Source organism: Sinocyclocheilus grahami, unplaced genomic scaffold (genome assembly GCF_001515645.1).
Source record: "Sinocyclocheilus grahami isolate Dianchi unplaced genomic scaffold, SAMN03320097.WGS_v1.1 scaffold18.1, whole genome shotgun sequence".
NCBI lineage: Eukaryota > Metazoa > Chordata > Actinopteri > Cypriniformes > Cyprinidae > Sinocyclocheilus > Sinocyclocheilus grahami.
The window spans coordinates 2,557,900-2,620,403 of record NW_015505197.1 but is presented as its reverse complement, the minus strand read 5'-3'; the positions used below and the strand labels follow the sequence as shown (position 1 = coordinate 2,620,403).

General features: G+C 36.7%; 3 protein-coding genes across 6 annotated transcripts; 1 reads left to right on the top strand and 2 right to left on the bottom strand.

Moving 5' to 3' along the window:
- Positions 1-9,379: 9,379 nt before the first annotated feature.
- LOC107553800 (kinesin-like protein KIF20B) lies at positions 9,380-33,929 on the bottom strand. Its single transcript, XM_016236110.1, has 23 exons — positions 33,820-33,929; positions 33,391-33,504; positions 33,195-33,284; positions 32,891-33,010; positions 32,339-32,477; positions 31,568-31,752; positions 31,430-31,481; positions 31,109-31,321; positions 30,424-30,535; positions 30,247-30,318; positions 30,011-30,157; positions 29,787-29,943; positions 21,406-21,660; positions 21,011-21,172; positions 20,655-20,862; positions 20,087-20,136; positions 19,827-19,946; positions 19,019-19,303; positions 18,480-18,627; positions 17,557-17,633; positions 16,927-16,986; positions 10,514-10,588; positions 9,380-9,510 (listed from the first exon to the last, which is right to left on the bottom strand). The coding sequence occupies exons 2-23, from the start codon at positions 33,496-33,498 to the stop codon at positions 9,433-9,435; spliced, it is 2,913 nt and encodes a 970-aa protein (XP_016091596.1). The 5' UTR covers positions 33,499-33,504; positions 33,820-33,929; the 3' UTR covers positions 9,380-9,432.
- A 597-nt stretch (positions 33,930-34,526) lies between these two features.
- Positions 34,527-39,557, bottom strand: ankrd1a (ankyrin repeat domain 1a (cardiac muscle)). The gene is made up of 9 exons (XM_016236419.1): positions 39,240-39,557; positions 37,983-38,147; positions 37,766-37,891; positions 37,556-37,663; positions 36,897-36,995; positions 36,689-36,787; positions 36,456-36,554; positions 36,182-36,280; positions 34,527-35,201 (listed from the first exon to the last, which is right to left on the bottom strand). Exons 1-9 carry the CDS (start codon positions 39,264-39,266, stop codon positions 35,064-35,066), a joined length of 960 nt encoding a protein of 319 aa, XP_016091905.1. The 5' UTR covers positions 39,267-39,557; the 3' UTR covers positions 34,527-35,063.
- Positions 39,558-50,459: 10,902 nt separating this feature from the next.
- On the top strand, positions 50,460-58,913 carry LOC107553461 (polycomb group RING finger protein 5-A-like). 4 transcript variants are annotated; one of them, XM_016235656.1, is made up of 9 exons: positions 50,460-50,754; positions 52,289-52,538; positions 53,635-53,731; positions 53,831-53,886; positions 54,083-54,142; positions 54,267-54,412; positions 54,514-54,612; positions 54,897-54,998; positions 56,520-58,913. In XM_016235656.1, the coding sequence occupies exons 2-9, from the start codon at positions 52,427-52,429 to the stop codon at positions 56,565-56,567; spliced, it is 720 nt and encodes a 239-aa protein (XP_016091142.1). In that variant the 5' UTR covers positions 50,460-50,754; positions 52,289-52,426; the 3' UTR covers positions 56,568-58,913. The 4 variants fall into 4 exon arrangements, with proteins under 4 accessions (XP_016091142.1, XP_016091152.1, XP_016091170.1 ...); XM_016235666.1 differs by having other exon boundaries at positions 52,272-52,538; XM_016235684.1 differs by having other exon boundaries at positions 50,470-50,754; positions 54,897-54,986.
- The last annotated feature ends 3,591 nt before the right edge of the window (positions 58,914-62,504 follow it).

The following is a 62,504-nucleotide window of genomic DNA, read 5'->3' as shown; positions in this document are numbered from 1 at the left end:
AACAAAATAACAAAATTATGAAGGAAAGGAAAAGAAAGAGAGAGAGAGAGAGAGAGAGAGAGAGAGAGAGAGAGAGAGAGAGAGAGAGATGTGTGTTTGTCCTCTTCAAACCTTTATCTCTGCTCTACTAAGAAGTGTCTGTGCTGCTGTTTCAGTGAAATGCTTCTGTATGATCCCAGTAGTATTTTGTGAAATCATAGGACAAATGATACTTTGACATTTGTTTACAGATCATAGAGTAAAATCAAACCAGTGTCAAGAGAACAGAAGCATCAAACATCACAACCTGGCTTTGATGGAAAGGTCACTCATTTAAATAGCCCAAGGATAGAAATCAATTCACAGATATGTAAAGTCTGTATAAATAATATATACACACACACACATACATACTGTATATACATGCATAAATGCAACAATTCTTTTAACCTTAACTGATGCAGTGCATAGTTTTTTATTTCTCAAACAATCATGCTGCAACTTGCAAGACGTACCCGTGCCCATGTTCCAGGATGACAGTGTAAGGCTTAATTTGTGAAAGATTGGCCACCACAGAGTCCTGACCTTAACCCCACTGAAAGTCTTTGGGATGTGCTGGAGTAGACTTTACCCTGCCTGACCCAGAAAAAAGTTGCACATGCTAATATTTCATTGGACTGCCTTTAGATTTGATTATATTGTACATTCACTCATTGACAATGGAAGAGTCAAACCACTCTGTAAAGTAAACTCCAGCACATCGTAAAGACTTTGTGGACTCTGTGGTGGCCAATTCATACATGAAAATGATTCCTCATACTCACTGAACCACTATTTCACAAATTGAGCCTGGTGAATCTTGGCACTGTCATCCTGGAATATGGACGTGGGTACGTTTTCCAACATGTCTGTTTTAGAAGTATAAAGCTACACACTGCATCAGCTAGGGATAAAGAATTGCTGCAAAACATATAACATGCCAGAAACATGTTAATCACTGCAATAATGTTCCAAATCCAAATGGTGACCTTTTTTGCCTTGCAGTGTATTTCAAATCACAAACAAATGACTGTAACGAGACAGTTCCTTTTAGTTATCAAAAAACAGTGCAAGTTCATTTAATAAATCGTTTGGACACACACCAAATCACGTTACTACTCTGGAAGACTCCAACTTATCCTTCACTGAATTAACTCGAGTCGCTGCAGAATCAGCATATGACTCATTTACTGAAGTGTGAATTTTCAAGTTTTCATTATCTTCAATGATCCATCTTAAACAGCTCTGTGTTCCGGAACTTAAATCAGTTAGGTGAATTCTATAGGAAACACACACAATACTGTATAACAATATTACAGGATATGAGAAAGTGAGAATTGATTAGCGGCCAGGATGAACTATTAAGAGGATTCCCTGAGGGGCTGATAGTTTGAGACACTTTTGACCTAGAAATCTTTACATCGTACAAGATCGACCAGCCCAACTTGGACACTCGCATCTGGTAAAATACTTCAAAAATTATTTCATTCCACATAAGGCTTCTATTGACTGACCTAAAGAGGGCAATTTAAGACAGAAATAGTGTTTTGGTGCCTGCTGTGTGTCCCGTTCACGCTCTGCAGAGCATGGCAAACGAGCATGTGAACACAGCAATCAGACAAAATGCTCAACGTTAACCTCAAAAGGACAACAAAACATCTGAATAATAAAAAAAAGACAAAAAAGGGAGAAAGAACATATGGTTCTCACTCATGCTCTTTATTTAGCTGTAAAAAAAAATAAAAAAATAAAAAAAAAATAAAAAATTAAAAATTTGGAGTGCCATTATGTTAACTTAGAGGTCAAAGCATCAGTGGTAATAAGGGTGGCGACCTTTATAGCAGACGGTCAGATCTGAGCAGACAGCCATTACTGATCTGCTGCACCAGAACTGCTCCAGGCAGTTTGTCTATAAAATGCCACATGCCATTCACCACTGGCCACAGTTTCAACCATGCTGACAATTCCAGAATTAAAGTTATTTTATAAATTAAATTGTTATGACAGTCCTTAAAGGAATAGTTCACCCAATAATGAATATTTGCACACAAAAAAAATTACACACCCTAAGGCTATTCAAGATGCAGATGAGTTTGTTTCTTTATCAGAACAGAATTGGAGATATTTAGCTTTACATCACTTGCTCAACAATGGATCCTCTGCAGTGAATAGGTGTCGTCAGAACAGTGTTCAAACAGCTGATAAAAACATCACAATAATCCACAAGAAATCCACAGGACTCTAGTCCATCATAATGTCTTGTGAAGAGAAAAGCAGCATGTTTGTAAGAAACACATTCATCATTAAGGCATTTTAAATTTTGCTTCTGGCCTAAATACGATTCAATAATCCATAATAATGCTTCCTCCAGTGAAAAGTCCGTCCCCTGTTGTCCTCTCACATCAAAATCCACCAACATATTTGTTTAGAACTGTTTTTACTGGAGAAAGCAATATTATGAATAGAAAGAAGACTTGTATTTTAGCCGGAAGCAACAGTTTGAAGTTAAGAACATTTTAATGGATTTTTTACAAACACGCAGCTTTTCACTTCACAAGACATTAATTGATGGACTGTTACTGGTCTGGATCATTCCAACTAATCTTTCACTGAATGAACGGCTGCTGAATCAACACATGACTCACTGAAGTGTAAGTTATCATTACTTTCAATGATTCATTTCAAAATGAAGTAAGTTTTGTGTTCCTAAGGAAATTGATGGGCTAGAGTTGTGTCGATGACTTGCGGATTATTGTGATGTTTTATCAGCTGTTTGGACTCTCATTCTGACAGCAATCATTCACTGAGAGGATCCATTGGTGAGCAAGTGATGTAATTATACATTTCTCCATATCTGTCCTAACATCGTGTCTACACCAGACACGAGCAACGTGATGCAAACCCATTATAATCAGTGATGCTGTCTAGTGTCTACATTGGATGTGGTGCGGCACGATGCGACACGACAAATCCTTGACAATAAACTGATGCCACGTTCTATTTATGACATCCTGACACAAAGTACAAATGATTTGCAATGTTTGCTTTGTCGCATCCAGTGTAGACAGACATTAGCTGTTGCAGCGCGACGTGACTCGACTACATCTTAGATGGCCTAAAGGTTAAGTAAATTCAGCAAGTTTTATTTTTTGGGTGAACTGTCCCTTTAAATAGACTGATCTGACAGGTTGCTGACCATTTTTATACAGCTTTACAAGTACAATTCTTGACAGTTTTATCTGGATTTAACACTTCTGGATTTGTGCAACAATAATTCTCATTTAGAAGGCCTTATTCCCTACAATAATGAGTAACACTGAATTTTTACAGTCAAACAAATGCAATTAGATCACACCATTAGAGTCTCGTTTTAACTGGCCAGACGGAAATCTGTGTTTTTGTTGTCTGGCTGCCATTTTAGTTAAACTGCCTTTTAAATACTTTTAAACATTAATTATGTCTCTGTGGTCAGAGAACAAAAGAAAAAACATGGCCAACTGGCCAAATACCACCCTGAAAAAAAAGCTGAATTATTCTTTTGTACTTCCTTTTTTCCCCCCAAAAAAACAAAGCTGGGCTTTAATTAAGACCAAAAGTTGATTCCATTGCAGAAGTTCAATTGGAATAGTTGTGCAGCAGAGGTGGTAAAATAGGTTTGAAGGTGTTATTTTGTGCTTGTCTGACCTTATACAACTTCATTCATTTGAGGTTTCTACTTTCATTTGAAAGATTTGACTAAAACACATACATGCCATTCGGTTTGGACCGATTTTTTTTTAAAATTAATACTTTTATTCAGCAATATGCAAAGACATTTTTAATGTTACAAAAGATTTCTATTACAAATAAATAGTGTTATTTTGAACTTTCTATTAATCAAAAATCCTAAATAAAATGTATCATAGTTTCCACAAAAATATTAAGCAGCACACCTAATTTCAACATTAATAGTAAGAAATGTTTCTTGAGCACCAAACCCGCATATTAGAATGATTTCTGAAGAATCATGTGACACTGAAGACTGGAGTAATAGCTGCTGAAAGCTTTGCAATCATTGGAATAAATTACATTTCATAATATATTAAAACAGAAAACAATAATTTGAAAATGTAATAATATTTTACAATAACACTGTTTTTACAGTATTTCTGATCAAATAAATACAATTTCTGAATGGTATTTTTCATCAAATTAACACAAGCAGCCAAATGTTTCAGCAACATATTCAAGCAGAATGGTTCTCCAGGATGTGGCTCTGGTCTGATCAGACTCTTAAAACAGTGGTAGCAAATTAATTTACCTTAACTATTGAACCGTACAAGCCATGGCAGGCAAGACAGAAGACAAGAAAGAAGAAAAAGGTGGGGGAGGGAGAGTTATCGAACAACATCTGAATGAAGTGAGGGGGAAAATTAAAGGTGACACAGAGTTTGTTGTCTTTCTGGGTCATCTTTGCAGTGACAACCCTAGCTGCTTCGTACATTCAGACACAGACTTGCTGAGTTCAGGCAAACTCCATTGAACTATAATTAAAATGTGCCAGCAATGAGCCAGAGTTCAGATAGTTCAGATAACAGGAATTACAACACCTGGCAAGACCATCCATCCATCCATCCATCCATCCTCTTCACAGAATACCATGGTATTACAAAGTACTTTAAACCTAAACAATATTATCACCATTGCTTTTAAAAACATTACACATTTCTAATATAGATTGATATGGTGGGTTGCTTGTGTGACGTAATAAAAGGCCCAGCATGTACATTCATCAAGGGTTATTAGACCAAACACACAACACGCTAATAAATCCATTATGTTTGGAGACGGTAAGTACACAATGTCCAGAATCACTCTGAATTTGATTGGATGTGATTGGTGCTGGAGGTGTGAAAAGTATGTAACAGCAGGTGCTAAATGCTTTTATAACACACACACACACACACACACACACAGTCTGTTTCACTATCCTTGTGGGTACTCCCTATAGGCGTAATGGTTTTTATACTGTACAAACTGTATTTTCTATCTCTCTACACCAACCGTACACCTAAACCTACCCCTCACAGAAAACTTTGTGCATTTTTACAATCTCAAAAAAAAACTCATTCTATATGATCTATAAGCTTCTGTACCCATGGAGACATCAATTTAGGTCCCCACGGTGACACGGTGAGTTGTTGTGTATTCAGGTTTAAGTCCCCACCAGTGTAGAAAAACATGTACACACACACACACAAATGTGTCACTGCTGTGGGAAAGAATTAAAAGGAACCTAAGCACAGTAGCTGTGACCAGCCGTTCCTAGGCTGAAGAAATGCTCACATTTGCTTTTATATAAAAATAAATAGAGGTCCACTTACGTACAGTTCCAACACAACAAATTCATTCACACATAATTCATTATTTTTCTATAGGCGTAATATGGACATCCTTGACTGTTAAAGGTTTTAAAAATATTTCTTTAAACATGCAAGACTGACGTCTTTGACAGTAGCGCCGCGTGTTTTAAGAAATGCAACTTTTAAAATAAAAAGTTAATTAAAAATGAAATTAAAGTAAAAATAAAAACGCACCTCTAGACCCTTTGATGTTTTCATTCCGCAGTGCCATTAAAAATATATTTAGGCCTAAATTTAAGATTTATGTATTTGAATTGCCTATAAAAATTTCCATGCATACTTGTCAGTTATGTATAGCCTAAATTAAAAGGTATACAAAACAGGCACGATTTCTGCACTCAAAAAAAAAAAAAACATGGCATAGTTTATTAACTATTTGTATTTTTTGACTATCTATTTGATTTTAAATAATCATATTTAATCATAAATTGAATCAATAATCATATCAAAATGCATTTATTCAAATTGCTTAGAATCAGCATAAATCTGTTCATTGTGAATTAAATGTATTCAGTTAAAGGGGTCATATGACGCTGCTAAAAATAACATTATTTTGTGTATTTGGTGTAATGAAATGTGTTTATGCAGTTTAAGTTTAAAAAAACACATTATTTTCCACATAGGCCTACTGTACATTATTTTTCTCCTCTATGCCCCGCCTTTCTGAAACGCTCGATTTTTACAAAGCTCATCGGTCTGAAAAGCGAGGTGTGCTGTGATTGGCCAGCTATCCAGTGCATTGTGATTGACCGAATTCCTCAAGTGTGTGACGGAAATGTTATGCCCCTTACCATACTGTGATGCCTTGTCCCGGCCGGAGCAAAGAGACAAAAACAATAAAACACATTACAAACGAGGCATTTGTTGCATCCAGTGGGGACATAATTACGGATTATAATGACTTATACTGTCTTTTTATGCATTGCGTTGCATCGTACCGTGTCAACCTAACACCATGTCTGCATTTGTGATCGGAAAAATGACAAACAACAAGCGCTACTCTACACTGCCCAAAACTCACATTTGAATCATCAGTGGCAAATCCTTTAAATATGAAAACTTACTTACAGACTGTGAGTCAGAACGGCCGGCATTGTATCCCAGGATTAGGAACAGTCCTCCATAAAATGCGCTGCACACATCTGAATATTTGGGTTGAACTGTTCTGGAACAGTGTTGTAAATATAACTTAACCACTGATTTGTAATTGTGTCCTCTTTTGGAAGGCCAAACAAAGTAGTTTCGCTTTCGCAACAAAACACACAGCTTCACACGGCGGGCTTGAGTGAGCGGAGGCCGGCGGACTTGAGAACGGCGCGGCCAGTGGATTCAACGAAGGAGTGTCCGGCAGGCTTGCGGCAACTACATGTGACGACCCCGGGCTGGACTCCGCTTCGTCCACGGTGAAAGCCGATCCGGCGATCCACAGCGCAAAGTTGATGTATTTCCTCAGCGACCAGCACGGATCAGCTCTAGGCATGACGAAGCAGATATCGTCCTCTTTTGGAAGACCAAACAAAGTAGTTTCGCTTTCACGAAACTACGAAACACACAGCGCCTTCACGACATGGAGGCGGCGGCAACAACAATACTACAGCAAGAATAAAAGTTACGCCTTCTTTTTTTTGCGTGAACATTTGGGCAGCATTATGAAAATCTTCCCACATAGTGACGTAGATATGTGTGGGCATGTTAGAACGAGCCGTTTTAGGTAGGCATGGTTGACTCTTAACTTTTATAAAGAATATCTCTTTGGATTTGAGACTTTAGTCTTTGCAACTTTACAGATCTTCTTTATGCACCAAGAGCTTGTAACACTCCAAAGAGAAAGGAAAAATTGAAATTGCATCATATGACCCCTTTAAAAAGTATGAACAAAATATTGCTTGCTTTGGAACAAGCAACATTCAATTAGTTTAAATGTATGAGCTTGAAATAAATAAGATTTATTGATGATAAATCTCTTCTCTATCTGCTACTTTATGTGTGACTCACAAATACGCATCACATTAAGTCTGTAAAAATGTTTGGATGTAAATTATATATGCAATTCAAATACAGAAATCTTAAATTAAGGCCTAAGTTTTTTTAAAAATTTTTTAGTGTACCTCATGTGCCTTTTGATGCAAAAAATGTTTGTGAACTCTGTGTGGGTGACCACCAGTTTCACCACTGGTCATTTTTTAAACACCGATTTTTATTGTTTCAGCATGCATGTACAACCAAGATGTTTCACACTTCATTTGAACAGTATAAATTATAGTCACTCATCCTCACCCTGGCACAAATAGGGCAAGATGGCACAAGCATCAATTTTCTTAGTCTGAACAAATTGGTTGGATTAAAGCAATCAGATACACAAAGTTGAAGTCTTCACCCAGCATTCCTCTCGATGAACTCACTACTTTGTCTAAAACCTATTTAAAGTGCATCTCCTGATGAGGCCAAGCAATTAGACCCATCCCCACAGGCTCTCGATTCTTCCGTCTCTTCAGCACATGACAGAGTGACAGGAAAGATAGCGCTGCACTCTGCCTATTTATCATTTCAAATGATGTGGTAATATTCTGCCCTAAATTATAGCTACAGATGATTATTACTGCATTGTTTACCAGGCCTGGATGCTACGAATCAAGCTGATGCTTACATGCCTCCCCGTCATTTTCTGCATGCAGAGGAATGAGATAAAAAGAAATTAGGAAAACAAAATAAAATGACTAGACTTTGTGTGTCAATGCGTCAATTAAGTGACGCAATCAAATGACACGGACAATGACTCACTTTGCGCTAACAAAACAAAAAAACAACAGTGACATATAATTCATGATTACGGTCTGTCATGACCCTACATTAACTAGGAAGCACATAAACATCTATATGTACATCATGCACGCGTGCAGAAGTAGACCGGAAGGAAACATACATAAAGGCATGTAAAGAAAACAGACTGTTTATGAAGTTTTTCACACCCCATTTCTAACATTCACAATTATGAAATCAAAGGAAAATTGCACTTCAATGACCTGCACAAGCACAGCTGGGCTGCACATGGTTCATTTTGTATGTTTTTTTCCTCCTCTTCATCTCTCCTTATTCCTCCTACTCACACAGTCGGTTTTCACTCCTCTATTTTGTCTTCTCCACATGCTCCCACACTTTTGACACCATCAAAACCGTGATTCATCATTGCAAGCAGCCCCGTTCACATCCTGTCATTCAGAGCCAACAACAACATAGACCTGTTCCCAGTTCCTCACCCTTCCCCTCTCTCCTTTTATGCCATCTTAGATAAGGGCACGGGGCCACGTGCTGCGATCGGGAAATTCAATTACCCGTCTGTTACATAAGCATTTGTTCAGTATTTCAAACAAATAATCCTTTGGGTGTCATTAGGCATCTGGCACACAGTTTTACTGACGGGGTAATGGAGAGCCTTTATCATGTGAATGGCACATATTAATGGTTTGTGACAGGGTGATACATACATAAACAAAAGAAGGTTGACAAGTGGGATGAAAAATTAAAATCACAAAAACCCTTGAACTTTTACTTTGTGCTATATTTTGTGTGTGTACATTTTTATATCTTGAAAAGTATAAAGTGGTTAGGGGGAAACAATAGTTTTGCTTTTACATGCAGGGCAGCATAAGCACAATGTAAACAAATAACGTGGTTTAAGTATACAGCAATAGGAAACCCTATGTCAAAAATGTGCAGTAGTGATTTCTGAACTTCCATTCTAACTCAAGCAGCAAAAATTTGTCCATTCTTCCATACATGAGCTTATGAAACTGTCCATCATCTCAACTTGCCATTAAAATCAGCGGTAGCGTTAGTTCATTTCCAGGATAATATATTATGTGCCATATTTGATAAAAAGTAAAAAGAGAATTTATAGATATTGTAAATGAAAAGTGCATCAGATTAAAATAAAAAATATTTGAAAAACTGGTTTGATTTAAAATACAAAAAAAAAAAAAAACATTTAAATAAAAATACATTTCCTTCCAGCTTATTTCGCGGTCATAGGACGAAGACGTTTCTTGATAAGGTTTTCACTCTCTTTCTTCTCTGGATTCCGGCCAATGATCTACAAGGAAGGTCAAATGTCAACTGTCACTAAAGAACATTAATGTCATTTTAAGTTGAAATTCATTGTACACATTTATAGCATAAAGTACACTACTTTTCAAAAGTTTGGGGTCTGAAAGTTTTTTCTTTTCTTTAAAGAAATGAATGCTTATATTAAATAAATTGATAAAAAGTGACTATTTCCAATAAATGCTGCTCTTTTGAACTTTTATTTAACAAAAAATCCTATGCATCATGCAAAAAATGCATCAAAACGGTGTTCAACATTGATAAGAAATGTTTCTTGACAACCCTCTACAACGCGAGTAAATCACTCGCATATACGACTAAATCTTCACTCTGGGCGACTAAATTATGTCTAATATTAGCTACTGGCTAATCAATTCTTAGATTTTACTCGCCAGTGTGTGAGTTGGAGGCCATGATAAGGTTTTCACTCTCTTTCTTCTCTGGATTCCGGCCAATGATCTACAAGGAAGGTCAAATGTCAACTGTCACTAAAGAACATTAATGTCATTTTAAGTTGAAATTCATTGTACACATTTATAGCATAAAGTACACTACTTTTCAAAAGTTTGGGGTCTGAAAGTTTTTTCTTTTCTTTAAAGAAATGAATGCTTATATTAAATAAATTGATAAAAAGTGGCTAATCAATTCTTAGATTTTACTCGCCAGTGTGTGAGTTGGAGGCCAAGTATAAGTTAAGCACAGATATATTTTCACTCACAGAACACTGACTAAGCGCTTCCGAGTTTTCTCTGTCAAGCGATCTAGCTATTTTTCAGTTCATCTCTATGGATGTGCAGCGCACCTGTATTTCGCATACCGTAAACTTTAGTGTGAAAGCGCACGCCTCGCCGTCACTTTGCTTCTTTCTCAGACGCAAAGAGAAAGACAGAGCGAGAGAGTCTTACATACCATGATGGAACACCTATTATTGTCCCTGATTTAAAAAAAAAAAAATTTACTTAGTGCTTGAGCATTAGAATGTGGTCACTCACCTCTTCCTGATGAGGCGGTAGGCGAGGAGTCATTATACTCCTTATATTCCTGATGTTGTCACTTTCCACCCCATCCTGAGGAATGGCAGAGTGCTAGAGTAAACAAGTATTTCAGAGTTCGGAAGGCTAACATAAATGCTTTGGTTTCTTTTAGGCCTGTTTCACGCATTTTGTGTCTGTGAAGTGTAAGCAAAGCAACAACTACAACAGGTTCACATTGTTCTTTCAAACTAACCGTGTTTTCTGCTGTGTAACAGACCTATGCATCTGTATAGAAAGTCATTCCTGGCTTACAAATTGAATGTTTATTTAAACAAAGCCTATTATTTTATTTTATAAAATGGTTATTGGAAGTGGGCCATAAAGAATGTTATAAACTTGACCAGCATGAAATCTAACTATCGTTCAAATGTTTGAGGTTAGATTTTTTTTCTTTTTAAAATAATGAATAGCCTACTTTTATTCAGCAAAAAAGCATTAAACTGTCAAAAAGTAACAGTAAAGACATTTATAATGTTACCAATGATAAATGCTGTTCTTTCTATTACCCTGAAAAAACAATTCACGGTTTCCTCAAAAATATTAAGTGCCACAAATGTTTTCAACATTGATAATAAGAAGAAATGTTTCCTGACCATCAAATCAGCATATTAGAATGGTTACTGAAGGATCATATGACACAGAAGACTGGAGTAATGGCTGCTGAAAATTCATCACAGGAATAAATTACATTTTACATGCAGCCTTTGTGAACATAAGACTTCGTTCAAAAACAATACGAAAATCTTACCAATCCCAAACTTTTGAACAGTAGCATACATCTAAATGGTAATAAGTCTACATTGGACCCAAACTCCAAAGTGTAGCTATAAATTGCTTATATGAATTCGGTCAGATTTACTGAATAAAATGTTTTTTGTGCGTCAATCACTGCATGTGAAAAAGATCATAAATAAGAGTGTAGCATGGATGATGTAAGTTAACCACTTAATATGGGTGCCAAAATAAATGTGCACTTCACAGAACACAGAATCTAAATGCTTGGCTGTGATTGGTCAGATAAGATGTGATGGATGTTACTTCAAGGAAAAAAAGTGTTACTGAGATTATGTTTTGATCAACAGGGAATCGTAGAACATTAAATGCTAAATGCATATGGAGAAACATAGCACTGGGTGTCTGCCTCTCTGATCTGAATCTTTAATCCTAACAAAACACAAATTGGTTTCAGGTCAGTGGCAATAAAATTCTTGACACTCAAAAGAGCACAAACCCCTGAGGATTAGTTGACAGATCTAGTGTGCAGTGCATTGAATCATCATTAATAAGACAGCAGAGCATCTGCCATATCCCTCTCAATCTCTCTCTCTACACACACACACACACACACACACACACAAACAAACAAAGAAATAATAGGGACCAAAAAATAAATAAAAAAATCAAATCTGCATAATAAATAATTGATTCCATCCGAAAATGTTCTTAGTCTCTCTCCAGTGACTCATCATTTTCAGTATCTTCTTGTCTCTCTCTCTCTCTCCAACCTGTCTCCCTTCCTGTCGCTATCTCTCTCTCGCTAGACAACAAGATCACATTTGTGACATTGCATGTGACAACCAATGCCACACTCGTAACCCCCGCCAGTCTAAATGGGACGGACGGGGCGGATCTCTGTCTGTCACACCTCTCACCTGCTGTTTCCAGTGTTGAGAGGTGAGATACTATGCTACTCTCTGACTTGCAAGCTTGCATTAAAGAAAGACTAATGCCCTGACTTCCAGGAACCTGCCAAGTCGTTCACTGTTCAATCGTATCCGAGGGTAATGCGTGAGGAATCAAGACTGATGGCTTGTTCTGCAGTCTGGTGCTAGTGTTTCCCTGCCATGAAATGGGAAAGTGTAATTAAAATAATTCAGAGGTGTCGAGGGTGAAGGTATTGCACGATCACAATGATTTCCTCCAATTAAATGTGAAAGGTCATGACCTTGAGGATTTGATGAGTGAATGATGAATTATGGGTCTATTTTAAATTCTACAGAGCATTATCTCCCAAAGCCTTTGTCGTTTAGGCTTCATGAAGAAACTAATGCCTTGTCACTGAGGACATGGATGGCTCTTCAGATAATATCACCTTAATGGATCTGTAAAACCATATAGCAAACCCTACTCCATTTACATAACCACCTTGATAGAGAGGTTATTATTTCTTTGATGCATCAAAGGTTTGTGGGATAATGACTCATGAGTTAAATTTCCACCATCAGGAACTCTAACCAAATGGCCTGGATTCAATGGTCACAGAACTTTATTAGAAAATTTAAAGGGTTAATAAGACTACTGGTAGGATTTAATTTCTCCTTTTTTAGACTTTATAGGTACTTCAATCAAAGAGGTCTGGTCTAGGTCATGTTCTGCTTTTAGTAAATGAGTTTGGAAGCTAAAACTGAGCCTTTAAAGTCAACATGAAACAACATTTGCAAACTTTACTTTCGTAATGGGACACATTTCAGAGTAAAACAGAATATATATAAAATAAAATACAGAATAAACTAGATTTTACCCATCAGAAATAGATTGGATTGTAAATAAGCAGGGAATTTCATCTAAGAATAGAGCCAGACATAATTTCAGTTTGCAATAGATAATGACTACTAAAGCTGCATGCACTTTTTGAGGAGACATGGAAATAATTTTGATATATCCCAATGGTAACACTTTTTCAAATCTATTGTTATTTATTATTGCGGTGTCCTTTATTACATTAACTGGAATCAGGAAGGTTGCACTACCACTAACAGTATCTAAAACAATGACTAAATATATTACTGTTCAAAAGTTTGGGGTCAGTAAGAAATTAATACTTCTATTCAGCAAGGATGCATTAAATTGTTTACAAGTGACAGTAAAGACTTTTACAAAAAAATGTTGTTCTTTTAAACAAGGGGTCTCCAAACTCTGTCCTGGAGGGCCAGTGTCCTGTCCTGCATAGCTTAGCTCCAACTTGGCACACCTGCCTAGAAGTTTCTAGTATGCCCAGTAAGACCTTGATTAGCTGGTTTGGAGCTAAAATGTGAAAGGTCATGACCTTGAGGATTTGATGAGTGAATGATGAATTATGGGTCTATTTTAAATTCTACAGAGCATTATCTCCCAAAGCCTTTGTCGTTTAGGCTTCATGAAGAAACTAATGCCTTGTCACTGAGGACATGGATGGCTCTTCAGATAATATCACCTTAATGGATCTGTAAAACCATATAGCAAACCCTACTCCATTTACATAACCACCTTGATAGAGAGGTTATTATTTCTTTGATGCATCAAAGGTTTGTGGGATAATGACTCATGAGTTAAATTTCCACCATCAGGAACTCTAACCAAATGGCCTGGATTCAATGGTCACAGAACTTTATTAGAAAATTTAAAGGGTTAATAAGACTACTGGTAGGATTTAATTTCTCCTTTTTTAGACTTTATAGGTACTTCAATCAAAGAGGTCTGGTCTAGGTCATGTTCTGCTTTTAGTAAATGAGTTTGGAAGCTAAAACTGAGCCTTTAAAGTCAACATGAAACAACATTTGCAAACTTTACTTTCGTAATGGGACACATTTCAGAGTAAAACAGAATATATATAAAATAAAATACAGAATAAACTAGATTTTACCCATCAGAAATAGATTGGATTGTAAATAAGCAGGGAATTTCATCTAAGAATAGAGCCAGACATAATTTCAGTTTGCAATAGATAATGACTACTAAAGCTGCATGCACTTTTTGAGGAGACATGGAAATAATTTTGATATATCCCAATGGTAACACTTTTTCAAATCTATTGTTATTTATTATTGCGGTGTCCTTTATTACATTAACTGGAATCAGGAAGGTTGCACTACCACTAACAGTATCTAAAACAATGACTAAATATATTACTGTTCAAAAGTTTGGGGTCAGTAAGAAATTAATACTTCTATTCAGCAAGGATGCATTAAATTGTTTACAAGTGACAATAAAGACTTTTACAAAAAAATGTTGTTCTTTTAAACAAAGGGTCTCCAAACTCCAAACTGTCCTGGAGGGCCAGTGTCCTGCAGAGTTTAGCTCCAACTTGCCTCAGCACACCTGCCTAGAAGTTTCTAGTATGCCCAGTAAGACCTTGATTAGCTGGTTTGGAGCTAATCTCTGCAGGACACCGGCACTCCAGGACCAAGTTTGGAGACCCCTGTTTTGAACTTCCTATTCATTATAGTGGCTTTCAGTCCTGGTCCTGGGGACCCACCACTCTGCACATTTTGTATGTCTCCCTTATTTAACACATTCAGATTGTCTCCCTCACATGGTGATTCAGATCACCAGCTCGTTAGGTGAGAACTCCATGAACTCAGCTGAGTGTGTCAGATAAGAGAGACATACAAAATGTGCAGAGCAGAGGGTCCCTAGGACCAGGATTGAAAACCACTGCATTAGAGAACCACAGGTTCCACAAAAATCTTAATCAGCACAACTGTTTTATTAATAAGAAATGTTTCTTAAAGTCCCCCTGTAGTGAAAATCAAGTTTTTTATGTTGTTTATTTGTCTATGTGGTGTTTTTAATATGCTTTTAGACAAACCATGTGCCAATCTATTAATCAACACCATTGCTGTGTATTTTCTCCTTAAAACTGCAGTTTCCCAAAGGCTGACTCAGAAATATGGTTTGAAACAGCCCTTGGTTTGCTACGTCACAAACCAATAACCAATAACGTCAAGGGATCGATTCCTATCACTAGCATGCAAAATATACCAATACCAACACAAAACCAAAAATAAATCAGAGCAAAAAACCCATTAAGCTGTGGTTTAATGTGAATTTAGAACCGCTAACTTGCATTATAACCCGTGGCAACAGTGTAAAAGTAGCCCGGAGTAAAAGTAGCCCACTTCACATGCGAATGCTCGCGGGCGCGACTTAACGATCACAAACGGCTGCATTCCAGTCTTCAAGGCATTTTAGGACACAACATCGTCAAGTAAGTAACTTTAACAAATGTTACAGTATTCACTGTAGTTGCCCGCTAGTAAAAACATAGTTTTATCAGTCATTATCCGTGTATGCCATTGTTTTGCGGTTACTACAGTTCAGTGGATCAGGAGGCGCTGGCTGGTGTGACTAAGTGGAGGCGGGACTAATTTGCATATTCATAGATCCGCGTATAGTAAATGAGGCAAGGGTGTAGAGTTACAGTCAAGCTATTTTAAGGCATGAGAAAATTATTTTCACAAGAAAAAACATTTAAATGTAATTTTTATGATCAAAGATAAGTTTTAAGGGATAAAATATTTGACTACAGGGGGACTTTAAGCACCAGATCAGTATATTAGAATACACTGAAGGATCTTGTGACACTGAAGACTGGACTGGCTGCTGAATATTCAGCTTTGCCATCACAGAAAAACTTGCATTTAAACTATATTAAAACAGAAAAAAATTAAAATGTTTACTATAACAGTAAAATGTTTCACTGTATTTTCTAACATATAAATGCAGACTTTCTAAGCATAAGATACTTTTCCCCCCTTTTTTTTCAAAAGCAACAACAAAACATCTCACTGGCTAGGTGATGTAAGGTGTGAAGTAAAGCCCTACACAATAAGACCAGGAATGTGTATTAAATGAATAGATGACTCAACAATGACAATTCTATCATTGTGTACAAATTTTTTTCTGCGGAACTAAAAAATATCTGAGGACTCTTGTGCTGAAGAATCTAAAACGAAACATGTCTGACTAAAAAACGTGCAAGAACAAAAAAAATTAAAATGTTTACTATAACAGTAAAATGTTTCACTGTATTTTCTATCATATAAATGCAGACTTTCTAAGCATAAGATACTTTTCCCCCCTTTTTTTTCAAAAGCAACAACAAAACATCTCACTGGCTAGGTGATTTTTTTTTTGCATGGAGTAGAAGCTTCCTCAGAATTCTCCTTACGTGTTCCACTGAAAATATAACAGCATAGGTTTGGAACGACACAAAGATGAAATAATAATAACAGAATTCTTATTTTTTAGTGAACTGTTCCTCTAAGAAAGTAAAGATAGTCCATTTGGGTTTCATGTTGGTTTTAAAGACAAACTTTGCCAGTAACTTATTTAATGGAACACCTCCATCACACAGATTTGCCCAAATTGATTTAGTGTGAAGAAAAAAATATAGAGGGGGCCAAAAAAAAAAAAAAAAAAAAAAAAAAAAAAAAAAAAAAGGATTTATTCTTCCATTTATACTAAATAAAATGTATGGATTTATACTTCCAATATCCAGCTCAGTGGGATAACCTGAGGAAATTAACATGACCTTGAGTGTCTGAGACTCCAGACCATTAGAAGTCCTGAAGGTGGAAGAGGTATGACAGGATTAAACAGAAAGAGGGTACCTGAGAACTGGGTTCAGAGAATGCTTTCTTTTTCACCACACTGCTTCTGCCTCCTTTCCTCTTCAAATGAACAGAAGCACCATTAAAAATAGTTTGTGCCATTCAATTACAAAACTCTCCAACAATTAGCAGCTACAGAGCATGTGGAAGCGTGACTCTGTTGCCAGGGACAACTAGCGAGAGAGCACACGAAGCTACAGAGCATGTGGAAGCGTGACTCTGTTGCCAGGGACAACTGGCGAGAGAGCACACGATTCTTTGACAATAAGAAAGCACTAATGCTGTTCAGTTGCTTTGTCACAATCTGTATTGTTAAAAGCGCTATATAAATAAAGGTGACTTGACTTGACTTGACTTTGACAATAAGAAAGCATTTATTTGGAATGGAAAGCATTCTTTCAGTGTGCAACATAACATCTTCACTGTGGTGTTCGGAGAGAATAGCATGACCTACCCAGACTAGAGACTTCTTAAGTGCATAGCTACCCTTGTAAAGTGTAATATAATAAAATGTTAACACCCTGTTTAGTCAGCATTTATGGTAGATTTGTACTTGTGTATTCGTAATCCCTTTGTCTGAACAATTCAATTACATTTCCATAAACAGGTTTTAGAAATCTATAAACTTACTGTGTATTCTATAATTATTGTTATTGCTCCCAAAACAAGTGTCCGCAAGTGTTTATGTTGCCTGGAGAAGAGTGTGTGAGGTTAGGCCAAGGCACGCTCAACCACACACACATATAAATCTATTCTCACACACAGAACTATATGCTTAATAGGACTGCAATTTTGCTGCATATGCACAATGAACACTGATCGTTAAGCGTAAGTGAGGAAAATTAGAGCCTTGTTAATGACTAATTAGGACAATTAAAGGGCTGTTGGCTGTGCAGATTAGGTCAGCAGCAGATGGTCTGCTGGTTTTATGAAGAATATCAATAATAATAATTTTTAATAATAAACTAAAGGACAGAAAGAGGATTGAATTGTGCGATAAATCTGAACTAACATTCTACTCTATTTCCCATGATTCTAAGGCTAGAAACTGAAGATGATTGAAGGTCATTCCAGTCACAGCACTCAGTTCTAATTTCCAATTTGATTTCATTCTGAAGATGAAAGAGGGGTATTTAAATGTGGAATTTCTCAGCCTGAAATCCTCCTGTTCATACACAGGAAGCACCTCATGTGTGTCTGGGATGCTTTAATACTATAATAACATTTCTGTTACTGTTTTTGATATAAAAGTCAAGCATCTTATAGTGCTTTTAATTTTGTGCAGTGTTCGCCATGTGTAAAATAAATATACTTTATTCAGTTGAGCAAATAAAAACAGCACACTTCACAGAATTATTTGATATACAGGGCTTATGCATGGAGTTAACATTTTATAAAATATATTTATTATGATCATTTCTTTATGTTCGAGAGCCATTTTCGAGAATGAAGGTATCGTCGGCCTTTAACCCGATTCTCTCGGCCAGCCCCTCTGGTTGTGACAAAAGTGGGAAGGCACTTTTCAGCTCCTGGGGCTCTTGCGGAGTCTGTACCTTTCTTGCGTGGGGGTTGTCCATCAAGCCCCTCCCATTCCTGCCGCCGCTTTCTGGTTTCACTCTGGGTGTCAGGCCGCTGCTCTGAGCAGGTACAATTGTGTTTAAGCTGGATGATCTGCTTTTTGATGGAATCAATTTGAGCTCTCTGGAAATCCACAATAAAAGAAAAAAGAAACATGGTAAATAAAAGCATTGTGTCAAAACTGTAAAGGAACTGTTTGCTCAAAATGACAATTCTGTCATGTTATTTATTTTGTGGAAAAATAATTGATGACTTTGAACACAGATCTTTTCTACACAAGAGTTCATAGTGACAATGGGCAAGCTTTGTCTGTTATGCATTTATAATGTAACAATTTTTGATATAAAAGTCAAGCATCTTATAGTGCTTTTAATTTTGTGCAGTGTTCGCCATGTGTAAAATAAATATACTTTATTCAGTTGAGCAAATAAAAACAGCACACTTCACAGAATTATTTGATATACAGGGCTTATGCATGGAGTTAACATTTTATTAAATATATTTATTATGATCATTTCTTTATGTTCGAGAGCCATTTTCGAGAATGAAGGTATCGTCGGCCTTTAACCCGATTCTCTCGGCCAGCCCCTCTGGTTGTGACAAAAGTGGGAAGGCACTTTTCAGCTCCTGGGGCTCTTGCGGAGTCTGTACCTTTCTTGAGTGGGGGTTGTCCATCAAGCCCCTCCCATTCCTGCCGCCGCTTTCTGGTTTCACTCTGGGTGTCAGGCCGCTGCTCTGAGCAGGTACAATTGTGTTTAAGCTGGATGATCTGCTTTTTGATGGAATCAATTTGAGCTCTCTGGAAATCCACAATAAAAGAAAAAAGAAACATGGTAAATAAAAGCATTGTGTCAAAACTGTAAAGGAACTGTTTGCCCAAAATGACAATTCTGTCATGTTATTTATTTTGTGGAAAAATAATTGATGACTTTGAACACAGATCTTTTCTACACAAGAGTTCATAGTGACAATGGGCAAGCTTTGTCTGTTATGCATTTATAATGTAACAATATTTCTATTTCAAATACTGTTCTTTTGAACTTTCCATTCATCAAAGAATGTATCACGGTTTTCACAAAAATAATTAAGCAGCACAACTGTGCTGAAACGATTATTTTAAAAGACAAAAAATATTTTAAATTGTAGTAATATTTTACAATATTAGTTTTTACTGGATTGTTGATCAATAAATACAACCTTTGTGAGCATAAGAGACTTCTTTCAAAAACATCAAAAAAATCCTAGACGCTAAATGTTTGAACGGTAATGCAAATCCAATTAATCTGGACATTTGAAAACAATCTCTAGATGTTCACACTCACATCCTGAGCGGTGTTTTCTACATGTTGGTCAAGAGCTGTCTGGAGTTTGGCAACAATCTCATCCTTTTTCCTACACATTTCACTTAGATCCCATTCCCTTTGCCTGTGGCTCTCCAGAGTCTAAAAGCAGAAGAACAAGCCACAACTTCAACTAGATGTTTACAGTTTCTGAAGATAAAAAATATAATAAAAAATACTCAGAGTCTGGTCCTCATATTGTCTGTTAAAATGACAGAAACCTTTTACAGCGGCTGTTTTACCTTCATCAACTCCTCCAGTTCATCTGACAGTCTGCTCTGGGTTTCCAGCTCTGTGGGGGAGTATGGGGCTTGGTGTTAGATCAAGCGATTAGAAAGCCTGGCAAGGTGAAGTGTGAACACTAAGCAAGTGTTATGTGGTTATAATCCTACTGAAAAAGCATCTGTGTCTCATTACACCGGTTTCCCACACTTTCTGGCCAATGAATTTCCATGACTTATCCATCATTTTTTGGTCTCACAAAAAGCAATTTCTAGCTGAAGAAATATTAAAAGAACTGAGAGAAAAAGAAAAACAGAGATACTACAAATATACTAATTTTACTAAAAAATAAATTTTCCATGACCATTTAAGACTTAAAAAAATTAAATCAAAATCAAATGACTTCATCAGGCCTGGGGGGAAAAAACTTTATATTTATATTTGCAGGTTTTTCAGAACAGTGGGAACCCTAATAGCAAAAATATTTAACATTGAAAGGACAGGGGATGCACTAAAAAAAAAAGATTTCTGTGGAAGTTTTCAGGGGCAGATTTGTTGTGGGTCTGCTGATCTCCAATCATTTCTTACCCTGTGTTTTGAGTGACAGCTGATTCCGAGTTTCACTGAGCAGTTCTGAAAGTGCGATGACCTTTTTTTTAAGGTCTAGCAGTGTCACAGAGACTCTAGAGTTGGAGGTCACCAAGCAGGACTGGGCAGCCTGGGCATCCTGTCTGATTCCAGCCAGGTCACTGGTCATAGAGTCAAGCATGCTGTCTAGAGAGACATGGTTCTCTTCCTATACACACACACACACACACACACAAACAAACAAATTCACCGCTACAACTGGGCATTAACAAAAACTTCTGTCATGAAAACAAATTCCTCGTATGTGTAAACATACCTGGCAATAAAACTCATTCTGATTCTGATTCTAATTGAGCACAGGGGCCTGTGATCTCTGACCTGTAATCTTCCTGCATCTGGGAAATCAGCTCAGAGTATTCTTTTGTAACTTCATCTCGAACACGTGCCTCGAGAGCTAAGTGTTCAGCTTTCTCCTTACTCAGCTGCTGCTGAATCTCCTCTATAAACTGCAGTTGGGCCTTAAAATACAAACACAAAACAGCCATATTGATGCAGAAATCTCAGTGTTATGCAAACATAAAAACATGCAGCAACAATTTAAAAGTGTAAATACATCCATCAATATTTTTGTGTCCTAAGTGGATGAAAAACAAATAAAACAGTTAAAATATGTTTTGTGTGCACTTAAAGTTATGGCTGATTTAGAACAAAAACGACCATGTGACTTATGGTGCAAGGTACCAGATCTCACCTCATATACCTCCTTATCAAGCAGCACAGTCTCTTTCTTCTCTTCCTCAGCATCCAGAATGGTGTCCTCCATTTCACTTTCCTCTTCATCCTCCTCAGTGTCAGAATCTTCTTGGACATCCTCAAGGCTGGGGTCCCACCGTACCAGTGAGCTGCGCCGCATTTGCCGGCGATCAGCGTTGTTGATAATGAAGGATACCTCTCTGGCACTCCTTTTCACCACCACTGGAACGCTCTTAGTGGTGAGAACCACCACCTGATAAAACAACACAGAACTGTCCATAACACAGCTAAAAAAAAAAAAGAAAAAGAAAAAAGCAGTGAGCAGTGTCCAGAAACCTTGACAAACATAGAAAAACAATTAAATGCTCCAAAAAAATGTAAGATACAGTCCCTAATAAATAAATATATGAATTACTCACCCTTATGTTTTGCCAAACCCATATTCATCTTAGAAATACAAATAAAGATATTTTTAATGAAACCGGAGATATTTCTGTCCCTCCAATAAAAGTCTATTTCACTGAAACTTTGAAGCCTAAAGTTCATAAAAGCATTGTAAAAATAACCCTTATGAATGGAGGTTTAATCCAAGTCTTCTGAAGAAGAGACACAATGGCTTTATAGAATTAGGTTATTCACGTGCAAACATTGCACAACACAAATAGGCCTGTCGCGATAATAACCGTCTAATCGCGAATATTTGATCTAAACAACCGCGATTATTGTGCTTTTTATACGACACAAGGGGGAGTTATACACCAAAAGAATCAGAAGAGCACCATTTTGCTTTTCCATGCCCTGTATAGCCTATACAAGGCTCCAGACTCATTCTTCCCACTGGTCGCTCTTTTGCAACTTTCTCAACTGGTCGCACGAGCACATGATTTGGTCATAACATTTTTTTTGCGCTACAACATGGGATTATTCAATGCATGTTGATTAACTTTTATCATAGTTTATAGTTATATGGAAACGAAAGTGGTAACATTCAACCCGTTCTTTATCATAAGTAGTATTATTTGTGATTTGAATTTTGTGAATGGGAGTTTCTTTTTTGCTGTTAAGCCGCGGGCTTCGGATGCTTTCACGATCTTGTTGTCACTGTTTTGCTTACATACATCTACACACACACCTTTCATTGTTTAAGACTAAAACAAAAGATGGATTCATTGTTATTCTTAATTAAAAAAACTCAACAATAAATCAGTAAGTTACAATGACACACTAGTTTACAAAACGTTTATTAACAAAAACGAATAAGATGAGGCATGGCACACACCACATGCTATATTACATACCGACTAATAAATTACAGAACGTTTAGCAATCACCGAGGAATCAAATAAATAAACAAATAAAAGAGAGCCTCCATAGCGTAATGTGAGGTAAACAGCAAATATAACGAGTTTTTAAAAAATGACAACAAAAAGAAAAACAAAAGTAAAATTAACGGTGACAGTGCTTGCATGTTCCCCCCCACCCCACAAGAATACCAGCATGTTCACCTTCTCTGGCTTAAGAAGCGGTCTTTTACTTGACTTTCGCTTGAAAACCATTCATGGTTTCCTCAATATGCGCATCATTTTTGCTGCACGCAGCTTCGCGCTCGTGCTGACGCGGCGAGTATACTCTCTAAAAGCTGTTTTGTTATGCTTTCAGTTTCGTTTGCCGTTTCTCATATGCAACAGAAATTGCAGCGCTTATGAGTTGACCAACGCGGTGGTCGCGACCGCACAAAAAATTTAGTCGCACAGGCAGAAAACAATTTTTTTTGGTCTCAGTCTGGAGCCCTGCTATTTCATCTGAAGCCATTCCATATCTTAATGTGAGGGACAGAATTGAGATGTACAGAAACTCATCTTCCTTCTGCTGCAGCTGTCAGTCATTCTCCGCTCAGCATTCAAACAGCACGTCACGTTCAGTTACGACAGTCAGCACGGTAAAACTCTCTCCAAGATGATATATTCCCTTTATAATACTTTAAGTTAAGGAAGGAAGGAATTATCACAAACAGAAAGATTATTAGAAGCCTTTCTTTTTCTCATGAATTCTCTTATATTCATGAAAGTATTTTGTAAGAATACAAATAGTTAACAGAATAAACATGTTTAAATTTTATAATGTGCACCAAAGATTTTTTTCCAAGATATTGTTTTTGCTGCTAAATTATACAGTCAGCTAGTTTAATTTCATAGCTTATATATTTTTATTCAAATGTAGTCTTTCTCTGTAATGAGGAAGTAAGTATTTAGTGGATTGCGTTTAACAAAGGGTTTAAAAAAAAGAGTGACCATTAGTTCCACAAAAACAGTATTGATATTCTGTAGTGGTGTAGAAGAAAAAAAAAAGAAGAAGAAAAAAAAGTGCCGTGTTGGATCGGTATTGGCCGATTCTTCGAATTTGGAATACTCCATGTAATCTTACACTCAGGGGCCCATTAAGGTGGTCAGGGGCCCCTAGGCTGCTCTTTGTGTTAGGCCCCCCCTTAATCATTATGCTTTACTGGAGAAATGCATTTATTTTACTGCCATACATGGTCCACACGCAAACACAGTAGTATGGTAAACTGGTACACACACACAATTTCCTCTACTAGTAATTTATTTATTGGTTGCATAGATGTGAACGTGATGGTAGGGCACAATTGTCACTATATAAATTCTTGTAAAAGCTACAAATACTATTCTGTCAAGAGAAGGGAGTGATTTTCTCCTCATCTTTTCTTGTTTGATTATCATTAACGCCAACACTTAACTCGAGATGAGACGAGACACGAGATTGGGTTCACGAGAAGACGAGGTCGAGATTTTTACACATTTAAAAAAAATTCTCAATGACCAAATACATGACTGTATAGTCTGCAGGTGCATTTTGAATTGTTTTAACTAATCTTCTTGGAAAGTAGAACTGAAATGACATTTATTTATTACGAGTATGAATTATATGCCGTAAAAAGACAACACTCAAGCACTGTATGAGGTTTTGCCACGAACTAAAAATCTTCTTGGAAAGTAGAACTGAAATGACATTTATTTATTACGAGTATGAATTATCATATGCCGTAAAAAGACAACACTCAAGCACTGTATGAGGTTTTGCCACGAACTAACTGGCTTCTCTCCTGTATAATTTCATGCGAGTCTCTTCAGACCTTAGAACTGTATGAATTAAGAGCTTCTAGAACGTTTGACCTCCTAACTTCAGTCCTTTTCACAAATTGAACATAGAAATAAAAACTATAAATAAATAATAAACACAGGTCTTTCTTAGTGTATTAAGTGCAAACAATAAGCACAGCCATAATCAAAGTAGGCTACTCTCAATATTTCAAGTGCAAATAGAGACCAAATTTTTCAAACATAATACAAAGCTATAGACAACTACACAACCCATTATAGCCTACATACTAATAACAGCCTAAATATGTAGACTAATTTGCACACATCAGGGAGTCGCTCTCAAAACACGTTGTATTAAAATCGCTTTAGAATGCGTCAAGTCACCATTATTTATATAGGCTTCCACTTTTTACAATGCAAATTGTGTCAAAGCAGCTTTACAGTATTAAACGGGGAAATCGTGTGTCAAATGAGTGTCATTCTCCTCTGGCCAAACGAAACCAGCAGTTTAATTCTAGGCTGCAGCAAAGTCAGATTGGCAGGGGACTCATCTTCCCGTGGTCCTGTCCCGCTGGCCGTCAAGGCGCGAGTGTGCCTAAATCGGTTTTGATTTAACGATCGCGCAAACTCTCGGCAGTGCTGAGCGTGCATTCTACAATACAAGACATTAATTTTGTCAGACGCTCTGCAACAAATCCTCCTTTAAATGTTTCTTATGGGCCAGTGAGGGTCTTTTTTTTGTTCACGCTGAAGTAAATTTAAAATAATAAAAAAATAGCCTGGCCAATCCGAGGCCCCTGCACACCTAGGCAAGCCTGTGCGTTAATCCGCGCCTGCTTACACTGCAAAATAATAACTCAAAGATTAAAAGATAACATCATAATTATTTACTGATCCCTTAAATTAATCACAATCATATAATGAAAGCCATAAAAACAGACAATTAAACGTGATAATCATCAAAGCCCTAAAACAGACAATTAATCGCAATAGCCGTGACTTTTTTAGACAATTAATCGTCAGCCAAATTTCATAATCGTGACAGTCCTAAACACAAACACAAAGCACATCAAATACGGTAAACAGGAACTCAATCGTACTACCATATTGTGTCCGTTTTTTTAAAGGGGTCATATGATGCGATTTCAAGTTTTCCTTTCTCTTTGGAGTGTAACAAGCTGATTGTGCATAGATAAGATCCCTGAAGCTGCGAAGACTAAAGTCTCAAAACCAAAGCGATATTCTTTATCAAAGTTAAGACTCTGCCACGCCCCCCTAAAATGCCTCGTTCTAACAAGCCTTCACATATCTACGTCACTATGTGGAAATATTTGCGTAATGCCGCCCAAATGTTCACGCAAATAAAGGCGGCGTGGTTTCAGTAACCGCAGTTAGTGTTGAAGCAGCCATGTCAGGGAGACGCTGTGTGTTTCTAGGCGAAAGCAAAAGCACTTTATTTGGCCTTCCGAAAGTAGATACATTTAGGAATCTTTAAGATTCTGACAACAGAACAGCAATGCATTTTGGACGACCGTTTCGTGAACCTAGGAGAGGAGGTAATTCTGACTTTGCTATGACAATCTGGCGCTTCTGAATCAGCTACTGGAAGTATGTTTTGTTATTAGTTTAAGTATTTGCTATTGACTGTTCAAATGCGGAGTTTTGCACATCGTGTGTGTGTGTGTGCGCGAGAGCGAGAGAGAGAGAGCGAGAAAGTCCAACAGCCACAAAACCCTGCAGCCGCAGAACTCAATCATATAAGACACCTGCTCAACATCATCTGCTCCAAACTGGTCAAATAAACGTACAAGAGTAATACACACACACACACACACACACACACTTAAAATGACTATCAATATCAATGTGGAATATTCAAGGCTTGAATTCAACAGCCTTTGGACTAAAGAGTTCAAACACAGAATTTCAGAAGAGCATCAAAGAGATGGATATTATAATTCTACAGGAGACATGGAGCAGGGCAGACACCATCACCCGCTGCTCACCCAACTACAGAGAAATCATCCTACCATCACAAACTCAACACAGTCTGACAGGGAAGAGACACAGGAGGACAAATAATCTGGTACAAAATCACAATTCCACAACCACATCAACACAGTAAAGCAAGGCAAATACTACACCTGGCTTAAAATCCACAAGGAACTGCTCCCATCCAGAAAATATATATTCCTGTGTGCCATATACATCCCGCCATCAGAGTCCCCCTACAGTGAAGACATGTTCTCCACATTAGAAGAAGAGACAAGCCACTTCCAGGCCCAGGGAAACGGGCTCATCTGCGGGGACCTGAACGCAAGAACAGGACTACAGCCGGACTTCACCGACGCACAAGGGAGCAAATATATCAACAACAAACTGACTGCTATTAATAACACATTCTCCCATATCCACAGAAATAACCATGATGATATAGTAAATAAGAATGGAAAAGTCCTCCTGCAGCTCTGTCGAAGCCTGGGTCTGTATATCATCAATGGTAGGTTACGAGGAGACACTTTAGGGAGATTCACATTTTGCTCACCTCTGGGTAATAGCACAGTTGATTATATGATAACAGACATAGATCCTTCATCTCTCAGATCATTCACTGTTAGAGAACTAACCCCTCTGTCTGATCACAGTCAAATCACTGTGCATCTCAAAAAGACAGAAAATAGCATTAACACAAAGCCCAGTAAGCTGTACAACATCAGAAAGCCATTTAGATGGGCTAAAACAGCGCTGAAGAATATCAGAAAGCACTTAGCAGCCAAAAAAATACAAGCGCTGATAGATAACTTTCTAAATAACACCTATGCTCACACTAATGAAGGTGTCAATCTTGCTGTCAAAGATATAAATTACATATTTGAAAAATCAGCAAAACAATCCAAATTGAAAACAAAAAATGGAAAAAAATTAATTACCCAAAAAAGAATCAACTGGAAAAACTAGAATTAGCAATCAAAGATAACCAAAACCCATTAGATTTCCCAATAACTGATAAAGAACTTAAAGAAAAAAAATAATAAATTCCTCCAACTCAAAAAAGCATCTGGACCTGATGGGATATTAAACAAAATGATAAAACACACAAGCAGTAAATTCCAATTGGCCATTCTAAAACTATTCAATGTGCTTCTGAGTGTAGGTTACTTCCCTGACATCTGGAATCAAGGCTTGATAACACCAATCTCTAAAAACTGAGATAAATTTGATCCTAACAACTACAGAGGCATCTGTGTGAGCAGCATCCTGAGAAAGTTATTCTGTAGCATAATAAATGCTCGACTATTAGACTTCATCACCACACACAATGTACTGAGCAGAAGTCAAATCGGATTTTTACCAAATTACCGTACATCTGATCACATCTATACATTACATACTCTAATTGAAAAACATGTTAACCAAGATAAAAGGTCAAATATATGCATGCTTTATTGACTTTAAAAAAAGCTTTTGACTCAATTTGGCACCAAGGACTATTCTACAAACTTATTGAAAGTGGCATAGGAGGTTTGACCTTTATCAAATCAATGTACACAAAGTAAATGTGGCGTAAAAATCAGCACCAAACGTACGAGGTATCTTTCCCAGGAGCATGGAGTGAGACAGGGCTGCTGCTTAAGCCCAATGTTATTTAACATTTACATCAATGAACTGGCGAGCAGTCTGGAGCGATCTGCAGCCCCTGGCCTCACCCTACACAACTCACAGATCAAATGCCTGCTGTATGCAGACGATCTGGTTCTGCTGTCTCCCACTCAACATGCTTTACAGCAGAACCTGGACCTGCTAGAGGAATACTGCCAGACCTGGGCCCTGACAGTCAACCGGAGTAAAACCAAAATTATGATCTTTCAGAAAGATCCAGATCCCAGGGAACACAACACACATTTACATTAGGCACTGATCATATCATTATAAAGCCCTGCAATACCAAGAGATGAGCAAAGAAAGCAAGCCCCTCCCTCAGCTGATCCAGAGCTTCAGTCCTGATGCTTCACTAACATCTACTGCTGCTCTGAATCACAACATCAGAATCAGGCAGATTACTTCTCAAATCAAACAGAACTACATCACTCACTGGCAAACCCAAACACAACAACAGAGTAAAGTGCAATGCTATTTGGCCCTAAAGAGAGAGTACAGTATGGCAGAGTATCTGTACACGGTGTCAGATAAGAAACTGAAAGGCACGTTGACCAGATACAGACTCAGCGGACACAAGCTGATGATAGAGACAGGCAGACACAGAAAAACATGGCTGCCACCGGAGCAGAGATTGTGTTCACACGGTGATCTGAATCAGATGGAAACAGAGCTGCACTTCCTAACAGAATGCCCCAGATACACAGATATATGGACAGTGTTCTATGATAAAGTACAGCAGATCCATCAGACAACTGCCGTATCTGTTAGGAGAACAGAAGAACTGCGGTGTGTTTGCTGCTCAATGTGTGTCTGCCTGTCACCATAGAAGAGAAAACACTCAACCTGCCCTGAGCTGATGTTTCCAGCACATGTAGATTATATTATGCCAAATTACTGTATTATATTACTTAGATGTATATTTTGCTTCTGTAAATTTGTCTAATCCCTTATTTTATTTCTAGTTTATATACTTACATACATTAATTCATTTTGCACTACATGCTTAATACTTTTTATATATAATCATTATTATTACTATTATTCTTTTTCTTTCTGTTAATACATATGTGCACTATTTGTAAGCAGTCCAGCTGCAATACAAATGTATAATTTTTGTCATGCCAATAAAGCACTCTTGAATTGCATTGAGAGAGAGAGAGAGAGAGAGAAAAAATTCACAATGCACTGGGTCAGCTGGCCAATCAGAGCAGACTGCGCTTGTCGGAAGGAGGGACTTTGTAGAAAACTAAGCATTTGAGAGAGGCGGGGCATAGAGGACCTACAATAATGTACAGTATTTGAAAAATAATGTGTTTTTTGAACATTAAAGCATGTCAACATATTCTGTTACACCAAATAATGATCTTTAATTTAAGCATCATATGACCCCTTTAATGTCTTGATTAAACCAAGAATATTTCATATGGGTATATTTTACAATCTCATGAACTTTTTGAAGCGTCAACGTTTGGGTGGAATAGAGTTTTAAATGGAGGGACCGAAATCACTCCGCTTTCATTCAAAATATCTCAAGTTACATTCAAAGATGAACAGCATCCCTTTAAGGAGTGAGATGAAGACATATTAGGACGTCACATACCTTTTGAGCTACGGCAGAAAACTTGAGGACGTTGACTGTCTCATCATGCATGGAGGCGCACTGGTTAATGTTTACAATCATACAGGCTTTGCCCCGGCCGGTAAAGTATCCCTGCAGATAGTGAGTGAGTTTACTCTCTCTGAATGGAACGTGCTGTCTGAAAAGACAAAATAAGAGGTGTTTAAAGGACAAAGGAAAGGAAAAAAAGAATAAGATTTATATACCTGGCCTGCTGGTTATTTCTGAGCGCACTGATGCATTTTCCCAGGCTAAGTAGAGAGGTGTTGATGTTTCCTGCCTCTTTCAGCCGTTCCCCTTTATTTTGTGTTTTAGCACATCGCTCAGATCCGGCCAGATCACACAGCGCCAGCCTTGAACCAGAGTAAATACTTTAACAAACCATTCTGAAACACAATACAAACATGCTGCAGAGAAGTCAGATCAGTATTCACAGACTCACTCGCTGACTGACTCCACTCTGGGTATTCCCACATCTTCCACCTTCAGGATCCGGACAGAGAAAATACTGTGGCTAAAAATCAGGCAAAGAGGACATGAACTCAGAATAACATGCATACAACACCCACTGCGTTAAAATGGATAAACAACAGGAAGTTACAGAATTTGTGTAGTGTACCTCCTGCTGGAGAGAATGTTGAGTTTAGTGCTAGAGATGCTCTGGTTCTTTTTGCCCAGTTTCATCACTTTCAAGGCTTCATCAACACTGCTCACCTGCACCCATCTCAGATCTAGAAAATTAACTGTTATGAGCAAAGACACAATCTGACAGACACAGCACATCAGTTTCCTTAAAACAACTGACTGAATCACCCTTAACACATGGAAATGCTATTATCGCTACATTTTTTTTTTCTTATTGCTCTAGCACCAGCACCTGGCCAGTTTTAGCTATTACACATTATTCCAGACAAAAAACAAAACAGAAGACATTTCAATGATTACAAATGACATATAATTGCTCCTTGGAATGATTTAATGAAGAAATATTGCAGTGTAATCTCACTTTTCTCGCTCAAACAGCATATGGCTCTAGGGTCATGGGTTAGATTCTCAGGGAACACATGAACTGATAAAATGTATAACTTGAACGTCTCTTTGGATAAAATCATCTGTCAAATGCATAAAGGAGAAATATATATGAACATGCACCCTTACAACATGCATTATTTTTGTTGTTATATGCAAAACTTTATTACAGCAGGCCAGGGTTCAACTTTGGCTTGGATGAACCATCAGCTCCATGGAAACATTGTAACGATTTAATGACAATAAATATATTACAGAAACAGATGCTACTTTACCTTTGATAAATGAGTTCCCTTTGACATCCTGACAAAGACGGAGGTTGGTTCTCCGTGAAGCATTGTTTGAATGCTGTTCTAGCAAGTCGTGGATGTTCTCATTGTAGATCTCGCAGAATGAGACCCAAATTGAAAACTTGGCGTGTATGTCCATATCCACAACCAAACTCCTCTCATTCACTGCAGAGCTTATATCACATAAAGTGGAACCATCTAACAGGGAACCAGAAAGTTATGTGTCAGCCAGACAAACAACATAAACAGACTGCCACAACCTTAGAGAGGTGTAACTAAAAAAAAAAATAAAAAAATTCTCTTTACCTTCAAGATCGGACTTCAAGCTATGGCAAGACGTACTCTTCTGTGCATCAGTCTAAAGAGAAGACAAAAAACTAATTGAGTCAAATGAAAAACACCCCTGAAACAGAGGTTGTTCAACTCACTCTGCCATTACAGTACCTCTTTAAAAAGCTTGAGCAGGTTGCGTTTGCCAGCTGCTTCCTCGTTTTGCTGCTCTTTGGTGAGCCTGATGAAATCCCGGCACCTCTGGGGTTTTAGGCACATCTGGTTGAAGATGCGACCATCCAGACTACTGAAGATCATGTTGAGGGAACGAGGCAAGATGCCTGGATCAGTATCTGGACCTAATACATTAAAACACAATCAGGACATAAACCTTGAATATGAGTATTTTGCAAAAGCAAATCACAAATTGTGAACAATTCATTTGTTTAAATATTTTTTGTGACCTTGTAAGTACTAATCAAAATGCCATAACACACATTCAGATCTGCCTCTATTCAATTAACAACCAATGGATAGAAGCATTGGATAGAATAGATTGTCCCTGCCCTTCTTTTTATTTTTGATACAACATTTTGAACATGATTTGACGCTCCTTCTGTTTGCTGCTTCTGCATTCACACAGACACTATTTTACAAGGTTGGTCTGATCAAAGCCGACCTTAATTTACTGACCCTACTTTACATTCCTGACCTTTATTGTGAAAGATTCATTAAGTGCACTCTACTTCAAAGAAAACAAATCTTTGTAATCTTTCATTTAAATATAGCAACTTTTTGCCTCTGTTGTTTTAACTTGCTCAAATTAAAATGGGTTTTGGAGCATTACCACATTGACTTTTAAGCTCTATTGACAACATTTGTGACATTATGTCAATTACAACAGAAAATAATTCAGTCTATCAATACAAGATAAAAAATACAAACCTAAAAAAGTGAAGGTCTTCCCAGCATTAGTAACACCGTATGTAAAAACCAGAGAATTTTGTCCCTCTAACACATCCCTCACAAGACCCTTCACTGTGCCATCAAACATCTCCTCCTGTGTAGTGTCTGGACCATAAACCTAAAAATACCACAATGTTAATATCACCTTGTGAATAATCTGTCATACAAGACCAAGTTATAAGCATGACTCAAGACAGTGCACAACATTTGACCTCAAACAGTATTTCCAAAGACAAATTTGAAGATTTTTCAGGGTGGTCAAAGAGAGAAAACTACTGGCTCACATGCTCAGTCACAATCTAGACCAGGGGTGTCCAAACTCGGTCCTGGAGGGCAGGTGTCCTGCACAGTTTAGCTCCAACTTGTCTCACACACCTGCCTGGAAGTTTCTAGTACGCCTAGTAAGACCTTGATTAGTTGGTTAAGGTGTGTTTAATTGGGGTTGGAGCTAAACTTTGCCGGATAGTGGCCCTCCAGGAACAGGATTGTACACCCCTGATCTAGACTCTGTGTGCTGATGGGTCTGCTTGCCTGAGAGAACTGGAAACGTTGAGCTGTAACTGGCATTGACTTATCGCTGAGCCTGGCAGAAAGAGATGATTGTGGAGCTTTGAGGAGCACAGTCTCTGGAGGCTGAGTAGCCACACAGTCCTTTAAAAACACAGAGAGAAAGCACAGACTAATCATTTTATTTAGAGGCAATATTTGAAACGGATCTTCAGGGGCATTTACCCTTTAAAAATACTGTTCCTAACAAAATAAAACATTTCTGCATGAGGGTCTGCATTTTAGGGCATTGAAAATGTGTGCTGTATCCCTTAATCCTTATTTTCACCTGTGATTCTCCATTCTCAATCTCAGCTGTTGAAAATGGTCTTATCCTAAGATACACCTTCAAGTGTTCCTTCTCCAGGTCAGATGGGTCCTTCAAAAGAAACATCAAGGCTCAAAACATTTCTGATGATTATTTCATAAATCACAATGTACAAATCACACAGGGTCCTGTAGTAATGTTCATAAAGTCATCTTACCTGGAAATCTGAACACTCGCTGAACTCCGAGGACAGATTTCTCCTTAAATCTTCCACAGCTATCGTCTCAGGTCTTGCCTTCTCATCCTTTAGCCCTGACTCCATCATATTGCTCTAAGAAAACATATGAGAAGACAAAAAAGAGGAGGATAAAATAACAGCCTCTGAGATCCAGAGCATACTTCTGACAACCCTTTAATCACATCTGACAGTAATAACACATTTTTATTTTTGCATTGTGTCAATAGTATAATCTTATGTTAATTTTAACAGACAATTACACAGTTTTTATAGATATTTTATAAGTAAACCTGGCAACAACAAAAAATGACATTAAGACCCACCCGAACTCATAACCTCAACCTCTCACAAAAAAAGAACAGGACAGCAAAACATGCGCATTAAAACAAGTTAATTTAGTTGACTCACATAATTGTCAAAGGATAGTGTGTATTATATTGCCTTTAACTTCGCGCGTACTTATTTTCAAATTCCACCAATCGGATAAGCGCGAGCAACTGCAAAGGCTGCTGGGAGTGCGTGCTCGTGCACGCTATAAATGCGCAGAAGTTGGACTGCGCATTTCTTAGAATCAGATTGCTGCTTGTTTTTAGCGTTTGGTTTGGTTTTTCGATTTATTTGCTGTGTTTTTTTAAGTGTATTTTTTTTAAATTAGTAGAAATACGCTTTTTAATAATGCAAATTCTATATACAAGAATAAATCATAACATATACAAATAAAAACATTGCCACATTAAAATACCAAACCAAAGTACAATGTAAAGTAATTAAATTAGTAAGTAAAAAAAGATAATAAGCGAGCAAGTAGATAGAAATAGGATAGGATAAGAAAAAAGGGTGCGCAAATCATTCAGAAAGAACATCAAACATGGTATACTATGACTAGATTACCTTATTAATAGATGTTGAGGCCTAGATACAAACTCAGTTCTTGCTTGGAGACATTAAAGTAGCATTTACAGTTTGTGTAGGCTATATAAAGAATATAAAACTTCCCAATAAACCAAATTAAGTTTATGCTGTCCATATTTTTGTCATTAACATAAAAACCAAAAGAATATGTCTAATATAAAGAAAACTCACAAATAACTTTCGGGAAACACTTGGTGACCAAAACACTTTATTCACATTTGATTAAAATGATTCACAATTACTTTTAAGGGTTTAAAAGAAAGGATTACAAAGCACATTTACCAATGCACATTTCATAAGGGATTTCCATGTACCCAGTGCCCAAGTCTTTCACAAATCCAGTCCAAAATTACAAAACAATTACAATAATATCCATCATAAACATTCTCAGACCAGCATTCGCATTCTGTTCCATTTCTGAACATTTACAGTTCCGCCTCAAGTCTGTCTAGACATTTCCCCAGTAGATCAAACTGCCATGGACATTTTTTAAATGCAGTCACAAGTTATGAAATTAAAATCATATTAAATAATTACCCTGAACAAGCAAACCAACATACAACCCCTCACACGTGTTCATGTTTTGTGCCACTCACCGAAGATTCTTTGCTCTCAAAATCAAGTGAGATAACAATATTTACAAATAACGCTCTATCGCCAGCAAATAGCGTCATCATTAAGCAAATTGCAAAGTACTGTTCAGTTTAATGTTTAACATGTAAGAAAGAAAGAAAATAATTTTATAACAATTCAGCATTGGGACGGATGTTTAAAAGTTGTTCATTTGGATATGGTGCTTCCTCTTCATTAAAGTTATTCAGGATGTTTTTCACACCTTTCTGCCATGAAAGCAGAGTCTCCATTGGTGTCTTTCCATCCTGTAAATGACAGATAATTTTAGGATATATCCACTAAATATATACACATATTTAAACAGACTTACTAACTAATACTCACAGTATGAGTTCTTTTTGCACTGGCTATATCCACTGTCATTTAGTCATAAAATAATAAAGCATTATATATCTTTTTGCTTATCTTCTTTTTGATATTGGGGAGAGTCAGTATTGGGGCATTAAAGGGGTCCTATTATTTATGCTTTTTCACTTTTTCAACTTTAGTTAGTCTGTAATGTTGCTGTTTGAGCATAAAAAATATCTGCAAAGTTACCAAGCTCAAAGTCCAATCTCCAAAAGAAGATATTTTATTTAACAGAAATCACTTTTCAAAAACTACAACGAACGACTCGTTTGGACAACAACGCATATTTTCTGGGATTTGTGATCTCACAAATATCGACGAATGGGATGAGACCTGGTTGAGCTGCACTTATCACTATGTCGGAGACACGCTAGCGTTCCCAAGGCAGACGAACTTAGAGTGGTTTAAATCGCGCTTAAATTGATTTGATTTTGACGCAATATTTACACTGAAGCTTGTAGGCGGGTATGGTAAGGGGCATGACATTTCCCAACCAGGTGCCGAATGCTGCCAATCACAACACACACTGACCCACCTAACCAATCACAGCACACACTGGCCCAGCTAACCAATCACAGCACATTTCGTATTTCAGAAGGCGGGCCTTCATTTGATACAGGAACTATTCGAGCCGTTCATGCCAGACTGGGGAGAGAGGTGTTGTAATAATGTAAAATATGTGAAAAATAATGTGTTTTTCGAACAACCTAGTATGAGAGCCTGTTCTAGTACACCCCCAAAACAAAATCAAGACTTTGTAAATTAGTATAATAGGACCCCTTTAAACAGAATCATGTAGTGGCTAAATCTGTCTCTAGAGGGCACTATGTAAACTTCAATGTCATATAAGGATTGTATGAACCCTAATTGAACTTACATTGTTTTTGGCATTTAGACTGGCTCCATACACCATCAGCAGTTTTATCATTTTAAATCTATTTATCCTCACTGCGTCGTGCATTGGTGTGTCTCCCTCCTACACAAACACAATGCAGTGGCATTAGAGAAGAAAAACAAAATGTGGGACAATGCATTAATATCATAAATTTGTTATTTAGAATTACATAAAAATTTGTCAGTTTAACATACCATATTAAAGATTCTGAATATTTTGGAAAAATATTTGAATAAAGCGCAAAAAGAATTCTTACCCTGTCTTTGGCATTTACATCAGCTCCACAATGAATGAGACGCTCAGCACATTCATAATGTCCCGTCCGAACTGCAACATGAAGGGGAGTGCTGCATAGCTGTTTAAGAACAAGAAGGATAAAAATGCTTCATGATTGTTTGCTACAAAAAGCATGAGAATGATTTGTGAATGTTATTATCACTGTCCAAAGATCCATTTGGTGTCATATGCCTGCATTAGCTTTCTATCTACCTTGTCTCTGGAGTTGAATTTGGCTCCTTTATTGAGAAGCAGCTCCAGGGCAGGCAGGCTTCCACCTCTACAGGCCCAGTGCACAGCTGTGGCATCCAGCTATGAACATGCGACAGAGAAATTGCATCTCAGAATTATAATAAAAAATAAATGTGAGATAATATTCCTGTAGCACTGGTGTAACAGTCACATCCACCATCTGTGCTACCTTGTCTTTTTGATCCATGGATGCTCCACTCTCCAGGAGCTTCTGCATGATCTCTATGTAACCTTGGGCACTGGCTTTATGCAGAGCTGAGCGCTTAAACTGAAAGAGAGAGAACAAGTGAGAGTCGGTGTTGTTATTGTTACTAAAAGTGTTCATTTCTTGATTGCTCATTTAAATGAAGAGGATCAAAATAAAATTTAAATATTAGATGAAAAACCTAAAAAAAATAAAACTTTAAATGTTTGTAACTAACTACAGTAACTGAAATAAAATAAAATAAGTTTATTTTTACCAAAATAACTAAAACGGAAATAAAAATGTATTAAAACGAAATATTAAAAAAAACAATAATAATAATAGCTATACAGCTATAGAATAGTATATAAATATACTGAAAAAACACAGGTGCGAGTTTAAAGGGATAGTTCACACAAAAATTAAAATTTGTTAATCATTTACTCACCATAATGTTTTTCCAAACCTTCCGTGGCACATAAAAGATGATATTTTGAAGAATGCTCGTTGACTTCCATTTTATGGACTTAAAAACTGAAGCATTCCTCAAAATTTCTTTTTTTGTCATTTTTAGGTGAACTCTCCCTTTGTTTCTGGAAGACTTAACAGCACGAGTGAAGGAAAGTGTTAGACGACACACTCACATGATCACAAGCATTGGGGTCTCCACCATCTGATAAATATTTCTCAACAACAGGCAGTTTATTCTCGGTGACAGCCTTTAGGAACAAAGCCTGGTCCACTGTTTCTGGCTGAAAAATGTTAGCCAGTAATTAAATCTGAAATCTTTATGATATAACCATCTTAAAATAATATAGCCGCATTTGTAACGCATTATGGAAGAAGTTCCTCACCAGGATATCAGGCTCTGGCTGTTTCTTTGATGCTTGAATCTTCCTTTCCTTTCTCCTCTTCTTCAGCTGCAAAATGTTGAAGAGGTCTTCAACAGTTTCTAGTTTTAGCTTTCCTGATCGGTCAACCTAAGAAAAATGAAAAGATAGATGTTTTTCATTATGTTACTATATAAAATTTTAGCCATGTTAATTTTTATTAAGTTGTGTTCCTTCTTACATTGAGTTTGAGATTCTGTTCGCTTGGTTTGATGTCAGTCAGGTCCTGTTGTGTCTGAAGTCCATCCTGTTTCTCCTGAATGATGCTGGTTTCATATTCTCCTGCAGCGAACACCTCTGCGCATGCACCTCCTGGCACCTTTCCCTCGCCTCTCTTCCCGGTGACCTGTGATTGGACGTGACACTCATCAGTCTTGGATTTCATATACATATGAATTAAAGTCAATGGAGCACAAGCAACTGTGGTCTACTGTGACCACAGCTTTTGCATACTTGGTTTCAAGGACTGAATAGCTTCCAGAGAAAGAACAAGTGTGTAGTTTAAAGCAGACGTAGTTTAATTTAGTGATTGTGTGGGTGGGGTGGAGAGAGTGTTCAGCTGTTTTAAGAATCTAAAAAAATAATTACACACACTTGTGTCATTTCTGTTGTTTAAAATAGGAGGACAGGCCCATGCAGTTGGGTTATTCTAGACACCCTGGATCCTTCTTAATCGCTGACAGATATTTAATAACATCACACTGCTCTATCACCCATACTCATTCCTCCCTCACCCCTCTTTTATGCATTCTTTCTTTTTTATATTCCTTATTTCTTACCTTTCCTTATAAGAATATGTGAACACAAACATTTCCTCTGCTTTTTCTCTTGTATTTTTTATTTTATGCATTTTCTTTATCTCTTGTGGGCTTTCCTATTGTAACTTCTTTCTATGTTATGCACTGCCTTTATTTTTCTGTTTTTCAGTCCTTTTTATTGTAAACATTACAGCTGTAGTATGCTGTAACAGTACATGGTGTTATTTTAGTATTATTTATATACTATATTAGTATTAATATTTGGAATGAGCTTTTATTTTAATATTTTTAGTTTTCATTTTAACTTTCATTTTACTAAAACTTAACCTAAAGTTAAAATGCTATCTTCTTTTGTTATTTTTATCATAGAATATTTCTATTTAGCTTTATATTTACTTCATTTATTTCAGTTTTAGCAATTTTAGTATTTCATATGTTTTTAAGATTAGATTTGTCATCTTCAGCTGTATTTTAGCTGTATAATTTTGGTTAACAATTTTCTTAATTATATTTATTTACATCTTTATTTATTTCTATATAAACATGCATTTGCATGGGATTTTTTTGCATGTTTATCTTGCACAAAATTCTAACAATGTAAATCTTGAAGTTAGTTGATAACATGACAACATTCATATGGGACTCCCAAAAAGCACTGCGTGCATCAGCACAAAACCTACCAGCTCTTCAACACGCAGCAGTCCCATGATGTCTGCGATCTGGAGTATGTCTTCAGCTCTCGGTTGCGCGTTTTGCTGTAAGGCTGTCAGTGGTGAGGGATGTAGTTCTCTCTGTGGTTAATTAGAGTCCCAAAGCGATCGGTGATGCCTGCTCAAGTCCCTGATGTTCTGTGTATCATCTCTCCATCACCTCCCTTATATATATATACGGTTCCAGAGTCTGGCGCGGGCCATAAAAAAGTTAGATCATGTTCCTTACTTTCTCTCCCCCTCTTTCACCGCCCACAGAATTCCAATGGCGCGAGACACCTTCATTCATCCTTCCCCAACATCGAATGAATCTCGCGCGAGCGATGACTGCACGAGCCAGGAACGCCCGGCTTCCGTTCTGCTATGGACTGCGCGGCTCGCCAGTAGCACCAGACTCCCAGCCAGGCCCGACCTGCGCACGCTGGTGAGCAACAGGTGCACGACTGCATGACTGCATAGTCTATTCTGCGCGTGAGAAAAGCAATAAAGAAGTGTGACGTGGCCCTTTTGTCAATTATAGTAAGGGAGACTAGTTGTCATAAATTTTCTCAGGGTAGGTCTATTTTTTTTTTTAATTCAGCTTGTATTTAGGCACATATAGCCTACTAAAGTTTTGCTTACAAAAAATAAGTAAATAAATAAATAAAAAACCTTCTTAACATTTCCACCATTACTGCAATTGAAATGTAGGGTAAGTCTACAAAGTAAACATTATACAACAATAATACAACAATTACAAAATGCAAAAGAATTCATAAAAAAAGCAAGAATACAAAATGTAACATAAAAATATCTATATGGAAGCCTGTTTCCACCATGGAATAAAAAAAAAGGTAGGTTAATTGTGACTTTTTATCTCACAATTCTGACTTTTTGTATTGCAATTCTGAGTTTACATCTCACAGTTCTGTTTTATTCTCAGAATTGTGAGTTTACATCTTGCATTTTTTTCTTTCTGCCATGGAATAAAAAAAAATGTATTGCAACTTTTTATCTAAAAAATCTGACTTTTCTTCTCAGAATTGCACAATTCTGAGTTTATATCTCACAATATAAGAACTGACTCAGGATCGCAAGAAAAAAAATCAGAATTGTGAAATAAAAAGTTGCAATTAACTTTTTCTTTTCTTTTCTTTTTTTATTTAGTGGCAGAAACAGGTTTCCATATATCTTTTTGGTCAAAAGAATATGTGAGTACATAACAACTATGCAACATGTGACAACTAAATATAGGCTAGTATAAAACACTACAGTAGGTTTATGCAGTATACAGTACAGTATACTTTTTGTATATTTGTTTATGAAGATTACATTTATATTCAAGGACACTTACTTATTTTTGTACGTCTTGGGCTTGTTTTTAGTGTTCATGTCACCTTGCACCTTTTACATACTTCTTGTTAGGGAATCAAGAGCTGTTAACACTATTTAATGATTGATTTAATTCAAACAAATGTTCAGAAATAACATGCCAGCCTGTCAGGTTGCGCAATCTGGTGTGAGCATGACAGGTACAGAATGATGTCGGTGAACTTCCATTCACATGACAATACTGTCTGATGAGAGTCCGAGCTTTAAATAGCCTCATGGTAATGACAGAGTGACAGGTTTGAGACACCTTCTCACCTCTTATGGACAGGGAGCAATATGTAGAGATAAATCTGAGCTGATGTCATCCGTCAACGACTGTGTTTTGCAGGTGCATGCTTCTGCAAGGCACTCATGCCCTTCAACCACAAGCTGAACAGGTGCAGAATTGCATACAAGTGTGATCTCTCATACGATCAGTTAGTGATACATGAAGTTTACTGTAAAGAGTGAGGAGCTCATCCAGTCCATAAGCCATAAATCAAAATCAATGGCAAGATTATTTGCAGTGCTGTTTTCCTTACGGCGAGACACTGCAGGTGAATAGGGTAAAAAAAAAACTAAAAGTTATCGCCTTGCTTACCCAGCTGATTGATTTCATTGATAATTGCAAACATTTTTTGTATTACAAGTTTTCTAAAATGTTAGTTTAAATATGCAAATGAGTCATTGTATAATGAAATATGCGCTAATTTACATACATTTCTAGTACAAAAATCTAAACACTGGATGATGTCAGTTTCAAAATTCTTGTTTAATCTTTTTGACATATTAGAGTCAAAAGTTTTTACAGAGGGAATTTTGGATATCTCATTTTTGTCACGCCATAATTCAGAAAATGCTTAGAACGGACAGAAAATACACTATATTTTCAAAAATTTGGGGGGAATAAAATGTTGTATATAATCAAGCATATTATATATATAAACAAATCCCTCTGTAAAACCCTTCAGGATATAGACAGGAATAAAAATGTAAAGTTTGGTGTGTGTAAGTGCTACTGAAGTGGAAATTTATGGCTCAGTGTAGGAGGGAGAAAAAATTCAAAAATTCAATGCCTTTAAAAATATGCATTGTAATTGAAATCTATTGCCACAAATAGATAAAGTGCTTTAAAAGAAACACTTAACAGTGTATTTTGGATGTTTTCTTTCCACTAGTCTGAAAAAACACTTTATGGAAAACCAAAAAGCCCAAAATTTCAAACTTGACAGGTGCATGAAAAAACAGTGTTTTTGCCTGCAGTGTCTCCCCTTAAAAGGAGACACTTAGGCCACTTCACTGTCTAGACCTATATCTGAGAGTTACCAAAGGTCATGACTCAAGATGACGAAAGAGCAACTAATGAGAGTGCATTTTGAAGTGTCTTGCTCAAGGGCAGAAGGCTGGATTGCCACCTTTTTACCATCCTCAATCTAAAAAAAAAAAGCAACTCAAGATGTTCTGACGTGATAGTTATCGATATTATATATTGATATTGTATAAATTTATGTATGTAAAACCATAATATATTACATTTACATTTTTTTTTCAACAAAATTGATTGAGTAGCTACAGCAAAACAAAACCATGTTTTTTATGTACATATACCCCAAAAGTAACCCTATAATGGACCCTTTTCATAGACTGTGATGATGCATTTCAACTTTCATCAGCATTGTAAATAACTTTTTTATATTTTCATTTTTAAAATGTATGTACATTTATAACACTATATTTTGTATTGTATTACCTTTGCATCAAATTGTGAAAAACTAGTTAACGCTGCTGTGAGGTGTTTCTAATAGAGCAGCTGTGGGAATGACTGTAAATTGACATCTTTCTCTCTTCTGACTGCCGTTATCAATCTCTCTCTATTTTTAGGCTAACTTATTTTGAAAGTTGTGAAAACACCATTGTGGAGTTTTTCTTTTGATATTTGAGCAAATGGGAACACAAAAAATTTGATGTAGTCTACTGTTCATCACAATAGAAGTTTACCCAGCTATGACGACTTCTGAGAAACTTCTGAGATTTAAATTTTAGAGCTTTTTTATGCTTTCAACAACATTACAACAATACAGCCAGGAGGGGGATGAAAATATATATATCTGGATGGTTCTCCCAGGAAATTGCATACTTCCATAATTTGTCTGTGATAGCAGCTTAAAGACACGTTCTTATTTTTCTTTATTTTGTTATTTTTTATTTATTCTTCCACAAATAATATGCAATTTTTAAAAAAAAAAGTTACATAGTGTAGCTCTACTATGAAATGCCATTTAAACAAAAATCTTTTTTTCTTTTAAAATAAATTTTATTGGCACTAAAATATTTTATAATACAATATAATATTAAATGTATTAGCAACAATCAAATAATTAAAAATATACATTGTTGGGTATGGTCAGCCTGGTCTGTAGAGCAGAGAGGGAAATCACGCGACAACCTAAGAGGTTTTAGCTCTCTTTAGGGTGTGGGACTTTTGGACAGGCACAGCAGTAGCCCTGCTGTAGGCTGTTAAGTCATGGATATAGTGGAATCCTCCCACATTATTTGAGACAGCAGACCCCAAAATATGACACTTATGCCTATTAATAGTAGTATAAATCCAATGGTGGTGTTAAACTCTTTTATGGATCAGCCGTTCACAATTAAAAAATGCAACAAAAACAACTAGCAATAATAATAATAAATAAATACTTGGATCAGTGACTGACTCTCACACATCATACTATATTTGAAGTAGCTAATATGTATATCCCCCTGTTCCATCAGATGTAAACAATTCCCTGCAATGCAGCATTTTTGACCATTTTCTAGACACTGCACCGGTAATAAAAGAGAGTTTTCAGACTTCTCTCTGAAATTCAAAATCAGACTGCAACTTACATTTTTAAATTAACACCAGCCCTCACAATGCTTTCCATGTTGAACTATTCATTGAATGATATCTGTCAATCAGCTGTGTTTTGAAGGTATAGCCCCATGTGTTTTCATACACAGTTGCACATGTGTATGTGTGTTTGTATTGACAGTTGTGAGGTTTAGATGAGGTTTAAATTTAGCCATTGGCTTTGTGGGTGTCTCTAATAAGGGCTATTTACGGAGTGTTACCAAGTGTATATGTGTTAGTATCATTGAAGGCTTGTAGGGATTCAGAGCTCTAACCCACTAACCTTGGCAAATGGCTTCTCTGGCAAGTGATTGCATGTGTGCAGCACACGCAACAGCTGCCTTAGTTATTATTGATATAGTGATGATTTTTATTTTTGTGGATCCAAACAGGCACCACACCAGAATAACTGGCCATACTCAGAGTTTAGATAAGCAGGATGTACACAGACAACCCACTCTTTCCTGCATACTCACATGTATACATACATACATAAAAACATGCTCAGAAACATGTAGAGTATGATATAATAATAATGGAGAAACATGCATGTATTGATTAAATAAACAAAATCATAAAATTACAAGTGTTATTTGATAAGTGTTAAAAATAATTAAATACAAATACAAATGGCTATTTGAAATTCTGATTTAACCCCAGAGCTGAAAACCAGACTGGTTGGGGGGCCCAGGCCATACTGGAGAGGCTTATAGGGGCAGTAGAACATCATAAGAATGTGGAATCATGTTCTCACAATGGCAGGGGCTTGGAATGCTACAAGGATTCGGAAGTGCTGTGAAGTTTTGAGAATGGTGAGGGGATTTAGGAACCTCCAGTTATAGGAATTATGTCCTCAGCTGTGGCTCATGTGTTGTTTTAAGATAATATATATTTCCCTCAAGGTTTGCATGACAGCTCACATGCGAACCACTTGATCCCATCGATGTGTCCACAACACACATATATTTCCTCATCACCTGATCATTCCAAGAGCACTTGGGAAGCTTCTATGACAAGACAACATCTTTTACTGGCGACTTACAATATGTGTATTGGAATGCTTCTACATTTAGGTCAGAATGATGAAAGGGCACAGTCTGTTTAAACAATACAGTAAAATCAGTTCAAAACAAAACACAAGTTATTTTTGTTGTTTTTGTTAATAAAAGGTTCTGTTGTTGTTAATTAGTTCATTAACATTTATTTTATTGTAACCTGAGGGATTATGAAACTCAGGCAAAGGCATATCAACAACCCAATCTCATTAGAAAATATAACTATTACATGGTGGTGATTTTGTATGAATTCTTTGTACAATGTGATTGGTATTGTAATAGTATGTGGAAACATACTATTTTGTTTTAGAAAAAAAGGAAATATGAAGGTCCACCCCTAAAACTAACCCTCAGTAGATCATACGAAAATGAACAAATGAGATTGTTCCTTCCAAAGACATCTCACTTTACTAAAAACCACTGCAGGCTTCCCCCAACACCATAACCAAAATCACAAACACTGAAATGGTTGAGGTTTCAGCATATTTCAAAGGTGGATTAAAAGAGCAGTGGAGGAGAATTACAGAGACATGATTTATGCAGAAGGGTTTGTCCAACGCTCAGCCTGATTGAACATAGGTTGCTTAACATGAGCTCTTACATTTGGTGATAACAAACATTCACATGCCTCTAACATTAAGTGATTATTTGATATAGACTAGGGAGACCATACGTGCCATTTTCCCAGGACTTCTATATTGCCTAAAATATCTAGGTTTTGGCTTTGTTTGCGTGTGCAGACGATTGGTGTATGACATCAAAATACCATACAGACGGTCCCTTATGCTTTCAAAATGCTCTCGAGGTATTTTGATGTCATACACCGATCGGTCTGCACACGCAAACAAAGCCAAAACCTAGATATTTTAGGCAATATAGAAATCCTGGCCAGGATGCGTCCTGGGAAAATGGCACGTATGGTCACCCTAATATAGACATACTGACTCCAACACACTCAGCGAGATTATTTCTCAGCCTGTTGCTCCTCCATGACAGTAGTTCACTTGGAAGGGAAACTGATCCATATAAGAAGACATTTAGGCCAAATCAGGTCAGAACAATACTTAACGCAATTATGTGAAACGTTTTGTCGAATTGCATGTCGTTTAATGTGTCAGAGTGATCTTCATTAATTCATTAGGCGCTATAGCACAAATTATTGCACGCCATTGCATTGCCGAATGTGTCGGTGTTACAAATCAGGTTCTTCCTCGACATCAGGTCTCCATAAACTATATAACAAGTACACACAAACAGTATTCATTTAAAATACGTAGCTTACATATTTACTATGTAATAAAACAAATACTATAATTTCTTTCATTTGAAAATCTGTTAATTAAACTAATAATTGAACATCAATTATAACAGATTGTTATATAAAGATCATTGTGGTATATAAACTAAGCTATCAGGCTAAATGGGTATCTCTATGCTATGCTAATATTTAAGCTAACTAAAACAGCCATTAATGGTCATTATAATGCAGTTCAAATGACATATAATGTGATAATGTAGGAATTGTAATTAAATTAAGAGAGTACCAATTAAAAGGTCGAGCCATTGGGATCACTTGGAGACCTTAATCAGGTTAGCCGGCATGCACACTGAATTTAACACAGAAGAAAACAAGGCTGTAAGGAATAAACTTAACGTCTTTACAATGGCACACACTTTATAAAGGTCCTAGATCACATAATTTTCACAACTCACAACTTTTAAACAGTTTTGTGGAGTTTTTGTCTACTTTTTTTTCTTTTTCGAAAAAGACGTTTTGTCAGCTGAACGATAGTATGTTGTTAGACAAACTGAACAATGGTATGTTGCTGAATGCACTGTACTTCTATCCCTCACAGCCTGGTTTTCATTCCTGTCCAAAATTAAATATGATACTACTCTGACTAAGGTCTATGGAGTCCCAATTTCAAAGGAAGACCTGATTTGTCACAACACAGACACATTTTATAACATGCAGGAATTCCTGTTATAGTGCCCCTTGCAGCAGCGCCGAGAATGCAGCTCACTTGCATTGGTTAATGAATTGACACATTTAATGACTTTTAATGAGGTTAATAGTTCCAGGATTAAGCTCACGTCAAACTAAATAGGCCAAAATGAAATCTAGTCAACACTGGAGGAGAATTTAGAGTAGCGAGTAGTATGAACGTAGAGTAGGTCCATTTTTGGGGATATGCAAGACATTTTAGAAGGTGTTTTGGTCTGCTTAAGGTTTCTGAGAGACCACATGGATTGAGTAATGCTTTGTTTAAGCTCTAAACCAGTCACAAACACTAGAGGGAAAAGAGATTGTGTGTGCACCTACAGTAGAGCAGACATTTGAAAATGCAGACACACTGGTATGAACATTTGGTTTTGAGATTTAAGATTTTACTTTTATGGCCTTTTGTGCAGCTGCTGAAGTGTTATAAATTACATAGACATACACACACATTTCTTTATGGGGCTGTATTCTGTTTCCCTTCTTTGTGCCAAACTTGATGATCACCAGGTACACAGGTTCTTCCCAGCTGTTCCCTTTTATCTGAAATTATTATTTGAAATTCAAATATGTCTCTTATGAGTCTGTGTTATGACTTGTGTTTGAATGTGTTTTTTTTAGCTTTGCCTTTGTAAGTAGTGTTATGCAAGCAGTTTTGCTTAACTACCACTTTCTCTCTCTTACTTTCTCCCCTTTTATTCATCTATTTCATGTCATCACAGTCAGTGGGAAGCAAAGAGTTCATTGTTGCTTTCTTTTTAGTCAAAGCAACAGAATCTTATCTGCTTCTGCAGTCATTGTGTGAGGGGATGAGAGTGAGAGGAAGAGAAAGAAGATGTGAGAGAGCAAGACGAGCAGGAAGGAGCAACAGAACAGAATATATTTACTAAGGTAAAAGCTATCACTCAGTATAAAATAGCCTGTGCAAAATTAATGATTCTTTGTTTTTAGCAATTTTTCTATTGCTTCATTAGCATGACAAAAATGTTGCATTTGCGTTATCAAAAAGTTGGCTGGAGCCTGAATTATTAAAAAGCTAGACAACCATGAAGTTTAATGTAATGTAATTTTATGATCTTTAATCAAATTAATTTAATAAATAATCAATACATTAATAAAAATCATTTTATTTAATATTTTATTTATATATTTTTCTGTCTATTTCTTTCGTTTGGTCTGCATGTCAATATAAATAACTTGAGTCATTGTGTTAAAAATATGTTATAATATAGACTATGTTCAAGAAAAGCTTTAATAATTTCTCTTGACCATGTACAGCATTTTTATAGTTATGTAAGGGTTCTTGAAGTGATCCAAAGTGTATATTTATTTATTATTAATTGATTGATTGTCAGTACACACATTCCTCCTCATGACAGGTTATGTTTGACAAGCAAACAACCAGTTCCTTGACAAACCAACAGTCAGAGTAACTCAACAGACATGAAAACCTCAAGCTTTATGTATCAGTTGTTGAGACCAGTGTTGGGGAAAGTTACTTTTAAAAGTAATGCATTACAATATTGCATTACTCCATAAAAAAGTAACTAATTACGTTACTTAGTTACTTTTTATGGAAAGTAAAGCGTTACATTTCTTTTGCGTTACTTTTTAAATCTGGACAGGGCTTGCTTGTTTGTTTTTAAAATAAAAAGTTATATTTTTGGCAAATATAAAAGCCTTTTCAAACCAAAAGTGAAATGAATAAGCCTCAGGCTGAAGGGAAAGTACATTTACGTCCGTACAGTAGAATGCAGAAGAAGAAATTTCAACACACGTCAGCAATAAAAAAAGACACAAATGTTTGAGTAATTTTTGCTTATTAGTACGGTTTAACTGGATCATCGAAGGTCAGAAGCAAATACACTGGTTAATAGAAAGGGATTAAATACATAAAGGATATTTGTGTTGTTTAACATTTAATTATTGCAGGTTTGCGTCATATTCTGAGTTGCATTATTTGTATTCATTTTGAGGAATACTGAATCTGTTTTTTTTTGTGAGTGAGATTAAATAATGCATAATCATATTTATTTTAGAACTACAGTAACATCTTCTGATTTCTCTCAACATGGGGACAGGAGAGCTGTCAATCAATACATTGAAAAAAAGTAACTTGCGTTACTTATTTGAAAAAGTAACTCAGATATTCTCTTGTAAATTAAGAAGTAATGCGTTACTTTACTAGTTACTTGAAAAAAAAGTAATCTGATTACATAACTCGCGTTACTTGTAATGCCTTACCCCCAACACTGGTTGAGACACATTTCTGATGTTGTTACAATGTATCAGTACAATGCTTTGAAGTTCTAGCTGGTCTCGAAAATTTTATTTGCATGTTAATAACTCCTGCTTTTTGAGTAGTACACATTAAACGCCTTTGAAATGATAGGTAATCACTTCCTTTGTTATTTTCCTACATCTTACTGTTTTCATGTTTTTTTTCTGTTGTTATTTTTTTCTATAAATAGTGCTTTATAATGGCAAGTGAAATCACAAAAATGTGAAGGACACCCCAAGGCATAAAAAGAAAATCTCACTAAAAAGCCTTTTTAATGCATCCTCAATGGCATGTAAACATTTCCACTGTTTGTGTGCACATAAAGAGAATGAAAAGAAAATTACATAGTATTGTTCTGTATGTTTATGGACGCCACACATAATTTTAGCACCCATGTAAAAAAATGTGTTGATGAACAGTTATGTATAGATCTGAATAAAGACATCACAATGCATGAGGGAGCAGAGATATCAGAAGATCTTTCATTGAGGAGCTGGATAGTCAGTTCAGGCACTGCACTTATGTTCTGTTGCTATGGTAACACAGTAATGGAGAGTGTTTACATTATTCAAAATTATAACACATGTGTATCTCATTAAGAAATGTACATGTATCACCATTCACCCAGAAGAGTGTGTGCTCTTACCCACACGGACTCACCCACACACTTAGGAGTAAAGGAAGAGTTTGAGGGCCTTTTAGTACAAGTATACTATCCTGTATAATATAGACAATGGCTACTATAAAGGTTGCAGCATCTTAAACAGTATTAGAGTGCATGGGCTGAAAACTGAGATGACAACCTTAAGTAAATGAGACTGCATGGGCCGTCTATATCTAACTGTTTTCAGTCAAAAGTCAAATTACATAAATGTATGTCCTTTCTAGCAGTGATTTAGCTGGTTTCAAAAACATAATACTGTCTGAAATAAAATAATATAAATACAGTTCAATAAGTTCTAATCTACTATTTTTACATAGCTCTTAGATAAGCAAGTGAACAATAAATTCAGACATTCAAGAATCAGCTATATAATGAAGGAATATTTCAACTGAAAGGCTGTTCTTATGTAGGACAAAGGTATGTTTTTTAAAAGTTATATCCTAATATTACAATAAATATAAATATTTAAATATTTTAAAAAAAAATTAATAAAGTATTTTATGTTAGTAGTGTTATGTGTTATGCATAATTTATTATAATTTTTTTGCATTTTTGTTTTGGAATTTTTGCTATTTAAGATTTTTTTTGCTTCATAATTGTTTTGCGGTTTACCATAACAGACAGTCGATGCATGCTGTCACAAAAGGTGTGCAGACTGCAGTGACCTTTATCTTTTTTTCTGGCCATTAATGATAGCTTTTGGTAGGCAGCACTTTAAGGTATGTGTCTATATATAAATTTACTTAAAATATTTCTAAACAAATAATAAAAATACAATCTGTGACAACTAGCCCCCGCTCTGCCTTATATTTATTTTCAGCCTCACTTCAAAAAAAACAAGACTCCATGTCAAAAGTATTCTCAGTGTGTCGGCCTTTCCAACATTTTTACTTAATTTAATATATTTTTTCCAATTCCACCACTCTGTCTGTGGCCCAATGATCACAGAGATTCACTTAATAATGTTAGGATGGTGAGAAACTGTTCCAAACTAAATCCTCTCCCTCCGCTGGTATCAATATACAGCACCGCGTAAACAAGCGCGCGAGTCCCCCGCCCCTTCTCTTCTCTGCGCGAGCTGCTGCCAGTTCCGCGTCGGCCGCGAGTTTACAGCCACGCACTGCCTGCACGCGCTCAATCCGCCGCCGCGCTGCAACGATGTGACTCTCTCTGGCTTTCAGAAGCCCCTTTTTCCAGTCTCCATTAACGGCCCAGCGCTGAGCGAGGCGAGGGGATTGTAACGGTGAGTGTATTTCGGATGGCCACGGAACGTGGGAATTTGCGCTACGTTAGCGGTTTAGGGGCACCGAACGTGTGTAAAGTTTGGGGAGGGGAGAAATTGTGTCATGTGGTACGACAGAGGCTGCTTGCCCGTCGGTCCGCTCTAGTGGAGCGGATAGATACATAATTACAGAATGTAAAAACGACGTCGCGAGACGAGCTCAACTTGCCATGTGTTATCATTTCCATGGGGATGACGTCACGCAGTCCTCGACGCCCGTGCGCGCGGCTCGCGCTGATGAGATAACGGGACTGTGGCACACTAGCTACACAGGAACAGGGCATCGGTTTATAATGCGTTTTAAAGGAAAATCACAGTCCATTCTCGTTAGTTATTAGTTACGTAGCAGGCTGTGAGTTGTTGTTTTTCTCTTCATACATATGTATTACATAAACGGCAGAGAGCATCGCAAGCACTACGTCGTCATGAGAAATGATTGACCGGTGACGTTGTTTTTCTGAAATACTGTAACAATGCATGCTCGTATGTAAATCTGTTTAAAAGTTTAACCCTAGGAGACCCATTTATACAGATGATTATCTTTTTCTCGTTTGAAGTGGTTTTAGAAAGCTATTAGTTATAATAATCGTTATTTTGATATTGCAGAACTGTTGGGCTTTCACAACTGTTTACTATGCTTTTGGGGCATGTTGTCACAAAAAGGCCAGTGTGTTTAAAGACATGCATTCATGTCAGAGCAGATCCTGGGATATCCGTACGCCTTGCTTACTCTCCGTCAAGTACCTGAAATTGCATATTTAGAGACCTGTACTGATGTCCCAAACAATTTGGAGTAGTTTGGCTATGATTTACTGTTTTTTCAGTGTTAGCATACAGTTCAGAGGGTTAAATAAGTAGTTTTTACTCATATTTACTAAAATAAATGTGTTATTAAATTGCATTGATAAAGTACTGCAATGTACCTACTGTACAACATTTAAAATAAGCACTTCTAATAATCTCTATGTGTTTAATATTATGCTAACCTACAACATTTACTACTGACCCACTAAAAATATTGTTTGATATTCTACTTTTTGGGAGACTTTGGTCAGTTCTGAAATCAGGCTCTTAAATATTCAATACTTTGCTATGTGTGCATTTGATGCAAAAGTAGGGCCTCAATATCCTTGCTGAATCTGGTGGTTATATTGTAGGCCACACAACCTTAACATTAAGCCAATGAAAACTGAAAAAAACTCTTGAAATGACACACCCTTAGCTTTTCCCGTCTCTCCTGACAGGGACTTTCCTATGAGTTTTCATACTGAAAGGAGTCCTGAACTCTGATACACTTTGACTAATAAAGATCAGCTCAAGTCTGGTTTGAGTTAGATTGGTTTCAAAATAGACTTTGTGGTTTAATCAGTTTTGATTCTTTGCTTGTCAAGTGGAGGCATAAAGTATAACTGAAAAGTCACTAAAAGCAGGTAACAAGTATTCCTAAAAGTAACCTTTATATGTGCTTTTTAAACTAGGTTCACTCTTTTAACAGTAATGTCTTCAGATCGGAGTTACAGCTGCCTCAAAACCGAGGCGATGATAAAATCACCGTGGCAACCCTGTGTTGGTGCACAGGCAGCACTGTGACTCTAACTTGCGATCTCCTGACCTCTGTGACCTTTGAGTCGAGATGGCGACCCACCGAAAGCACCTGGTCCGAGATTTCAACCGATATATCACCTGCTCAATTTGCCGTGGGTACCTGATAAAGCCCACCGCTGTCACAGAATGCCTGCACACTTGTAAGTCATCCATGTCTCACATTCTCTTTATGTCCCCTGCACCATTTCTCTTCTCTTTCTGAGAATAAAAACAAACAGAATATTTTGGAAATCTTCGCTATTAGAAATTTGTTAGAATAAACTGGCCTCTTTCTGGAATTATTTTGTTTCATGTGATGAGGTTAAGACTTGTGTATGGATCTGCTATAGCACCTGCAAAATTTCCAAAAATGGCTGCTGCTATTGTCGTTATTATGTTATGCGAAAATGGCAACTGTATGTCTCTTAGACCTGTCCATACCTGCTTATCTGACCTGCCTCGTATCTTTACTGCCTCTAAAATCTATTTGTTTCACACTTAACATGCGTGACATCCAAATTCTTTGTCTGACCCACCAGAGAGTCTCCCAATGTTTGGTAGATACAGCGGGGAGGGTAAGCAGTGGTTGTTTGTCTGAGAGCAGAGGGTCACTGAAAGTGACTTGATAACCTTTTTTAAAAAATCCAGTAGTGTAAGGGAGTGACTAACTAAACTACAAATCCAGTGTTGTTATTGTTAGCTAAAACTAAAACCATAAAAAAAAAAATTGTTAATTGAAATAAGGCTGAAATAAAATAAAATTAGAAATGTTGCCTAAGTTGAAGTTAATATAAAAACTGAAAATAAAAAAAGATATATTAAATTATGAATGTTAATTGTATAAAAAAAAGAGTACTAAAATGACACTTTAAAAAATGAACCAAATCATTTTAGTGAATCAAAGTTGGCTTTTTTTTGTAGCGATATACAAAATATAATAATTGTACAATCAAATTGTTTGCTTATTTAATGCTGATGTTGGTCACTATTTTTACTATTTTTCAGTACTTTTACTTGTTTTTGCAATTTATGGTATTTTCTAGTTTTATTTGTGGTTTTGTGAGTAAATTGTGTATTGGTGGCATTTAGTTGTAAATGTATCTATTAAATATTTAATTATTTTAACTTCAATGACCTGTGTCATGTATGAGCTATCACAAAGTGAATGAAAATGGTTTGAGAGTAATTTGACCTGATCCTCTCATTCTCTTGTTTCTCTTCTGTTTTTCCTTCTATTCTTATTCCACTCTCCTCTAGTTTGTAAGAGTTGTATCGTTCAGCACTTTGAGGAGAGTAATGAGTGTCCGGAATGTGGGATACAAGTCCATGAAACCAACCCTTTAGAGATGCTGAGGTACCCAAACTCACCCACACTCATTTCTCACATTCACAGATTAAGTACACACACAAGTCCTATGTGTTTTATATGGTATCTTGGCCTTTCTTCTTGCAGGTTAGATAAGACACTGGAGGAGATCATCTTCAAGCTGGTGCCTGGGCTAAGAGAGAGTGAGTGTGTGCACATATATATATATATATATATATATATATATATATATATAAATATATATTCACACACAGACATACATACTTTATTCTCTATAATGTGGTTGTTTATGTGGTTGTGTTTTGGTTAGTAAGGGTTTATATATCTGTAAACTGCTTCTTAATGTACTTTCTTTAAATTATTGTGTTTATTTACTAGAGGAGGAACAACAGGAAAGTGAGTTTTGGAGAAAAAATAAGATCAAATCAAATGGAGAAGGTAATACTTAACTATTCCCTACACAAAATCCACAACCTCTCACGCACACAGTCACATATACACATACAGAATATACCAATATACTTTAAGGTTAAAGGTCAGATTTGCTTTGTCTATCTTTTAGATGGCCCTAGGGCTAAGAAATCTCGCCTGAGTGATGAAGAGGACGATGATGGGAAAGCTGGAGACTACCACAGGAGTGATCCTCAGATCGCTATTTGTCTGGACTGTCTACGAAACAATGGCCAATCAGGAGAAAGCATAGTTAAGGTACATATAGACAGTATAGTTCAAAATATGATATGTATATATTGGGATGTATGTTTGTGTGTGTGCATGTTTATAATTTGCACTCCTTTTCTCTGCAACAGGGTTTAATGAAGAAATTCATCCGTTGCTCCACTCGTGTTACAGTGGGAACCATTAAGAAGTTCCTCTGTGTAAAATTGAAGCTGCCAAGCTCTTATGAGGTAAAATACTGTTTCATTACTCTCTCACAGGGCTGTCAACGCAGGCAAATGCTTCTGTGTGTGTATTGAGAGTTAATAGAATCAATACAGATATTAATTAATGAGCCCTTACCCATCAGTTGTGAAACTTGATAGCCAATGAAAATTGTTTCTCAGGTTGTCCTTTCTGAGATGTTTCACTAAATGTGTATGCAACACAAAACATGCCATAATCTTTATTTGCCTATTATTTGATTATATGAAACATAATTTGCCTGATTTTGACTCTACCTGTTTCTTTGCAGCTCGATGTTTTGTGTAACGGAGAGATCATGGGCAAAGACCACACCTTGGAATTCATCTACCGCACTCGCTGGAGACTTCAGGGTGACAGTGTGAGTGCATATGTATGTGGGTTAAGTTTTGTCAATATTGTTGAGAATTAATGTCTCTACAAGGATAGTAAAACCGAAAATCACCTACATTGTATGGACCAGCCCACAATCCCCAGGAGGAAAATGGCTTTTTAAACATCCTTAATAATGACTCAATAAAAATGTCAGGGTTCGTGGATGAAAAATATAATTAGCTCAGTATTACAACATCAGAAGTTATTAGAAAGTTACCACCATTTTTTTTGTCAATAATCCATTTCACTTGGATGTACATCATAATCAATACGTGTAGATGGACAAGAATACTCTGATTTTAATACAATTAAGACAATACTCTGATTAAGAACCATGTAAACAGAGATTTTTGATTACCTTAATCCGGCTAAAGTCATAATCGAAGTAAACTAATCGAATTAAGACATGTGGAGTATTTCTATTTTAGTCGCATTATCAAAGTGCAGTAAAGACATGTACACACCTTAATCACATTATTACCATCGTGTAGGACTTTTTGCCGCATTTTGCGACAGGATACACACACGGCAGTGCTCAACCGTTTGACGGCAAACAAAAGAATGGCTTCAATAACGCTGTCGTCTGTTTGCATGTATAACATGACAAATAATTAACTGCACTTGAAGCTTTCAGTAAATTAAAAATGAAACACCCAAAACTGTATATGGCATCATAACGAAAACGAACTATATGTTTATACGTGAAAGTGGACGTCGGATGGCGTCGCGTGGTGACGTAATGACGTGTGCCATTAATCGATCTATGTACTATAACATGTAAAACGGGAACATGAAAGGAATATTCTAAAAGTAACTCATGGAAACACCTTAATCGTAATATTGTCTTATTCAGAATAAGGTAAATAATTAGATTACTGATGTCCATGTAAACCTGACTAATATGGAAGAAAAGATCTGCTACTTCTGTTACATTGAATATTTAACAGTTTCCTTTAGTACAATGACAATATAAAGCTAATTATTTAATTCTGAAAACATGTTGTCTTAATAATATCACTATAAATACACAGTATAAACAGGTGTTTATAAATAAAAGTCTATAGCCACCTTTATATTTTAGGAAGGGGGTCATCATAATTTGGTATCTTTGGCATCAAAAAGTTTGAAAACCCCTGCACTAGAACTTTGACAAATAAATTGTTGAAAAGTTAATTTGAGCCTGAATATGTGGGTGTGTTTGAATCTGTGTGTAAGTGTGTGTGCTCATGAGAAGTGTGAACAGCTGCCGCTGAGTTGGTGGTGATTGTGGGGGGCAGGAGCAAAAAAAAAAAAAACTGTTCACAGCTACTGACAGATCTATGAGTCATATTTCTCCAGTTACACACACACACTAGAGGTTGACACAAAATCAGAGGACACATCGATGCCCCTAGGGTTTGTGTCCTTGCCTTTTACACCACTAGAGAGTAAGATAGAGAACTATGATGATATAATGAAAATGATACCCTGCTTAAATTTGAATATTCAAAGTCATTCTTTACTTTCGTTTGCACCCCAGGCTTACCCCATGGTTCTCGAGTACCGCCCAAGGATCGACTTTGGTTAAACAGCACTTACGGCTTTGCGGAAATCTCATGCAGAGTGATGTCAAGAGATGAACAAAAAGCAGAAAAACTGAATGATTGTGCCTCCGTTGAAAGACAACAACACAAAGCCCATGACTGACAGGACTGCTCTACTTCCTGTGCACTGCTTCAGCCTCTACTCCTCCATTCCTCCCTCTTTCAATTTCCTGTTTGACAGTTGTGGCTCCACCAACTGGCACTGTATCAAGTTTATAGATTATATTCCTCCAAAAGCTTTCTCTGCATGTTGTCTCTATGATGACGACTTAGCCTAGAGTGGCCTGTTGGGATTATCTGATAGCAATCTAGCACAGACAGTAAGCTAAAACTCATCGCAAAGATGCATCCCGACCAGGTGACAGGAGTGAGGAGAAATGGAGACATTTTTAAGATGACGTCTCGCTAGATTTTAGATTGTTTTATTAGGCGATTTTATCCAAGAGTTTGCACTAGAGGCAAATCCAGATGTCTCGCTGTATTGTTGCTGTTCTGTATTACCTTTCCTTTTGGTTACTTTTCTCTCTTGCTCTCACCGCCCACATTGTCCCTCATAAATTCAGTGACTCTCTTTCATGTCATCATTCTCTCTCCCTTTCGTTCGCTCACACACACAAACTCACTCTCTCTTTCTCAGCCTCTTTCGATCTTCCCTCACACTCTCATTTTTCTCCAATGGTGTTTTTGGCTCTGGTCTGAAGTATTGATGGATCTCATTCAGTTGGAATTGAATGAGAACGCTGTAGATGTCCCAAATAACAGCATTGAAAGGCACTCTGGGTAAGCGTTTTTCCTTCACATAGAGCAATGGCCAAATCTTACATTCACCCAAACTAGATCATTATCTTGATAGAATTGATATAACAATAACTGATGCCAGATATGCTTAATGCAGTAATCCACTGAGAAATCTCATCTTTAAAAACAGTTGAATGAGGAATGACAGCTGCATCTCTCTAAGAGCAGCTTTGTCTCACAGGCTGCTAGTTGTAAACATTCTGTTGTTCCCTTTTTTAATCAGACATATATTTAAATGAGATAAAACAATAAAATTCACCTCAACAGACATTTGAATTTTAAAAGCAGCACCCGGATTGTTAATAATGCACGTGTATTTTGAGTGTTGTACAGCAAATTAAGGCCATGCATTTTAGGCAGTTTGTGATGTCTGCAAAAACAACTGTGCAAGGGACATGCCAAATATACATTTGGTTATTTCCACAAAGTGTAAGAAAAGTCAATATCTGATATTTCTCAATGTGCTTCTCTACTACACAACATGGACATGTTTGTGAGGAGAGAGTTTGAGATTCAAACATGTTTTAAATATTCTAGTTAAAGTGTTATTTTGGAGCATTAGTTCAGATAAGGTCAGAGGTTAACTTTCTAAGTTTGTTTACATGACAATGTTAATCTTTAATATGTATGTGTAGTAGATAGGAATATTCCATTTGAACAAATAATTACAAGAAAGTGAAGACCAAACTGAAAAAGTTGCCAAACCGATTTTATGCACATTCCCAGAATGCATTTTGAGAATTAAGGGTTCAAAACATGGAGCTTTTCCAATCCAGATTATATGATGGTACTCAACATAGAACAGAAATACATGAATTATTATTAAGTGAACCTTTGTTTTGGACAATCTCAGGGGATGACACCTGGTGAAATGAGGGTTTGTTCAATGTTTTCCATTTCAGTTTTGGAATCAAGGAATCATAACAATGGGTTTTAGAAATTAGATAGTCACTGCAGTGCTGGAAGTCGATACAGTTAATCAAAAGATACATATAGAATAAAAATTAGACTGATTTTCTTGGCAACACCGTTTTCAGTGGTCTGTATTCATATACCAATAGTGGAAATATATTTGTCCAAATGTTTCTTATGGCAAGCTAAAACTTCATGTTATACCAACATGATCCGTTGTACTGAATCTTAAAAATCATCTGCACTCTGTCAGTTCATTGGAATTCTTGATGTTGTTGTTTAGGACAAAGGCCACTGGCTGCTTTCCAAAATTTCCAAATTTCCTCCCCGCTTAAGAAAACATGCAAATCAAATATGAAGTGTCTTTGAACTCTAATTATAAATACAATGTATTTTTGTATGTTGAAGCACTTATGTATATTTGAAAATGTAATCAAAAGATTTTGTCAATACTTGTCTTTTTCCTAATAGATGATGCTGCTTGGGGTAATTTATTCTTTTTTTTATACGTCCCACCGCCTGCTATGTGTTCCCCTTGTAAATGTTCGCACTGTACATGAAAAGCTTCCTAATGCTGTTCATGACCTATTTTTATTTAATTAATGAACATTAAAATATGAAAAAATTGTGTATATTTTTCTGTAATTTCTTTGACTATAATCCAGAAACATTTTATTTTGCTGATAAAATTCTGAAGTCCATTATAGTTGCCTGACAGTTTATCTTGCCATTGGATCTAGTACACATCTTAGATTGAAAGATGTAAGAAATCTGCATTATTCATATTAATATGGCTTTGCAGACTAATACCTTTGAAGCTGTCCAAAGGCATTCTCTAAAAACACCATTTCTTGTATGAAATGATATTAGTGTGCGAGTTTAAATCTGACAATGAAAACAAAGACAGGAATGTGCCTTCTTTTAGACTGTTTCTATGCACAGCTCCCTGCCTCTCACTCACTTTTTTCTCCCCCACTCATGCACAAGGAAGTGGAATGTGACATGCATTCCCCTGTTAGTCTGCGCATCACTTGTTCAGCTGTCTGTTGGCCCTGCTGTTCATCTTACTAAAGAGAAGGTCAAAAATACTTCACGTAGGACAAAGGCAACACATTTAACCACAAATATGTCCACATGCCCAACAACATTTATTGAAGTTACAAACTTCAGTGGTTAAAGTGTATGATTTTGGATTTTGGAAGAACAATGTCAGCAATAATGTTTTTGGATGTTTGCATGTGTTTGCAGAACCGTGAAAGAAATCAGTTACCCAAAATACTTTAAATGTGACATCTACATAATATGTTAACATCGACAATAGATCCGAATATAAATGTCCAAAAATATCATGTTCATCACACATACATATGTAAATAAACAAAGAAAGCCTGCCACTGTCTCTCTTTTTAGTCTTCTCTTTCATCATGGCATATCACAGCAACTCTATTTTCAGTCAGGATGAGTTAGAGAGTTCACAGCTCATTTGTTAAACAGAGAAAGTGAGACTGAATCCCTCCGCCCCCTGCTAGCACTCCAACATTAAACCATTACTGAATAAAAGTGAAGCACATTATAAACACATGCGCAAATGCTGGGAGTTTTCCTCTTATTTATAATGGATATATCCCCAAGCGAATATATCAAGTAGTGTTTAAAGCTTTAGCAAGTGATTTTTTTTGTTGTTGTTAGAAAAATTTAATGTAATTGCAAGAAAATTGTTGTTTCCAAACAGGTTAACACAGCCCCGCTCCTAAACTCACATTGGCTGATGTGGGCATAGGGCCGGCTCCAATCTAAAGAATCTACATTACAATTTTAATTTCAGTACCCATATTACACAAAATCTGCTCTTAGTTCCATATATTCATGTGCTTTTTCCCCCATACCTATTCTCATTCTTTGATGGTCACAATTAGTTTTATCAGTGCAACACAAGGCCATCTAAAATGAAATGTTTAGAAACAAGATAAGAGAGGGCAGGGAGATGCAAACTCCACTTATTGCTGCTTTGTTGCATCATACGGTTGCTGTGTGTATTAACCTGTTAATATCCATAGGCTAATTACATCATTCATGAAAGTCACAGTCATATTCCCTCCTGAATGCTGTCCAATGATTCACTGACACAATTGTTCTTTTATAGACCTGTCACTGGCCAGACACTGGAGCTGATCGCTGGGTGTATTCTGGTAGCACTGTGTTCATTTGGATCTTGTTAACATGGATGATCTACTGGAATTGGAACCTCTCTAATCCAAGAGGCTGCTGTCAGTCATCTTCTTTCTCTACTTATCTCACCTTTTCCTCATATGAAGTCATTAGGTTAATGTCAGAGATCTCATGACATTCCATATTTAGACCTAAAGAACAAGCCACATGGCACTAATAAGATCATATGACATCACAGTGTTGTGCTGAGTTACATCTCACTGATGATATCACCACTGTGCCAAAGGTCAAGATTAGAACATATTTAATATGACAAAGCAGTGCATGTGTGCATACATATATACAGTATATTAATGCTTGTGGGTTTTATCAGTTAGTCATCTAAATGAACTGGTTTATATATTGTTACAATATTACTTTTTTGTTTTAAATAAACACTGTTATTTCGAAACTTGCTGTTCATCAAAGAATACTGAAAATCAATCATCATGGTTTCCGCAAAAATATAAAATACATTAATATGGTACTATACTCAAATTATTTTAGTCCAGGCTTAAAATGCAACACCCAGTTTGATACAATGTGTAACAGGGTGTCCCTTCTCCACCTCTATATCCAACAAGAGGTCCTTGGCCTGAAAAGGGTTGAAGAACCTTAGTGTTAATTCACCTGTCAAAGAGATGATTTGTATCAAATGTATGGCACTTGTCCAGGTCATCTCACTTTAAAGTTCTTACAACTGAGCAGTGTTGTTCAGATAGAAGCAGTCTAATTGCACTTTAGGATGTCTCACCTGTACTCGTGATTTTTCACCAGTGCTCATTCCCTGCCAGAACCACCAGCATCTGAATCCTGTTCAACTTCACAGCACTGCTAATGGATCACCTCCTCCTTAACAACGTTATCCAGCTCCACTCCCCAGCCAGGACATTGCACATGGGTGCATTTCAGACACACTTTTCCAACCAGATTGCCTCTTTTACCCACATCCTAAAATCTCTTTGTTCTGGCTTGTTTGACCACTGAAATGCTGTCATTTTATTAATCTGGATACTATAGTCTGTTGAAAAAACCTTTGCCAGCACATGACCAGCATAAATCAGCAAAAGGACCAGCATAAACCAGCAAAGGACCAGCTTAAACCAGCAAAGGACCAGTTTAAACCAGCAAAGGACCAGCATAAACCAGCAAAGGACCAGCTTAAACCAGCAAAGGACCAGTTTAAACCAGCAAAGGACCAGCATAAACCAGCAAAGGACCAGCTTAAACCAGCAAAGGACCAGTTTAAACCAGCAAAGGACCAGCATAAACCAGCAAAGGACCAGCTTAAACCAGCATCCCAGCATCAGTTTTTTCAACAGGCCACTCACGTAGCAAACAAACTGTACTTCATTTTTACTTTTAAAACATTTTTAAAAGAATTTACTGGAGTTGTACTGCACAGTGAATGTGTACACATTTGTATTGCATTGAAATGTGATTAAATTTAATGTTAAAAATCTTAGGAGAGACAGAGAAAGTGTACAGTAGTCTGTGGTGATTTGTGGCGCTCTCTGCTGTTTGAAATAGGACTTATTCAACATTTATCATTTAAATATTCTTCCTAAATGCAGGGGAAATTGCTCAGCAATTCATTGATCAAAGATAAACGTATACATAATCCCAGATTAAATAAACATAGAAATGACAATACAGGACATTTCACCTGTAATTAGCCTAAACAATCTACAACTTTTTGCTACTTGACAAATGTGTGCATTCGCGAGGTTTTTTTTTCAGAGTGATGTCTTGTCTGCTTTACTTGACAAATGTTGAACTGTCAAAATACATAAACCTGGTCTGTAAAGTGCAAAAACTGATAAACACAAGGCTGTTCCTTTGTGCACACGAGTAACTGAAGTCCAAGAAAAGTAGACAATAGGTTGGTGATTACGAGTCCGCATGGAAGGTGCAGCTTTTTGCACAGTCTCTATATAGTGACTTTATTATTATTATTATTATTATTATTATTTATGCGTAAAAAGTCACTGTAGATTTCGCTT

Bases quoted from the DNA above. Each gene is read 5' to 3' on its own strand.
- LOC107553461 (XM_016235656.1), top strand. From the start codon at position 52,427: ATGGCGACCCACCGAAAGCACCTGGTCCGAGATTTCAACCGATATATC. The intron at 54,143-54,266 runs GTAATACTTAAC...TCTATCTTTTAG, and splicing joins GATCAAATCAAATGGAGAAG to ATGGCCCTAGGGCTAAGAAA. The intron at 54,613-54,896 runs GTAAAATACTGT...GTTTCTTTGCAG, and splicing joins AGCTGCCAAGCTCTTATGAG to CTCGATGTTTTGTGTAACGG.
- ankrd1a (XM_016236419.1), bottom strand. From the start codon at position 39,266: ATGGGACTGCTGCGTGTTGAAGAGCTG. The intron at 37,892-37,982 runs GTAAGAAGGAAC...CATTTTTCTTAG, and splicing joins AACAGAATCTCAAACTCAAT to GTTGACCGATCAGGAAAGCT. The intron at 36,996-37,555 runs GTGAGTGTGTCG...TCTCTCTTTCAG, and splicing joins ACCCCAATGCTTGTGATCAT to TTTAAGCGCTCAGCTCTGCA.
- LOC107553800 (XM_016236110.1), bottom strand. From the start codon at position 33,498: ATGATGGAGTCAGGGCTAAAGGATGAGAAGGCAAGACCTGAGACGATA. The intron at 30,319-30,423 runs GTACACTACACA...CCTGATTTTTAG, and splicing joins AACATTCTCTCCAGCAGGAG to CCACAGTATTTTCTCTGTCC. The intron at 17,634-18,479 runs GTACAGACTCCG...TGGCCTAACCTC, and splicing joins ACAACCCCCACGCAAGAAAG to ACACACTCTTCTCCAGGCAA.